At 41.7% G+C, this 59,937-nt stretch overlaps 1 protein-coding gene across 2 annotated transcripts; it reads left to right on the top strand.

Moving 5' to 3' along the window:
* The first annotated feature begins 27,525 nt into the window (after positions 1-27,525).
* THOC1 (THO complex subunit 1) lies at positions 27,526-59,426 on the top strand. 2 transcript variants are annotated; one of them, XM_074987350.1, is made up of 21 exons: positions 27,526-27,604; positions 29,093-29,166; positions 29,266-29,326; positions 31,941-32,007; positions 33,894-34,012; positions 35,901-35,949; positions 36,480-36,575; positions 36,856-36,938; positions 38,150-38,223; positions 44,071-44,179; positions 45,734-45,865; positions 47,101-47,201; positions 48,870-48,936; positions 49,246-49,296; positions 49,873-49,943; positions 51,533-51,628; positions 52,605-52,670; positions 53,306-53,389; positions 53,985-54,132; positions 55,350-55,428; positions 57,562-59,419. In XM_074987350.1, exons 1-21 carry the CDS (start codon positions 27,557-27,559, stop codon positions 57,855-57,857), a joined length of 1,971 nt encoding a protein of 656 aa, XP_074843451.1. In that variant the 5' UTR covers positions 27,526-27,556; the 3' UTR covers positions 57,858-59,419. The 2 variants fall into 2 exon arrangements, with proteins under 2 accessions (XP_074843451.1, XP_074843452.1); XM_074987351.1 differs by lacking the exon at positions 52,605-52,670 and having other exon boundaries at positions 57,562-59,426.
* The last annotated feature ends 511 nt before the right edge of the window (positions 59,427-59,937 follow it).

Raw genomic sequence — 59,937 nt, 5'->3', positions numbered from 1 at the left:
TTACAGATCGTCCACACACAAAATGCTTTTGTCAACAGATTGTCAACAAAACTCAGAACTGTCGCAGGCAACCATGAGGTATAACAATGCTGTCAACAGATGCTGTCAGCAAAAAGCTGTGTGGACAGACTGGCGGGGCAGGGAGGCGGAGCTTCTCTCGACAGACAGGGCATCCAGAACAATGGACAGCCCTGTCTGCTGTGCTTCTGGGTGCCTGTTTTGTGGAGAGAGCAGCCAGGCAGTTTGGCTGCTCTGTCGACAGAGCAGAGCATCTTCCTTATTGGCTTTTGTGTGTGACCACACTATGTCAACATACTTTTCGTCAGAGGGGCCTTCTGTTGACATACCGAAGGGACTGTCCACACCCTTGAAGCAGTCTGTCGACAAAGTCTCGACAGAGCTCCCCATTTTCCTCCACAGTATCATGCCTCCAAAATGTGAGACATAACAATCTCTGGGCATACTACTGTCGACAGAGCAGGTTGTGTATAGGTGCAATCTGTCGACAGAATACTGTCGAAATTTCCCTGTTGACAGATGCTTCTAGTGTAGACATAGCCAAAATGTCTTCTGACAGTGACTTCTGGTGACAGAATGGTGTAGCTGTAGCCCAGGATTGGTGGCTATAAACAAACTTCATGTGCCATGGGAAACTTGGCCACACCCATAATAAGTGGTCATCCAGCTAACTACAATCATGCCAGATAATGGACCTTGCCAGACAAGAGAGTTTCTATTAGAGAAATTTGACCTACACCAATAAAAGCCACTGCACTAAGCAAGTAATATGAATATAGGACTGGTAAGGACCAGCTGAATCCCTAAGTCCAGTCGTCTTCAATAACAGGCAAACCTTCATAAAATTCTGCTCATAAATTTAATCAAAGTTCATGGACTCTGTCTGCTGTAAGCCAGCTGAAGGGAGTGGGGAGCCAACTGACTCCTCACTCTACTCTCTGTGCCCCCACTAATTAAAACCTGGGATTTATGGCTCCTCTGGCTCCCAAGTAGCTGTCCTGACCTCTTTTTAAGTGGGGGTGTGTATGAGCTATTTAATTAATTATACTGATTCTAGAGGCCCATGGGTCTGTTGAAATCAGTTCCCAGTCAGATATAAATAATTTTGGTGTGCCCCACTCTGAGCATCAGTCTGATCTCACCGAGTCACCTCACTGTGAGTTTAGAATCAGCTGCTGGCTCTTCAAAAGAACTTTGAACTAATCCTAACAACTGTAGTGGTTAGTTTGTTGATTACCTCAGTCTTCTGAAGTGTCCTAGCTGCCTGTACAAATGCATTTGTCTGGAGACTCAGGCAGCTGAGCAGGAGCCAGGTACTCAAGATTGCTAACGAACGGTCAGGCCTTTCAGTCAAACTACTGCCAAAGGTGCTATGCTGGGTGTTAAAGGCTATGACTACGCTAACGAGGTTTTTTGACAAAACCAGAGTTTTGTTGACAAAACTTGACGCACATCCACACACAAATTGTGTTTTATTGACAGTCTGTCGAGAAAACTTGGGACTTCTGCCAACAAACGTCTGCCTCTTCCAAATGAAGAAGAGCATCTTTGTCAACAGATTCTGTTGACAAAAAAGCTGTGTGGACAGTCTGGGAGGCCTTCTATCAAAAGATGGGGCTACCAGAACACTCAGCAGCTCATGAAGCATCAAATGGGGGGCAAAAATCAACTACTGTCACAGCTCTAGTAAGAGTGGCGGTGTCTACACTAGCAAGTTCTTTCAGAAAGGCAGGCCTTTTTTCGAAAGAACATACAGAGAGTCTACACACAAAATGTGCTCTTTCGGCCCGATATCAAAAGAATACAGCACTTCTTCCAGAAGCCCTGTTTCACTCCCAGATCAGGAAAAGCGCCTCCTTTCAAAAGCTTCTTTTGAAAAAAAATATGCATAGACGCTCTGGCGGCCCTTCTTTTCGAAAGAGCAGTTCTCATGGCAGTGGAGTTTTTGATCCCTGGCCTGTTCTTTCAAAAGGGGGCGGGCAGCGTGACTGCTCCCTATCTAAACAGCAGATTGATCTTTCAATCCACTTTTTTTGTGTGTGGACACGCTCTTTCAAAAGTATCAGAGGGGAAACCAAGTTAGCCTGCATCTACAAAAACAACAAGAGGTCCTGTGGCACCTTATAGACTATCAGATATTTTGAAGCATAAGCTTTTGTGGGCATTGGTTAGGGTTAGGGTTAGCTCTTCATCAGATGCATGAGTGCGGGGGGGGCGTTCAGAGGAGGGTTTAAAGAGGGAGTCTCGGTCAAGGGGAGGGCCAGAGCTGGCAAGGTCTGTTCAGTCACAGAGGATGTGGCCCATTGTCAGCAGTTAATATGGAGTGGGGTGGGGTTTGGAAGATCTCTTCTAGAAAATCTTCTTTCAAAAGATCGCTGTAGCGTGGACATAGCCACTGAGAAGCTCCCTTCACAGAGACCGCACAGGGGATCAGTCTCATGGGTGCTGCTGCTACTGCTGCTGCTACTACTGCTCATTTTCATCAAAAGTGAAAGACACGGAACCTCAGCATTTGAAAGCAATTAGTTGGTGCCCTGAAGCCATGAACAACTTTCTCAGTGAAAGCAGAAATGTCGATGGTGCCGATGCTTTTTTTTAAGTTGTTGTATGCACATCCTTTTCCTCCTACGCATGTTCTGAAATATGTGATCATTCCAGGTTTTCAACTGTGTTAAAAGTGCAACTTACTGCACTAGTGTTGTGAAGAGGGGTTGCACCATCCTGCCACCCATACAGCTTTATAAAACTGGTCACTTCCATAAGTAAAAAAAAAAAAAAAGTGTCACCTACTTAGGAATCTTGAGTCCGCTTCAGAACATCCAGGAAGACACAAAAGAGGAATTCTTTAAAGAAAACCAGAGCTGTTTGGGCTATGAAAAGTTCAGCTCTGGATCTTAGTTTGTCCAGTCCACAAAGGGGTCTTTTCGGATAAGAGTTTTGGTAGAGAGGCCTCAGTTTCATTCCAAATCTAAATGTAAGGCTAACTTAACTGATTAGAGTGGGACCAAGATGAGACAAGCCTGAACGAGGAGCTGCTGCTGAAATAAGGACCACAGAAACTAACCCAGGTATTGTGGGAATGTTTAGTAAGCAAAGTGGGCAAGAACATCCTGAACTGATAAATGTGCCTGCAAAGTGATTGGGCTTTACATGCAAGAAGTAGTGATGCTAGTAACTAGGAAAGCTGTATATAAACTGTGTAGTGTAGGATGTGAACTGAAACTTGATATCAGCCTGGACCTGGGCCAGGCCAGCATGAGCAAAGTAAATAGTATAGAACTTGACTGACGATTTGGAGTGGGACTGAGGTTTTAATGGATCCCAGAGAACTGGATGGAGTGTTTTCCCAGAACTGGCTGAACATACTAGATAGCCCAAATGGAAAGGACTTAGAGGGAATCCCAACACAGTGTAAAACAGAAAGGGACAAAACTGGGTTGGTTTGGGGCCTTCAAGTTTCATCAGTTGGGATTTAGTTTTCCAAAAAAAACAAAATTTGAGATAGTACAAATCTAGATCCCATTTTATTCAAACCCCCAAAGTTTGGGAAGAGAAGAAGAGGATGAACCTCCCAGTGTTGTTTTATCAACTCTCCTACTGTGTGGGTTCTGAATAAAGAAAGAAAGTATGCCAGGCAGAATGTTTCCCTAAAATGTCATTAGGAGCTCTTTACTTATATAGCAGACTTTTTTAATAAGGCTCACAGAGGATATGCAGAATTTGGCACTTCACCTATGAGACGAGACTAAAAATAAAACAATTCAAGCAGAACAGCTGTTTTATCCAGACCAGACCTTGAATGAAGTCCATGATGGTGGGGAAAACACTACAACTGAAAATCCATTTAAGTCTTCAAGAGAAACTGAGCCAAGCACACATCTCACTCACAACAGAAAACCATCTGTGCGGCATCACTTGTGGTTGCTTCAACTTTGTAGGTAGAGTACATTGAACTCATATACTGTAGTAGTATGTTTTTTTCATTTGCCATCACAAGCAACAAAAGTATGCAGAAGGCTTTTTCCACAACTATGCAAAAGTTGGGTAAGGATATTGATATGTGTTTTGATTTGGTGGTTTCCTTCTTCTTTTGGGGGCTACTGAACTACTTACCCTGAAATCAAGCTAACCAAGATAAACACTGAAACAATATATGGCTCATGAAACAAGACAAAAAGCCAGGAATATTTCCAGTGCTTTGTATAAATAAATAGTGAGTGAAAATGAGTGTTCATGGTATAACAGGCTGGATAACCCACTCTAGCAACTTCTAAATCTGTTCCAGTGCTCCGGGCTCCCATTCCTCCACCTACTGCTGTGTGCCTGCAGTACACACAAGGAGTCATAGTCTATGTAGTGGGCCAGCAAATGGACACCCAAGGAAAATGTGGGAACATCATGTTCCCTGGGATCCCACTTCCTCCCATTTCACTCTGTTTCAGATGTTTTGAGGGCCCTGTTCCATTTCTAGACCCAGAACATTTGTTTTCCCATCCCTTCCCTCATCAGCTCTGGAATCCCCACTTGAACAGTATTGCGAGGGTTTAGCTTAAGTAGTGCACAGGTCTTGTGCTGGCCTTCTGTACAGAGGTGAATTTCAGCTTGCTGTCTGCTGAACACTCCTAGGGGGTGCTGAGTTGGGTGCCCTCCATTCCCAAGAGTTATGTCAGCAACTCTTAAGACTTTGCAGCATACAAAACACCTTGCTGGCCCTAGCAAATATTAAAGTGCATTTAACTAAGAAAGGACCAAAGAAAATCAGTGAAGGATCTGAACTAATTCTTTGGCCATTAACTAAGGAATAACACAGAGTTTGTGGCAAATGGGATTCATTCATTAAGCATAAACACAGCATGGTTATTTAGCTGCTGTCTTCATAGCGTACTCAGGGATTAACAGAATACCACATAAGCTACTGAGCCTCTCACATCTCTGTAAATCTGAAGTGACACCATGAAAATTAGAGCTGATACAGTAGCATGAAAATTATGTGCAGGCAGAATTGAGGCCACTGGCTGCTCTGAGGTAATTTACAGTCCGAGAAGACAAACCTAGACAGAAAGTACATCAGCCCCTTGGAGTCACGGGCAAAGCTTTGCTTGGGTTTTATTTATACAATTATCAGACTCTAGTACAATGGCATGAATGCTTTATACTCTAAAAAAAAATTTAGTTGTTCTGTGTACAAAACTTTACTTAAAAGATGGGCAAATCAGCTCCTTATTGCACATTCAGTACAGCATGCCAAAGTAGTGTAGATATCGACAGGCGACCAAAAGCTCTTCAATAGAGCATTCTCCCATTTACCATCCTAATTCAATGTAACAGAGAAGTAGCCGTGTTAGTCTGTATTCTAACAAAACCAAACAGCAGAAATGTAGCACTTTAAACACTAACAGAATGATTTATTTGGTGAGGAGCTTTCATGGGACAGACCCACTTCATTAGCTCAATTGCATTTCCAGTACAGACTGACATTTATGAGTACACAGGTTAAAAAAAATTGCAAAAAAAACTGACAAATCAAGTACATAGGCCTGAAGGAGAAGAGTGAGGGGTGTCTTGCCTGAGATAATTATGAGGATCAAAGGAAGGGAAGGTGTCCTTGTAATGCATGAGGTAATTGTTGTCTTTGTTCATGCCTAGTGTTAATGTGTTGAATTTGAATATGAACTCCAATTCAAAAATTTCTCTTTGTAATCTGTTTTTAAAGTCTCTTTGTTCTAAGACACAAATTCTCAGGTCTTTAACAGAATGGCCCACTTCATTGAAGTGTTCACTGACCAGCTTATGTGTAATGAGATTCCTGATGTCTGCTGTATGTCCACTCATTCTTTGGTGATGAGTTTGCCCAGTCTGTCCAATGTACATGGTGGTGGGGCATTGTTGGCATATATAATATTGGTCAAAATACACGAGAATGAGCCCCTGATCTTGTAACTAACATGGTTAGCTCCAGTGATGGTATCCCCAGACTAAATATATGGGCAAAGCTGGCAGCTTTTGGTGGTGGTAGCTGGGGACTGAGTGAGTCAGACTGATGTTCATTGGTGTGTTGGAATTCAAAGTATGTAACTACTGACAGTGATGCTGTATAAGAGATTGTTTTTTCACTATAGGTTGACCCTCTCTAATCCAGAACTCTCTCACGCAGCAACATCCGTAATCCAGCATGATTTTAGTTAGCTGGATGACCAGTTATGGATGTGGTCAGGTTTCCCAGAGTCCCATAAAGTCCTGGCTCTCCGTGTTCTGTGCTGTTAATTATCTCTAATTTACCCCAAATGTCTTCTAAGAGCCCAGTAAGCAGTAGCAGTGTTGGTAATGCTGCTAGACAATATTGACCTCCTGAGATTGTTTTATCCTTTACCATACAGCCATAGACAACCCTCTTAGGCACTCCTGTCTATTTTGCTACCTAGACAATCATCACTTAGCAATAAATGGTTAAGTACACCAAAGATCGCAAACTATTCCTGATGCTTCCAGTCCCAAGAGACTAGTCACTTACTCCAGGTCAATTATTTATACCTCAGAACTCACCAAAGACAATGTTTGTAGCCAATTCCATAATCAGGCCCATTGACAGTAATTCCAAGCCCTATGAGGGAACACTCAGTAGGCTCCCTGCCACTTCCTGTGGCTGGAACCGGAAGCTTGCCCAACCCAAGATGCCTTTAGTGCCCCCTTTCCTCTTGCCCTTGGCCAGAAGACCCCCTGGTCCCTAACCATTCCCCAAACCCTACCTGTTCTTGGGAAAAGGGTCTCACCAAAGGTATTTTTCATAGGACTTAGGCAGGTTTTGGGGCATCTGACCAGTGAACACAACAGGAATCTGCCTAGGGCCTATCGAAAAGCATCTTTGGAGAGATGTTTTCTCCCAGAGCAGGTTGGGTCTGAGCAAGGGAGGAAAGGCATGACTGTGACCAGCCTGGGAGTCTCCTCTGGCCAGAGGGAAGGGGGTGCTTGAGGATTCTCTGGGTGGGAAGGAGGTTATGGTGCCAGCTGAGGGAGGAAGACAGGAAGGTCTTGTGGTTTTTAACCACGGTAGGAGGTGTGAGTGGAAGGAGAGGAGCTGGGGGCTAGCCTCCCCAACATGGTACTCCACCCTCTGACCACATACCCTTGTCTGTAGCACACCCACGCAATTTAAAAGGGTCCTATGGGGTTCCCAGCAGCCACTAGGGTGGCAGCAACCAGGACCCTGGGCCCTTTTAAGTCACTCAAGTTCCTGAGCAATTGCCCCCTTTTCAATCCTTCTCCTCCTGCCTAGTCCCATCAGATGGCCTGCCTTCAGTAAGCTAAGTAAGGATTAACTAGGAAAAAAGAAATCGGGGGGCAGGTTTACTTACAGCTGAAAGCAGATGAGTTATAATCTGTAGTTGCAAAAGGTGACAGAGTTGTAGAAATCAGTAAGCTCTAAATGTCCCTTAGGGCAGAAGTCAGCAGCCTTTCTGAGGTGGAGTACCGAAAGTTGACCTTTTCACCTCTATGTATAGTACGAACGCTGGTGTTACATTTTAGAGTCACTAAGGCTATGTATACATGGCCGAGCTATTTCAGGATATCCCAAAATAGCTATTCTGTGTCTCTGACACGTGCCCATCATTTCAAAACAGTTTTCTTAATAAGGGGAGTGCTATTTCAGCAGCCCTGTACTCCTTGTTGCAAGAGGAGTAAGGGACACCTCGAAATAGTTCAGTATTTCGACATTGGGCCTGTTTTGAGCTACACTAGAAATAAGCTACACAAGTTGTGTAGCACCAACTGCATCATTTATTTTGAGTTTAGGCTGTCATGTGGATGTAATCTAACAGTCCTACTTACAACAGCTTCATTAATAAATAAATTAAGATGCAGAGCTTTCCCATTTAGATGGTGGTTGGTAGCATTAGCTGTTTTTTTGTTAATCCATAGGCAGCATTAAATATGAGGGCTTACTGCCCACCCACCCTGCCAGGCTTCCTCAGCCCCAGTCCCCCCCCCAAAAAAATGCCTGCGACTCACCAGAACCACTGCTGCTGAAGGAGCTGCCAGACCCACCATGCAGCTGGAATGACCCCGCCGCAGGTCTGGAGCTGCTTGGAACTCCCCTGTTGTGCATCTGCCGAACCCGCCATGCACTCCTCCATGCAGGGATGGGGTGCCTATGCGAGTTCCATCTCTTCAAGTACTTGTCCCACCTCTGGCGGGAGGAGGGTGGTGGCTCAGGTGGCAGTGGTCCATGCTGTGGTGGAAGGTTCAACCGGCTCGGACTGTGGCTACTGGAAGTGACAAATCTTCCAGCCGTAGAACCAGTGGCTCCAGTGGTTCTGGAAGTCACCTTACTTTTTTAGGGGGAAGGGGGGTGAGATTTAGGGTTTAATACGAATGCATATTAAGCAGACTTTGGAAACAACAGGTGCGAGGGGCTGGTGGAAGCCCATTTTTCCCTATGTCCGCTAAATCGAGTTCCGTAAAATCGAGGGTTTACTGTAAGTTAATCAGTTTTCCCAAGGCTGATACGAAGCATATAAAAACAGATGTCCTCTGGGGAAAACAGCAGAGTTGGCAGCTTTGGTATTGTTTTGAAACTAATAGGCTCATCAGCTTCCCCTCAGCCAAACCTGAAAGTTTGCCATGAAAGCCGGATACACGTGAGCCACTGGTCAGACAGTCAAATCAGAGCAAAAGAGGAACAGAGGTCCTCTCAGTGGAGGCATAAAGCTGGTTGGAAGGTGTGAAACAAATCCTTACCCAATCTCCCATCTCTTCATATTCTTATTCATTAGTATTATTATAGTATTATTATTTTATTTACATTATCTTGTGCATAGGAGCTCTAGTTCTAGAGCTGAAGCTCATAAATCTCTTACAGCAAGGAAAAGCAAGAAACCAGGTTCATCTTCAGGGGCACTGGAGGAGGACACTTTTTTCTACCCAAGCCTCATTTATGGGTGGGGAAATCTTTGATACAGGGAGGGATGAAGAAAGATACCTTTCGGAACCCTCTGCCAAAAACAACGTCTTGGACCACATGGCACATTTAACGTCCACTTTTGTCAACCAGACCATCTACTGTACCCATTCCCCTTATGGGACATTAGGGAGTCCCAGCATTCTGTGACATCATCCCCATAGCCTGACAGCCTTATTTTCCAGACAAAAATGAGAATCAGACTCTCCAGCCTTACGAAGGTATTGGGTTGGACCACAATGCTACATAGTTACTTTGGGTTTTGAGGATGTGTGTATTTTTTAAACAACCTCCAGAAAGAACCCAGGCTGAAAGAACTCAGAAAAGTACTAGGAAGATGCATCACAATGAACAAGATAGGGAGAGAAACACAGTAGCTTTGGGGCTAATACTATTTTCTTTATCCTGATAGGATTCCTTGTTCATCATTTGAAAAGAATGACTGAGACTTATCGTGGTCACATGACATCACGTTATGACAATATGTTATTCAATGAGAATAAACATGAAACACTGGAAAAAAAAAACAAGCCCTGGGATCATTTCAAATCTGTGATATCATCCCAGCTCTTCCAAAAGAACAAGCAGTGTGCCCATATGCTAGTTGTAATTCAGTAGGTGAGCTACATGGCTGTAGTTAGCGAGACAATTGTATTAAAAGAAATATTGCAAACAAGAAAGTCACTAGGGAGTTTGCTTCATGCTGAAGCATACTGATGCAGGGATTTTAAGTGATCAGATACTCTGAGCTAACAGGAGTGACTAATTTCCCTTCCAGTGAATCCACATATGCTAGGCATTCACGTTTTGAAAAGCAGCCAAAATATTCCTGCAGGCTTGAAGTTGATATAAATAAAATGTAACAGAAAGCTCTGATAGCAACGTTTATCAATGACACGTGTTTTAGTTATAATTTACACACAGACATGGCTGGATTTTCCATTTTCTGTTCACTTGACTTTTAAGGAATCTCATCGGCTGCCATAAAATGGATATTTCCAACCGCAGTGAGACTAAAGCAATAGACCGCATATGCAAATAATCCAGAATGATGAGCTTTATTGTTGTTACTTGTAATGCAGCAGGCCCAAAATGGGGAGCAGGGCCCCATTTTGCTATACAGACACCAGTTTTGGCCTGGACAATTTAAAATCTTTAAAAAATAAAAAACAGATGAAGGGTGGAGAAAAGGGATAAAACATACCAGCAAAAGTGGTTAGGATGACCATAGGCATTCTGCTTAATTCCATACTTCCTTACCTAACCTCCCCCGATCAACCAACTTCATTTTTGTTTTACTGTAAATGTATGCATAACTGTGCAAAGTATGCAAATACATTTGTGCTTTCCCTATTTTAGTAATATATTTTAAAATGGCCTAGTTATAATATCTTAGCCCTAGTCTTTTACTACTTGTTTAAAAGTATTTATTTTCTGTTCCATGTTTGTCTTGCATTTTTCACTACCTTTTTTCTATTGTAATATATATTAAATACTTCTCAGTATTTTTTTTCTTTCTTGGTTCAGTCTCTTCCAGTTTTTCCACACAGGCATTATCTTTAGTGAATAACATGGCAACAATTTATAGTAATAGTAATTCTATGTAACAGTTCAGGACAGGAAGGCCACGTCTACACGAGCAATGCCTTTTGGAAAATCAGCCTCTTTGTCCAGAGAGAGCACTGCTGATAGCTCTTCCACCTGATAGCTGGTGCTGAAAATAGGATGTACCTACTTTGCAGTGCGGTACTCCACAAAGAGATACTGAATCTAAAGAAGATGATGCTGTACCTAACACAACCATTTTGAGGAAACGGCAGCCCCAAGGAATGAAGAAAGCTCTTGGATTCTGGGCAAAAAAATTGCCCAGATGCCATGTATCCTCCCTTGTTGTTCACACCATTGCCGCATCTGGCTTGCTGCAGTCCTGATTCTTTATTTTATTTCCATTGGAAAAGTTCATAAACTGTTAGGCCTCTTGCAGCAGAGACGTCTAGAGACCACAAAACGGTGAAGTGTTCCTTTCGCTTGGATGTCATCATCCTTGTTATCAACTACTCTTACTGCAAATGACATCTTTTCCCTGTGACTAACGTCAGGAGTGCAGTTCATTATTACGGCACAGTACTTTGCTTTGCCAAGCTGTCTCAATGTGTTATTGAGCACCTTCTTTGCCATAAGGTCAAGACATGCATTTTGAGTTATTTTGCTAACGTAGTGGCCCATAGCTTCCTTACAAACTAATTGACATAGGTGCTCACTCATGATTTCATTAAATACAGCCTTTTTTAGTTATTATTTACACACACCAAGTCTGAAAACACATGGGTTATGTCTACACTTGCCTCCAACTTCAAAGGGGGCATGGTAATCAGGGCGACGGGAGATTACCAATGAAGTGCTGCGGTGAATATTCAGTACTTCATTATGCTAATTCTCTCCTGCAGAAACGTCGAAGCATCAAACTTCGAAGTGCCAGCATGCGCATAACCAGAGGCACTTCAAAGTGCCCGTGCTACTTTGAAGTCCCTTTACTCCTCAAAACTTTGAGGACTTCTTTGCAATTAATGTTTTAGTGATTCCCTTGTGGTGTTAGATTTTGGAGCCACATGGACCCTCCACCTGTGTGCAGAGCAGGGGTCTGTGTCCAAGAGCAGCCACACACTGACCCATGTCCCCCACTGCAGGGGTACCACCAGGCCCAAGAAAGATGGAGATGGAGGGTCCACGTCTTTGTGCTGGCTCTGTCCCCAGTCCAGCTCTGGATGTTGGGGGTGGTTGTTTGTTTGTTTGGGTGAGGAGGGTAGCATGGGAGCTATTGCCTAGCTTTGGTTGGAGCCACATGGGCAGCTGGGGAGAGCTGTGGACAGAGACTCTAGGGAGCAGAAACAAAAGCTGGGGGCAGGGACACTCTCTGGGGGCCTCTACACCATGGGCAGATGCAGGGCCTGTTGCTTTCCACAGCTGCCCATGTGGCTATTTTCATGGCTGCATCTCAGAGGCCCTGTCCCCCAGCTGGAGTCAGGTTGGGGACACCCATACGGGCAGCTTTGGGGAAGCCTCAATCCCTCCATCTGCCCTAAGTGGGAGTACCATGAGGGGGGCACAGTCAAGAGACTGCTTTTGCGCTCCACCCCCATCCTGCCACCTTCCTGCTTGGCTGGAGGCACAGCCTGAGGAGAAGAGAATGGGCAGGGCCTCAAAGGCAGGGATGGGAACTCAGGAAGAGGAGACAAGTGGAGGTGCTGTTAGGAAGGCTCCGATGCCTTTGCCTTCTCATTGTCTTCCATGCTGTCCCTCTCCCTTCCAGTAGCCTCACTCATCTCCTATATCAAACAACTTCATTCTCTTTCTTCAAAGGCCTCCTCAAGGAAAGCTTTTTTCTGCAAAGTCTTTTTAAAAGTGAATACTGCCAGATTCTTCCATCAAGAACTCCTCTTTGGGTTTGCCTACACTAGGAACTAACCTCAAAGTTAGGCACTACTTCAAAGTAGCCAGCAGAAAGTCTACACACATTTTCCCTTTCTTTGACATAGGGAGCCCAACTATGAAGTCCTTACTCAGTTCCTGGGAATGGAGTAGTGCCCTGCTTCGAAGTTAAACTTTGAAGTAGTATGTGTGTAGATGCTCAACTTCTGTTCAACGTTGTACTCAAAGTTGTACTTTGAAGTAAGCAACTTCGAAGTTATTTTTGTAGTGTAGACACAGTGCACACACACTTGTCTGTAGTATTTATATTTGAAATAGATTTTTAAGGTTAGTTGGGTTTTTTTTGTTGTTTGTTTTGTTTTGGAGTAGGGCTGTGTCTTCTTTGTTTATAAAATGCCACGTTTGCATTAATAATCGTTAATACCAATAAATGAGCTGCTGTGTCAAGATCTACAGGAATCTAATCTGAAAAAAAGCTCTCCCCATGGGCCAAAGCTTTAGAATTACAGCACAAAAAATGGCACTAACTGACACAAAGGCAAGGGAAATGACCCAAAAATTGATGGTATGGAAACATGGGTTCTGTGGTCTATAAACATCTTGGTGTGCAAAGTATTCTTTAATGCCCAAGCCATGAATTATGAGACATTCACAAATAAAATGAGGCTGCTCAAAATAATGCTAAGCTTTTGAATCCTTATCAAATTGTCCATCTAGAAGAACATATTCAGGACAACTTGATTTTTTTGGCTGCGATCAAAATTTTAAACACCGACCACCTATCTGGATCCTGATCCAAATCCCACTGGAATCAACTGAAGGACTCTCACTTGAGCAGCCATTGGCTCAGGTTTTAATTTACACGCCACCCTCATTTCCTTCTTCCACATTCTGCCTTTTTTTCCTTATGGCTTTCTACTCCTGAAATAACAATCAAAGACTGACAAGTGTATTAGGCCACGAGCTTTGGTGGGTAAGACCCACTTCCACAAATGCTCATGACTTAATAAATGTGTTAATCTTTAAGGTGCTACAAGAGTGATTGTTATTTGTAAAGCTACAAACTAATGCAGCTACCCCTCGGAGACTACTCCTGAAATATCCTCCCTGATCTGGGTTGCATGTCTTCCCTTTTTGATTCTAATACTCAGTCCCTAGCATTCAGATCCAAAGTGTTCAATCCAGCAGCGCCAACAGCCACCATGGGCCTGGAGGCAAGATGGGAGGAAGGGCCAGCTCTCTGCCACTGGAAGGGGTGTGTCCAAGGTTGGAAGGGGCACGGTTTTGGGCAGTCAGCCTTGTGGGCCCCCCTCATACTCCCTCAGAACGCCACACGGCATGGCAGCACAGCACCCAGCAGCGTTCCAAAGGGGCCCAGAGCTCCAGGCACCACCACTACTACTTTAGCAGCAGCAGCCATATCTCCAGGCTTCTTTGAAATGCCGGGCCTTGGGGCAACTCGCCCTTTTCCCACCCCCAATCATCAGTGGGCCTGAACCCATGCATAACTGAAGAGACTGCTTGTTTCCACCGTCATTTGCAGGACTGAGCTCAGAGAGTGTGAGCATGAAGGAAAGGTCCATGTCTCATCTTTTCCTGTACAACACTGAGGATGTACCAAGCACACAACTAATAACAAATAATATCTGATGGTCAGAGAGAAGAAAATACATAGAAAAAATTGTACTTCCTTTTCCAGCCTTTTTCCACTTTGTTTCTGCCACCAGTAATGTAAAGATCTGTCATTTAGGCAAAAAGTGTCACAGAAATAAACTAATGTGGGTGAGGGAGTCTCCTAGGGCTTAAATATATATTAAAAAAAAAAAGCAGCTTATGAAAAAAAACTTTTCACAGAAACAAAGGCATTAATTGAACTGTCTTAGTACAAGAATTTCTACTTATGGTACAGTGATGAATTTCTCATACATCTTGATTCAAAATATCTATACCTTATGCACCAAGAGCAAATGGAGTCATTATGTCATTTATCACAATATTGTAAAGTTCTACAGACTGATCCAAAAATCACAAGACTTTTTTGCCCAGGAACAATGTTCTTTTCAGTATGTTACTAGCATACAAATCTCTAGTATATCCTGCAATGATATTACTTGCAGGGATTTTTTGTAAGTTTGCCTTACTATTCCACAAAATACTACAAGTGCAATATGGATATTTACTGTGTTTGCAAAGTAACCGGAGACATTCTTTTTAGGTAACAAATCTGAGAAATTGTCCCAGATTGCGGTATCATTAAAGGGGGTTTTGAAGCAAATTAATAAACTTAACAGTAACAAGTCACTGGGACTAGCTGGCATTCACTAAAGAGTTCTGAAAGACCTCAAATGTGAAATTGAGGAGATATTAACTGTAGTTTGTAACCTATATTTTAAATCAGCTTCTGTACCTAATAACTGGAAAATAGCTAATGTGATGCGAGTATTTTAAAATGGCTCTAGATGTGATCCTGGCAACTACAGAGCAGTAAGTCTAATTGGTTGAAACTACAGTTGAGAACATAGTTTGTTGGGGAAATGTCAACCTGGTTTCTGTAAGGGAAAGCATACCTTACTAAACTACTAGAGTCCTTCAAGCGGGGCAATAAGCATGTGGAGAAAGGGGATCCAGTGTATATAGGGTACTCAGATTTCCAGAAAGCCTTTGACAAGGTCCATCACCAATGGCTTGTAAGTAAAGTAAGCTGTCATGGGATAAGAGGGAAGGTCATCTCATGGATTGAAACCTGGTTGAAAAAGAAAGGAAACAAAGGGAAGGAAATATCAGAAAGGAAAGTGGTAACTAGTGGTGTCCCCCAAGGGTCCATACTGGGATCAATCCTATTCAACCTATGTAAAAATGAGTTAGAGAATTTGCAAATTTGAGACCATCAGTTTAGGATTGAACAAAGACCGGGAATGGGTGGCCAACTACAAACCAGTTTTTCCTCTCCTGAACTTCACACTTACACATCAGCTGCTGGAAGTGAGCCACATCCTTCCAAACTAAACTGACCTTTTTAACTCTGGACTTCATCTTGATTGGTACTCACTGTTTTTGCAGATACCCTCACACAGCTACCCCTCTGATACTGGATAATGGAGTAAACAGTGAGGTGGCAAAATTTGCAGATGATACTAAACTGCTCAAGTTAGTTAATAATGAAGTAGACTGTGAAGAGGTCCAAAAAGATCTCACAAAACTAAGTGATTGGGCAACAAAATAGCAAATGAAATGTAATGTTGTTAAATGTAAAGTAATGCCCATTAAAAGTAATCCCAGCAGTACATATAAAATAATGGGGACTAATTTAGCTATAACCAAGAGAGATATTGGAGTCCCCATGGATAGTTCTCTGAAAACAGCCACTCAGGCCGTGTCTACACATGCCCCAAACTTCGAAATGGCCATGCAAATGGACATTTCGAAGTTTACTAATGAAGCGCTGAAATGCATATTCAGCGCTTCATTAGCATGCGGGCGGCAGCCGCGCTTCGAAATTGATGCTCCTTGCCGCCGCGCGGTGCGTCCAGACGAGGCTCCTTTTCGAAAGGATGCTGCCTACTTCGAAGTCCCCTTATTCCCATGGGCTGCGTCTACACGTGCACGCTACTTCGAAGTAGCGGCAGTAACTTCGAAATAGCGCCCGTCACGTCTACATGTGTTGGGCGCTATTTCGAAGTTGAAATCGACGTTAGGCGGCGAGACGTCGAAGTCGCTAACCCCATGAGGGGATGGGAATAGCGCCCTACTTCGACGTTCAACATCGAAGTAGGGACGTGAAGACGATCCGCGTCCCGCAACATCGAAATAGCGGGGTCCTCCATGGCGGCCATCAGCTGGGGGGTTGAGAGATACTCTCTCTCCAGCCCTTGCGGGGCTCTGTGGTCACCGTGGGCAGCAGCCCTTAGCCCAGGGCTTCTGGCTGCTGCTGCTGCAGCTGGGGGTCCGTGCTGCATATACAGGGTCTGCAACTAGTTGTTGGCTCTGTGTATCTTGCACTGTTTAATGAAAGTGTGTCTGGGAGGGGCCCTTTAAGGGAGCGACTTGCTGTTGAGTCCGCCCCGTGACCCTGTCTGCAGCTGTGCCTGGCTCCCTTATTTCGATGTGTGCTACTTTGCCGTGTAGACGTTCCCTCGCTGTGCCTATTTCGATGTTGGGCTGAGCAACGTCGAAGTTGAACATCGACGTTGCCAGCCCTGGAGGACGTGTAGACGTTATTCATCGAAATAGCCTATTTCGATGTCGCAACATCGAAATAAGCTATTTCGAAGTTGGGTGCACGTGTAGACGTAGCCATGAGCTCCTGGGAATAAGGGGACTTCGAAGTAGGCGGCGTCCTTTCGAAAAGGAGCCCCGTCTGGACGCGCCGCGCAGCGGCAAGGAGCGTCAATTTCGAAGCGCGGCTGCCGCCCGCATGCTAATGAAGCGCTGAATATGCATTTCAGCGCTTCATTAGTAAACTTCGAAATGTCCACTTGCATGGCCATTTCGAAGTTTGGGGCACGTGTAGACGTAGCCTCAGTGTGCTGCAGCAGTCAAAAAAGCAAACAGAATGTTACAACTACTTACTACTAAGCACTTGTACACTGCATGGAGCATAGGTCATCTACAAGTCTCCTCCACTTCACTCTGTCTTGGGACAAAACTTCTAGCTGGCTCCTGGAGTACCCCAGTTATTGTCCTTCAATCTCAGTAGACCTTCTCTACGTTGTCTGAGGTCTTCCTTGCAGTTCCATGTGAGACCAAGAGGGACTATGTTTGATGACAGTTTTCTGAGAGTGTGACCTAGCCATCCCCACTTTCTTCTCTTGATTTCAGTATCAATTGGTTCTTGTCCTGCAAAAAAACAGAATGTTAGTAATCATTAAAAAAGGGACAGAGAATAAAACAGAGATTGTTTTATTGCCTCTATATGAATCTGTGGTACACCCACCTCTTTAATACCACATGCAGATGAGGTCACCTCATCTCAAAAAAAATATGTTAGCATTGGGAAAGGTTCAGAACAGGGCAACAAAAATCATTAGGGGTTTGGAACAGGTGCGTTATCAAGAGAGATTAAAAAGACTGGGACTTTTCAGCTTAGAAAAGAGGGGACTAAAGGGCGATATGATAGAGGTCTATAAAATCATGATTGGTGTTGAAAAACTGAATAAGGAAAGTTATTTACTTGTTTCCATAACAAAAGAACTAGGGGGTCACGAAATGAAATTAATAGTTAGTAGGTTTAAATCGAACAAAAAGAAGTTTTTCTTCAGGCAGCACATGGTAAGCCTATGGAACTCATTGCCAGAGGATGTTACGAAAACCAGGACTTGGTTCAAACAAGAACTAGATAAATTCATGGAGGTTAGGTCCATCAATGGCTATTAGTCAGGATGGGTTGGACTGGTGTCCCTAGCCTCTGGCTGTCAGACGTGGGAAATGGATGATTGGCGAGTGATCTCCTGATGATTACCTGTTCTGTTCACTCTCTCTGGGGCATCTGGCAGCAGCCACTGTCTGCAGACAAGATACTGGGCTCAATGGACATTTGGTTTGACCCAGTACGGCTGTTCTTATTTCGGCTGAAATTTGATTTCTGCAGTGGGCCAAAAAGGCAATGAAACCACAAAAATGCCAATAAGGAAAAGGCAACTGAAAATGGATTGCAGTGTTTGGGACTTTCATCTGAGTCTCTACTGTCTCCAGAATTTTGTTACTGAGCCTAGCAAGAGCAAACATCTGAAAAAAAATGTACGGCTGAATAAAGTCTTGTCTAGACTAAGATTTTAAAATGTGACGTTGGCAAGTTAGCTTCTCCTAAACCTGAAACAGGTAGTCTAGCACATTGTAAACAGATGGATCTTAACTACACCTGATTTTTGGCATGTGTTAGCATGTTAGTTACCTTTTCCCATAATACAAGAACTAGGGGACACCAAATGAAATTGATGGGTAGTAGGTTCAAAACTAATAAAAGGAAATTTTTCTTCACACAGCGCACAGTCAACCTGTGGAACTCCTTGCCCGAGGAGGCTGTGAAGGCCAGGACTCTATTAGGGTTTAAAAAAGAGCTTGATAAATTTTTGCAGGTCAGGTCCATAAATGGCTATTAGCCAGGGATAAAGTATGGTGCCCTAGCCTTCATAACAAGGGCAGGAGATGGATGGCAGGAGATAAATCACTTGTCTTCTGTTCTCCTTCTCTGGGGCACCTGGCATTGGCCACCGTCGGCAGATGGGATGCTGGGCTTGATGGACCTTTGGTCTGACCCAGTATGGCCGTTCTTATGTTCTTATGTTCTTATGTCTACTAATACAGTAAACCCCCGATACCCACGATTTCAAATTGTGTTTAACTTGCATTAATGTGAGTTAAGCTCAAGTTGGAGTCCTGGGGTTCCCAGGGGTGGGGGACGAGTGGGACCACAGTTCCTCCACCAGGTCCCACTCCAGCCCCCAGCTCCCCCAGCTGGGGGAAGCTGGGAAGAAGCCGCTCTGCCATGAATGTCTGCCTCCCCAGCTTCGCACAGCTAGAGTAGCTGGGTGGGCAGACGGCTGCAACAGTGTGGCTTCTCCTCAGTTTCCCCCAGCTAGGAGAAGCTAGGGAGAAGCTGTGACAGGCTTCCAGAGTGGCAGAGAGCTGGGAACCAGGTGATATCCTGGTTCCTAGCTCCTCGCTGCTGGTGGGAGCATGGATCCTGGCTCCCCTGGGCTTGTGGGAGCTGAGAAACCTACCAGTGCACCAGCTCCCCACCATTCTCAGCTGGTTCTCAGCTCCCCACCATTCTGGGAGCCAGGAAACTGACCAGCACTGGTGCACTGGTCAGCTTCCTCACTCCCACAAGCCCAGGGGATCTGGGAGCCAGGCTACCGCCTGTTTCCGAGCTCCCTCCAATTTGCCTGAAATTTGAGTTATGCGAGGATGTGTGGAGCACAACCCTTGCGTAAGTCAGGGGTCTTCTGAATCACCCCTTAATTCCTAATCTAGAGAAGACCTAGTGTAAGGGTCTGCAAACTATGGCTCCGGAGCTGCATGAGGCTCTTTAAGGGCTTCTTTGTGCTCCTAATTTGATAATTGAAAAGTTAAAAAAAAAAAGCCTTCTGATTATTTTTGATAAAAGGCGACTGTCTAAAAGCCCAAAAATGAACAACTCATATCTTAGTGCCAAATGATATGTGATCTTGAAACGTTGGACAGCTCCTCCTAGTGTCCTACAAAGAGAAGGTTTGGGAGTGAAAGTCAGGAAGACAGTGGTACAAACACACATGTAAACCGTGAGGAAATAGAATCTGTAAAAAAGTTTTTGAATGTCCTGCAGTAAATGTATTGCATTATAAATCATTGTTTGTGCCGTGTTCCTAAAATAGGGGTTACAAAAAGAACAGCTTGATGTTATTTATTAAGGACTGTCTTGTATTCACATGCATTGCGGCTCTTGAATTATTGAGGTGTTTTCAGAATCGGAAAAAATGGCTCTTCTTGCTATTTTGGTTGCCAACCCCTGACCTAGTGGCAAGTGGCCAAGTGATTAAAGCCTTAGAATAGGATTCACCACTGCACTGTACCTCATATGCTCCCTTACATTAGTTCCAAGTGCGTGAAAAGTAGATCTAAAAATATCACTGCATCAGAGGGTCAGCATTTTACTTCCACTTCACTTTTCTTCCTAGGGAAGAATAATTCCCCAAGTTGTCCATGCTAATTCTTGTATTCCTTTTCAACTAGCTGCCAGTTTGTCCCTCTTCTTATATAATGCAAAATGGCTAAAGGAACCTATGTTGAAAAGAAATCTCCATTGACTTTGGTAACACACTAATTGCCCATAGGACACCTGTGATTTGTTTTAATAATGTCTCTATCACAGTTTAAAACATGTTTACTATTCAGAGAGCTCTTTGCTGTTTCTCATTCATATCATGGATGAAGATGCAGGAAGTGCATCAAGAGGTACTCAGAATGGAAGAGCTCATGAACGGGCATGGCCAGACCCTTATCCTAGATCAACTGTGAAAATGAGAAAACAGGAGTTATGAAATAAGCTAGCAAATTTTCTTGTGAGCCTGAATGGATAATGTTCCAAGTCTTTTAGATCTAGTAGCATGAAGACAAGTAATTCAAAACAATAAACAGAAAACATATGCATCTACTTTTTATGTTATGAACTTCCTCTTCTTTACTAACTGATTTAAATGAGATGTCCTGACTATAACACATCCAGAATTTTTCAGAAAATGAGAAACAATAGTCTGATTTTTAGGCGCAGTGATAAACTTTGTGTTGTGCAAATACTGTTAGATATGCATTACCAGCACATCTTCAACTCTGGAAACTGCTTCAAGCTGGGTTTGTAAGTATGTAGTTTTCTATGTAAACACTGTCCTCTAGCGGTTTAATAACTAACCACAGTCACACAGTCAGAAAATAAAGTTAAGTAGAATTTAAAATAACAATGTCCTTTTCCTATTGTAAGGAAGTGGTAAAATAAATCAATTAAAGTATTTTGGAGATACATATTCACAGAAAAGTTGATGGTTTGATCCCTTAAACTAGTTTTACAGCTGGTCAACTGGAGTTTACAGTCATTACGTTTGTTCCCCTGTCAAAATAATATGTTTGGTAGTTACGGAAATCACATCAGGGCTAAAACCAATGGGTTTGTTTATGCCTTCTGAGCTAAAATACAAGCTAAGTCCATACGGCTATTTAACACTATATACAGTTAACTCTTTCATATCCAGCAACCTGAGATTGGGAGGCTGCCAGATATTCAAATATTCTGGCTAATAGAGAGGTATACCTAGCAATGCATAACACTCAAGAAAAACATGATTAGATATTAAGAAACAAACGAAAATGTAGGCAGAGTACTTTATTTACCAACAACAGTAGTATTGCACACTGTAAATTTATGCTATATGTGCTGTATTTATTTGTATTTACTCTCACGAAACTGTACTGATGGAAAACATAACTAACATTTACTTATGGTTAAAAGTGTCAGTTAGTTGAGAGTTCTGGATGATAGAAAGCCGGATATGAAAGAGTTTACTGTACACCCAAGTGATGAGAAGGCTCTTTCTGACTCCAGCTCCTTATTCAAATCAACTGACTTGGCTGCTGAGTGTTTCTACTGTTTGGAAGACAGGAATGTTGTGGTGAGTATTTAGCAGCATTACAATGATCCAATCCTGAACAGGCTGAACCCCTTTCCTTCTTGAATTCTGCCTAGACTAGGTTGGTTTTTGTTGTTAACTTACTAACACACATTTTGTAATTAACATGTTTTAAAACTTTATTGTAGACAAGGCTGTCTATATTTTAACACATCAGCTGATCAAGGTGAACCCTTGGCTTTCCACTGAGACCTTGTTTGTCCGTACTGGCAGGGGTGTATAGCATCTTCAATATTTCATAATCAAATGAAGAAAGAAGCTGAGTTCTGTGAATACTCTGTCAGGAAGTGAGCTCGCCTCCATGGGGAACTCCATATGGAAACTGTACAGAAATGAGAACACAGCTGGAAGGCTGATCAGACCCCTACAAAAATTTGCTCTTTAGAGTACTTTTCAGACTGTTTAAATGAAACTGAAAATTGGTCATAGTAGAGCTAACAGTTTTAAAGAATCTGAAGCTGATTTTGAATTGTGTGTATGTATATACATAAGGTATACATTTAAGTTTTTTCTTTATAAAGAAAGGGAGATGCAAAGTTAATTTCAATTACCTGGTCCTTCAGGGTTACGAGAGAGGACCAGGCCATATTGCAGTATGTTTCTCAATAAATTTAGGAACTTCCTGGTCAGTGAGTTCTCTAGTTGATGTTTAAAGGAAGATTATTTGGCTATGTCTACACTTATATTCCTCTTTTAAAAGAGGAATGCAAATAAGGAAATCGAACATGCAAATGAGGCAAGGATTTACATATCTTGCTCTTCATTTGCACAATCTCTTTTCAGAAGAGATCCTTTCGAAAGAAAGAAAGAAAGCAGTGTAGATGAGTCTCTTTCGAAAATAAACCCATCTTTGGAAGAACCCTTCTTCCAATTTTGTTTCAGGAAGAAGGGTTCTTTCAAAGATGGGGCTTATTTTCTAAACAGCCTCATCTACACTGCTTCCTTTCTTTCAAAAGAATCTCTTCCTAAAAGAGATTATGCAAATAAAGTGCAAGATATGTAAATCAGTGCCTGATTTGCATTTTATTTCCCTCATTTGGATTCCTCTTTTGAAAGAGGAATGCAAGTGTAGACGTAGCCTTTGTGTTTGTCCTTACGCTATACAATCTGTCTTTTCTACACTGTGGTTTTACAATATGTTTCTTAACACACATTAGCTGAAACATTTTTTAAAAATCCTAATCTAAACATATTCTTAGGCTATCTATACAAGGGGTAAAGTTTGTCTTTATAAAAAATGTCATTATGACATTATGTTGCCCATGCTTTATAAAAATATGCTTATGATATATGTCAGAATGGAGATATACTTTATGAAGATGTATCATGCAACATATCATTGGAAAAGTTGTGATTTACTGAATTATGGCTGTACCATTTATATGCATGTGTCATTTGTATAGAACAAGTTAGGAATATTGACCTGTGTGGCTGCAATTTCGTATTTGCAGCTGTGAGTCACACCCGCAGCTGATACTTCAGGAACAACCAATGGAAGAGGCTACAGTAATCCCCTGAAATGCATGATTCCGAGCAATGGTTAACTCGCATTAACACGAGTTAAGCGCAACTCAAAATCACTCTCCCCTTGGGCCTGGCTTAAGCCCCCTCACCCCACCCTGTGTGCCCCTGGTTCAACACCCTCACGTGCAACCCCAGTTCAAACTCCCCTGGTGCGGCCCAGGTTCAAACTCCCTGCAGCCCCTCTCATAGTTGTAAGAACATAAGAATGGCCGTAGTGGGTCTGACCAAAAGTCCATCTAGGCCAGTATCCTGTCTGCTGAGATAGCCAGTGCCAGGTGCCCCAGAGGAGGTGAACTGAAGACAATGGTCAAGCTATTTGTCTCCTGCCATCCATCTCCCGCCTTCTACAAAAGGCTAGGCACCATACCTTACCCCTTGCTAATAGCCATCTATATGGAGCTAACCTGCAAATATTTATTAAGCTCTTTTTTAAACTCTGTTAGAGTCCTGACCTTCACAGTGTCCTCTGGTAAGGAGTTCCACAGGTTGACCGTGCGCTGTGTGAAGAAAAACTTTCTTTTGTTAGTTTTGAACCTGTTACCCATTAATTTCATTTGGTGTCCTCTAGTTCTTATATTATGGGAACAAGTAAATAACTTTTCTGTATGCACTTTCTCCACACCATTCATGATTTTATATACCCCTATCATATCGCCGCCAGTCTCCTCTTTTCTAGACTGAAAAGTCCCAGTCTCTCTAGCTGCTCCTCATATGGGACCCGTTCCAAACCTGTAATCATTTTAGTTGCCCTTTTCTGAACCTTTTCTAATGCCAATATATCTTTTCTGAGGTGAGGAGACCACGTCTGCAAGCAGTACTCAAGATGTGGGAATACCATAGTTTTATAAAGGGGAAGTAACATATTCTTCATCTTATTTTCTATCCCTTTTTTAATTATTCCTAACATCCTATTTGCTTTACTGACTGCGTGTGGCTCCAGCTCACCCCTGACACTGCCCCCATGTGTGCAGCACCAGCTCACCCCACACAGCCCTGGTTCAAATCACACCCCATGCGGCCCTGGTTCAAACATCCTCCACCCCAGTTTAAACCCCCCTGGTCCCAGCTCACTCCCCAACATGCAGTTCTGCCTCACCACCCCCGTGCATGGTTCTGGCTCAACTCCACCCCCTTGCCCTCCACTGCAGCCCTAACCCAACCCAGACTTAACCCTTCTGTCCCCATCCCATGGCCCCAACCCACCGCCAGGCTTAACCCTCCTCAACTGCCCCCCAACCCTAAGACTTACCTGTCAAAAGTAGTTCCAGGTGCTCCTGCCACTTCCCCAGCTGCAGAAGGTGAGTTCTGTCAGGGAAAAAGGCTGCCCCTTGACTTACCCAAAATTCAAGTTACGTGAGGGTGCATGGGAACACAACCCTCGCATAACTTGAGAGACTGCTGTACAGTGCTGCTGGTTCCTCAGTAAGAGAAAATGAACTGCTAAAGTGCTTAACCTTCCTGAGAAAGTGTGGGTCAGCTCATGAAGAATGGCTACAGGGACATATGACCATGTTCCCTGCTACTGGAATCCATCTTGATTTCTGTAATTTTCCATGAGAAGCTGGGGGCCGTCAAAACTAACAGAACCATATTTAGGGTGAGATCTTACATGTAGCTAGTTTCTTTAGTGTATTAAGCTTAGCTTGCGTGTGTATTTTGCTCAGTTATTTACTTTGTTCTGTTTGTTACCGCTAATGGCCACTTACATCCTGTATTTTCATACTTAATAAAATTATTTTTGTTTAGTAATAAACGTAATAACTAAAAATCAGTGCCTCATTTGCATTTTCAATTTTCTTTATTTGCATGCCTCTTTCAAAAGATGAATGCAAGTGTAGACACAGTTGAGGTGACTGACCCTTCACAGTCATAACCAATGTTCTTTAACTAACCTTTCATCTGCTATAGACAAGGACGAGTTCATGATTTTGCACCTAAGGTAGATACATTGACAAAGAAAATAATCAATGTAATTGCACTGGAGAAGGATAAAACAAATGCTCTAAAATGTTTCACTGCCAAACTGAAATCAACCCTAAAAATAGAGTGACCATCCGGCACCCAGTGTCTTGGAGCAGCAGCCCCCACCACTAGGGAGCCCCATTCCTTGGGTTCCATGGTGGCAGTTCCTGCTGCTGGGTAGCTGCCTTGCTCTCTAGCATCCCTACCCTCACAGAGGCAGCTTCTGTTGCAGGGAAGCTCCTCCATGGGGCAGCTAACCTGTCCTCTGCTTACCACCTGCCACCACCAGGAGGCGTGGAGTCCCCATCCCTGGTGCCTCACCCTAGAGCAGCAGCCCCCATTGCTGAGGAGTTCTGACATGGGACAGCAACCCACTCGCCCCTTCCATCTCCAGAGGCCAATGTCCCATATTTGCCACAGAGCAATGTGGTCACCCTAACGAAAAGAGAATGGAAGTTAAAAGGAGACAAAACCAACTCACTCCACTGAACAATTTGATTCAGATACTTTAAAAAGTTCATGAACAGGCAATGATCAAATCTGTTTCCTAAGGAAAAGCAACCATCTGTAATTCAGCCAAAATTGCTCCCATTCCTCAGAAAATTGGTGTTAAAGTCAAGCTAGCATACTGTTACTGGTTGTAGAAGGGCTGGAGATGTGGTGTAAACACATTTGTTAGGGAACCAAGGCTTTTGTATTTTGTTCATGTGTTGTTGAGGATGGCAATGTCAAGAAAGATAAGAAAAATTTTCTTTCAGCCTTCTCAGTAGACTATAAAAATAATCAGGAAAAAATTGCTGTTTTAGTTAACAACCAGGTTTACCAGGGGATTTATCCAGTATTAAAAGGTATGGATGTGGACTTGAAGGAAATCAGTGCAGTATCAGACTCAGTTGGCAGTATGAGCAGAGGAGGGAGCTAAAGAAATAAAAACATCTTTAGTGGTTCCAGCAAGAAAACAATTTATTATCCACCAAGTACAGGTATTTTATGTAACAGTGAGCACTGTAGCACCCCTACAGTGAGTGTGACAGCTCACAGCAAGAGAAGAATTTGTGATCTTGTTTTTGCGTTTCTATTATGTTCTGCATTGCAGTGTAACTGAACATACAACTTAGACCAAGTGGGGGCAATAAGCAGCCTGGAGGTTTGATGTGGTTCAAGAGCGTTAGACCCTGGCAGAACGCCAGACACTTCATTTACCTGTGCATGTGCAGGGACAGCCATTTGCTGTCCCTTCTGGCCATGGATGGCTACTCCTGACCAATAAAACAAACCAGCAGTCATGTACCATTTTAAAGAGTAACAAAATGATTGATTAGGTGATGAGCTTTTGTGGGACAGACCCACTTCTCCAGCTCTAAGAACTGGGTCTGTCCCATGAAAACTTATATGCATATGCACATCTCATAGAGCTGAAAGGGACCTTAAGGAGGTCATTAAGTCCAGTCCCCTGGCCTCTTGGCAGGATCAAGCACCACCTCTTCTTTTTTTAAAATCTATTTGCCCCAGATCTTTAAAAGACCCCCTTAATGACTGAACTTGCAACCCTAGGTTTAGCAGGCTGATACTCAAGCCACCAAGCTATCCCTCCCTGAGAGACTAGGACTCAACCCCATACATGCAGAGCACAATGGATTATCAGTCCACCTTTACCATGCAGCCACCTCACCTAATAAATGATTTTGTTCTTTAAGGTGCTACCTGACTGCTGGTTTGTGCTGTTAGAATACAGACTAACACAGCTACCTCTCGGTTACCATTGCGGGCCAGTGGAAGCTGTGCAAACAGTGGGCAGGAAAAGGTAGGTCAGGGTGGGGAAGGGGTGGTGCAAGAGTGAGACAGCGGCAGGCAGAGAGGGGAGGGGGACAGGATCTGGGGGGGGGAGGAGGAGGCGGAAGCAGCTGTCACAGGCCCCACATTCACTAGTGAGGGCCCCAGTAATACTCTCACGATATTTTTTTTTGGGGGGGGCAGTTAGTCTGTATCTTCAAAAACAAGAAATCCTGTGGCACCTTGTAGACTCACAGATGCTTTGCAGCATGAGCGTTCCTGGGCGCAGACCCACGCACAGACGCTCACCGGGTCTCTGCCCACGAACGCTTATGCTCCTAAATATCTGTGAGTCTACAAGGTGCCACAGGACTGCTCCCCGTTTCTCACGGTACTGGGCCTCCTCCCACCCCGACTACACCCCAGTCTCTCCTGTGGCTGTTCACCCTCCGGGGGGAGGAGGGAGGGGCTCCCTCCAGGGGTGACTGCACCGCCCGGCTCTGCTGAGAGCGAGCACGGCCCCCTCACTGCACCTTAAGCCGCTGCATTACAAGCAGCGACCGCCGCGGGCCACACTGCAGGGCGCGAGGCCGCGAGCGGGAGGCGCTCTACCCCTCGGCGGGGCGGGTAGGGCTGCTCTCGATGGTTTTACCCGGAAGGGGGAGGGGGGAACGTCCGGCCGGCGATGGCGTCATCGGCGCGCGCCGCAGAGCGCGCGCGACTCGCGGGTGGGAGGATGTCGCCGCCGCTCTTCAGCCTGCCCGAGGCTCGGCTGCGCTTCACGGTGAGTGGCGCGCGGAGCCCGAGCGCAGGTGCCCCCCCCCCCCACGCCTGGCGTGTGGTGTACGCGGCTGCTGGTTCGGCGCTACGCCCTGCGCGGGCACCCCTCCCCCGCCGCCCTGGGCCTGCCCGCGGGGGCCTCCCCTGCCCGGCCCGGCCCGGCCCTGCCCTGCCCGTCGGGGGCTTCGTTCTCCCCGCTGCCCTCGGGGGCTTCGTCTGACACCGCCCCCCCCCGCCCGCCCACGCGGGGCTCACCTCCTCCGTCCCCGCGGTGTGCGCTTCCTTTCCTAGCCCGTGAGGGCCTGGCCTTCCTCCTCTCTCCCACAGCGCCCACTGCTACCTCCCCAGCCCTGCATGTGGGGTGGTGTGGGGCAGGGAACGGAAGAGCTGGTTACAGACCTAGCAGCTTTCCCAACTGGCAAGACTTGGAGATGAGATTTTGCATGGGTAACTTTGTGACTGAAACTACTCCTGGTGCTGGTGTGTAGAGCCCTGCAAATCCAGGGCTACCTGCTGTATATCCATGGGTGTCTGCAGATGTCAGTGCCGATATCTGTGGCTCACTTTTGCGGATACAGATGCGGCTGCAGATACAAATTTTGTATCTGTGTGGCATTCTACTGGTATCCTAAGAGCTGCAGCATTTTACAAAAACAGCAATAAAAAACAGGTGAAACAGTGTAAATCTCTTTGTGGGCAGCCTCGTGAGTTTGCCACTGCCCACCAAACCTCTACAAGGGTACACCGGCAAACTTGAAACAATGTCTTTGAATCAGTTTAAAGCCCCAGTTTTCATAAGGTTGATGCAGGTTTGTGAGTAGACCAGGCTGTCTTATCTAGGACAGTGTGTCTCAAACAGGTCTGTGGACCTCTAGGGGTCCAGAGGGGTACTTAAGAAGGGCAGCACGTCCCACCAGTCAACTTCTCCTCGTCCTCCCAGTGCCTCTTGCATGCAGCAGAACAACTGTGTTGTGCTGGGAGGAGTGGGGAGGGGATGGAAAGGTGCAGGAAAGAGGTGTGGGGGAGCCAGGTCCTTGAGGGAAGGAGTGGAACGGAGGCTGGTGATTGTGGTTGAGTGGGAGTGGGGTGGATCAGCAACTGTGGGAAGATTAGAAGCTGGCTGCGGGTGAGTACTTGAAAATTTTAAATTGAAATGGGAGGTGCTTGGGTTGCTAAAGTTTGAGAATCTCTGATCTAGAACACTTGTCATATTAGGTATGCCTTAGTTCATTTAATGTGTCTTGGTGCTTCAAATACCATTACACGCGAAGCATGATGACCCACCAAACTGTATATGTTTGTTGTTGTTAGTGCAAGTTAAACTGCAGTAATTCCCATGTATTAATAGTGCAAGTAGTTTTATTAATACTTAACTAACTTTTCTGTCATATTTTAAAAAATAGAGTCCTCTTATCTGGACAGCGTTTGGTTTCCTTCTAATTTTCTACTGAAAGTGTCTTGCAACTTATTTTGTCATTTAATTTGTTTCTAGAATGCTACTCGAGATGCTCTGACCAACAAAACTATCAAACCTTTGTTGAATGCATTCAGCCAGATTCCTGGAAGGTAAGGAGCTATCGTTTTATTTATAAACATATAGTTTCAAATAATTATTATTGATACTGAACATTTCATCAGCACAGTCTATAACTCTTCTGTTCATAGTGAAAATGAAAAGAAATGTACCCTGGATCAATCTTTCAGAGTTGTTCTAGAAGAGGAAATTGTAAGTGTTTTTATTATAACTCTTCGATGTAAATTGAAATTGCATATGTAAATTAATGTACAGCTGATGATGTAAACTTATTTGTCTTTTGAGTAAATTGAGTTGACTATTATTAAAAACTTGCAGAAACTATTAGGATGTCTGTTGGAAATGAAACACTGATTCTATATAAAATATAAATAATTTTTGCAATTAAAAACAAGTTCACAAATGACATTGACTTCATGAAGTATCTGTTACGGCATTTATTGTTCATATCCAAAAAAAAAAAAACACTACTATATTCTAGTTACAAATTGTAAATCTGTAGAGCAACGAAGGGTCCTGTGGCACCTTATAGACTAACAGAAAAGTTTAGAAACTAAAAGTTTCTGTTAGTCTATAAGGTGCCACAGGACCCTTCGTTGCTTTACAGATCCAGACTAACACGGCTACCCCTCTGATACTTGACAAATTGTAAATCTGTGTTCCATGCAGTGAATTGGAGTAGCAGTTTTTATGTAGGACTCGAGAGTGCTTTTTTCTTTATTTAGCCCTTGACATATGGCCTAACAGTAAAACAAAATGGAAGACAGTAATTTGCATCAAAGAATACTTAACAGAGTATAGACTTACAGGATTTTATTCTTCATTCTGCACTTTGAAACCCCCTCTTTTTTTTTTTTAAAGTTGCACATTCCTTAATGCAGGGGTCAGCAACCAAAATAGCAAGAGGAGCCATTTTTTCCCATTTTAGTAAAAAAAAACTCTAATTCAGGAGCTTCAGTGAATGTGAATACAAGATGATCCTCAATAAATAAAGTCAACCCATACTTTTTGTGATCCCCTTTTTAAGAACAGTGCACACACAATGATTTTTTATGCAATACATGTGTATGGCAGGATGTTCACAAATTTTTTACATGTTCTGTTTCCTCACTCTTTACATGTTCATTAGTACCACTGTCTTCGTGACTTTCACTTCTGAACCTTCTCTCTCTCTCTCTGGAGGATGGTAGATGTAGTTAGTCATTGTTTCAAGATGACATATTGTTTGGTATTTAGATATGAGTTGTTCATTTTTGGGCTTTTAGACATTCACTGTTTATCAAAAATAATCAGAAGGATGGTGAGTTTTTGGTTTTGTTTTTTTTTAACTTCGCCATTAAAATGTTGGGAGTCAAAAAAAAAAAAAAAAATCTTTTCAGGGCCTCAGTTTGCAGACCCCTGGCCTAACATTTTCTGTTTGTATTTGTTTACTACCCCCCAGTGAGTACCTTTTTATCTTAGGTTAGAATACTATCACCGTTGATTCCAAAGCGGACTTATTTCACCCAGCAGCAAAATGCATATGCTTCTTGGGTGGAGCACCTGCATGTCTACACGGTGGGGGTTATAGCACCATACTCATAGCTATTTTGGCATAATCCCACAGTATAGATGCAGTCCAAAGCAATAAAGCGGTTTTTTTGTTTGTTTGATTTAATCACTGTAGGCTCTCCACCTGTGTGAGTGACAGTAGCTAGCTTGACAGATGCTGTGGCTGTGTGTACACTACCTCTCTACTTTGAAGGGAGCATGGTAAGAAGGGTGTTGGAAGTTTATTAATGAAGTGCTGCGGTGCATATGCAGCGCTTCATTAAGCAGATTCCTTCTGCCACACACCTCCCGGTGGCAACTTCGAAGTGCCAGCTCGCATCTAGGTGCGGCTAACCCGCCAGTACTTCGAAATCCCTTTACTCCTCAAAATTTTGCCACTAGACTTGAGCCAGCACTTCAAAGTTTAACACTTTGAAGTCACTGGGGGGAATTTGCTTAATGAAGAGCTTCATATGCACCGCAGCACTTCATTAATAAACTCCCAACACCCTACTTACCATGCTCCTTTTGAAGTAGGGGAGGTAGTGTAGACACAGCCACCGTGTTCTGTGAACTTGTTTGCATCTACGCTGGGTGTTAAGTTTGCATAGCTGCAACATTCACAGGTGTGGCCTTTTCATACTCTTGAGTACTGTAGCTATTTTAACTGAAATTATAAGCACTGACCCAGTCACTGTATGTGGAAGAGGAGGGACAGCTCAGTGGTTTGAGCATTGGCCTGCTAAACCCAGGGTTGTGAGCTCAGGCCTTGAGGAGGCCATTTAGGGGACTGGGGCAAATAGATTTAAAAAAAAAAAAAAAAAAAAAAGGAAAATCTGTCAGGGATGGCGATAGGTCCTGCTGTGAGGGCAGGGGACTGGACTCAAAGACCTCTTAAGATGGATAGGAAATAGCAAAGGAAATCTAAGAAGAACATCATAATGCAAGTTGGCAAAAGAGTATACCAAATAGTGTTGGCCATGAGTAACATGCCGTAAAGTTTTTAATAATCACGAGTAATCTTGAAATGTCACTCAGCTACATGACTTTAACTTGGTATGAGCTTTATATGAAATGCTTGCTACTGAATATTGCTTCCTAGTGTGCTTACATTTATGGGGAGACATTTGTTTGTACCCATAGTGAAATTTGTGATATCAAATATGCTTAAGTAACATAAGGCTTTAGTTTTCTCTGGCTTCATTAAATATATCTGATAAAAATAGTACAAAGTACTTGGGCTCTGTGTAGTAATTTTTTTCTTACATTTGTTTAGATAAACCAAGCTTCATGTGAAAATGTCTTGGCTATTATTTCTCTTGCTATTAATGGAGTTACAGATGGTGAGTAATTATATAGCGCAACCTGACATGAGGTATAAATTGGAGTCTGCTTGCCATATCATCATTTGTAAAGGGTATTTTCAAATGTCAGCTCTGGTAATGCTTAACTAGTTGGGTGAACTCACTTTGCATAGGTGCTAAGATAGGGTGTTGAGGAGTAAAATACAAACTTTTTTATGGTAGTACAGGTTGAACCTCTCTGTTTTGGCACTCTCTCTTCTGGCAACATCCATAATTTGGCATGATTTTAGTTGGCTGGATGATCATTTATGATGGGTGTGGGCAAGTTTCGTATGGTCTCATAAAATTTGTTTACGGACACCACTCCTTGCTCTCAGTGTTCTGTGCTGTTATTTAGCTTTAATTTACCTCTAAATGTCTTGTAAGAGCCCAGTAAGCAGTGTAAGTGTTGGCAATGCCAGTAGACAGTATTGACCTTCCATGGTCCAGCAAATTCTCTTGTTGCCGGTCAGGTCCTAAGGGTGCTGGACTAGAGAGGTTCAACCTGTACAGCTCTTGCATAGGGCAGCTGACTTACTTTTTCTATCTGAACTTGTTGAAACGGGTCCTTTTTGAGTCTTGCATAGGCCCCATGGTCATTAGTTCTATTTGTTTATAAATGGGAAAACACATCACTCACTTAAGTGTATTCCTGTTAAATATTTGTTTTGTTGAGTACTGCAATGTAAAATTTTAATAGTCTTTCAGCAAAATGTTTGTATTTCATAAATGATTAATGTAAGATGTATCTGCTAGGTGTTTGCATATGCTGGATACTTCAGTAATTTTTGCATCCACTTATCAGAGCACCATGTAATAGTGTCTTGACTAAAATACAGTAATAAAGCATTTGAACATGCTTAGTTTTGAAGTTGAAATAGAACCATTTAATTGAAAGTCTGAAAAATAAGGATGGGATTTGGGCGGTAATATGAAGGTATGACTCTTCAGTTCTGAGGCGTTAGTCACTCTGAAGAAAACACTGACATTTCTGAATTATTTCATAGTTAAGTGCAAATTCTACTTCAGGAAGTACTACATAACAGTAAGCACCTTTATATCTTCACTTCCAACCACTGCCTTTAATTGTAAAAGGGCTGTCAAGCAATTACAAAAAAGCTGTTGATCACACAGTTAGTTAATAGTGAAATAGTTTGGAAGATTTCTACATTTTGAATATATTGATTTTGATAAACACAATACAAAGTAGTGTTCGTTTTATTTAATACAAGTGTTTGTGTTGTTAAAAGCAAAATCAATAGTATTTTTGTTTACCTAATACAAGTACTGTAGTTTGATCTGTTTATCGTGAAGTGTGAACTTACAAATATAGAATTCTGTGTGAAAGAACTGCATTCAAAACAAAACAATGTAAAACTTTAGTGCCTACAAACCCTCTTAGTCCTATGTCGTCTTCAGCCAATCTTGCAGACAAACAAGTATATTTACTTTTGCAAGAGATTGTTGCCTGCATCCTGTTTGTCATCTGGAAGTGAGAACAGGCAGTCACATGGTACTTTTGTAACTGGTGTTGCAAGGTATTTAGGTACCAGGTGCAATGAAGAGTTATGTCTTTTCATGCTTAAATCACCCTTCCAGAGGACGTGCGTCCCTGTTGATGATGGGTTCTGTTTGATGGATCACTGATGCATGTTCACATGCATCATCTGAATAACATGCCACCGGCAGAAGTATTTTTTTTTTTTTTTTTGGTGGCTCAAGTTCTACAGTTTCTGCATTGGAATGTTACACTTTTAAGACTTCTGAATTTTTATGCTACAATATGTCCCATGATAATCTGCAACTTCCTCATGCTGTGTTTGTCAACCATTCAGTACGTGCCTTTCTGAGTAAAATGATATTTACACCTCAATCCTCCTTTAAAGGTATCTGCACAGCATCAACCCCTTTCGTGCTTCTGGGAGATGTTCTGGATTGCCTTCCTTTGGATCAATGTGACAAAATTTTTACCTTTGTTGAAAAAAATGTCACAACATGGAAATCAGTAAGTGTTTTTTTCAAAGTCCATTTCTTTCTTGCCAGAGATGATACCTATCTATAAATGACCAATTTACAAGATGAATTTTCTTTTATTTCTGTGGTTAAAATAATGGAATAAATGCAGTCAATATTACCTCAAGGTAGGAAATATAAACGATAGACTTGAAATTAAAGCATATTTAATATGGCAAACTTTTAAAGTTAAGAAGTAACGATTAATACGAAAAAAAGAAGAAATAATCTTTTTGGTCTGTCCTTTTTTTTTAAAAATCCTCAGCCTATTCCAAACAGTCTGTGACAATAACAGATTGCAAATTCATCTCAGAATGCATATAGGATGTGCACACATAAAATGCTCAGTTCAGCTGCTGTATACCCCTTCTTCCTAGCCTTCACCTTTACCAGCAGCTGTGTTCTCTGGCCTGCAGGAGGAGGGTTGTCCTTTGGGCTATTTCCTTTAGTAACTCTCTTCCTGGATTTTGGTTGGTGGTGAGCATGAATCTGCTACCACCACCAAACTCGGGGAGGGTATGTGCCAATGCTCTGCACCTGAGGACTGCAGGCACCAATAATGGGGGCCTGCAGCTCCCAGAAGTTAAAGGGGAAACACCAGGCATTTAAATAAAATTCCTGAGCTTCCAGTTGTATTGCATGATTGTGAAAGCTGCTCAAAATCAGTCCAAAATTGTAAAGTTGGAAGTAGGGGAGGGATACCTCAGTGGGTGAGTATTGGTCTGTTAAGGCCAGGGTTGTAAGTTCAATTGTTAAGGGGGTCTTTCAAGGATCTGGGGCAAATAGATTTTGTGGGGGAGAGAGCTCAGTGGTTTGAGCATTGGCTTGCTAAACCCAGGGTTGTGAGTTCAATCCTTGAGGAGACCATTTAGAAATTGGAGCAAATAGATGTCAGGGATGGTGCTTGGCCATGCCAAGAGGGCAGGGGACTAGACTAGATGACCTCCTGAGGTCCCTTCCAGTTCTAGGAGATGTGCGTATCTTTAGTGTTGGCAACTCTTCAGATTTATCCATAGAAGTTTTGAAGTATCCTCAAATAAGTTTTCTCTGTTCCTTGATCTAAGTTTAGCCTCTTGGCTATTTGAGACAGGCATGCCGACCATTCCACATCCAAGCAGTCTTGTCTTTCCCATATCTCAATAGGACTTGTTTGGGATGATGTCAGAAGCTTCCTCCATTTCATTTCTTGTACTGCCCGATTGCTAATGCCAGCTGGTGCTGTTCTGCATCTTCTGTTTTCGTGCCTCTCTTAATTTACATCTATACATAAAACACCTACAGGGAAAAATAAAAATGGGTTGTATACAAATCAGAATTTTGCACTGTGTTAAGAGCCTTTCAGAAACAGCAGATGAATTACAGGCATTTCTTGTATTTATTGTTAGGGCTATAAGAATTTAACTAGTTAAATCATAAGTTGAGGCTTATCGGTTTCTGTTAATGTTTAAACTCTGCTAAGGTCCCAGCTGTACCTCAGGCTCTGCTGCTGGCTGAGGATGGGGGCATCCTTACAGCACCCTTTCTTTCCTACATCTAGGTCTGCAGGTAAATGTTTAACTATGTGTAACCGATTGAATATTGATCAGTTACACGTTTACTGTTTTTATACATTTTAATATCCTTAGTTTATACAGAGGTTGGCATTGCATGGGACTGCATTATGAACTAGAGGTATTCTTGGAATGAATGGAAATTTGTATTTTAATTTTGTAGAGCCTTTTTAAATAGGTGGAAATTCATAGCTGAGATTTAAGAACAAGAAGTGCTCATATGAATTTATGTTAGTGCAATATGTATTATGTGATTGAGTTGAAAAGAAAAAACTATTGAAGACTGCAACATCATCTGAACAATATTGATATGTTTGCTCTATTTTTCAGAATACATTTTATTCAGCTGGGAAGAATTACTTGCTGAGAATGTGCAATGGTGAGTAGAATTTCTTCAGGGAAATGCGGTGCAGCTCCTGAGCAAAGCAAGGGTCTTAGTATTTGACTCACATTAAAATACATTCTCAAATAGTTTTAAAAATTATGAGCTGGTCTTCCTTGGTACATATTCAGTACCTTGCTGGTCAGTGTGAACTTCCTTATGGTTATGGGGAAATTTCAGTTTATCATAGAGAAGGAGAGCTATAAATTAGAAAATTTTGAGCAACATTTAAGCCTTCATCATTGCCAGAGGCTGTGTGAGGAGGAGTGGTCCGATAGGCTTCCTTTTGGAACTACCTTTAAAGAGTTTTAGGACTGTTGGTTTATGGAAATAGAAAGACTTGGTCTTAGGAAGAAGAGTCATTTAAGATAGTAGCATTTAAATTTAGTTTTCTCAAACTTGTTTCAGTAGCTATGTAGGTCTCGTCTATATCAACTCTTAAAATGAGCGCTAGAAACAAAGCGAATGAGAAGTACATGTGATAACATTAGTGGTTGTCCTTGCTCTCTTGTTTTTATATTATTTAGATCTCCTAAGAAGATTATCTAAATCACAGAACACAGTCTTCTGTGGAAGAATTCAGCTATTCCTGGCTAGATTATTTCCTCTTTCAGAGAAGTCAGGTGAGATTTTGTGTATTTCACATAACAGTAGATCTCATAGTCTTATTGCAAACAAAATCTTCTTTAACCAGAAATCAGCTTCTAACTTTCTTTGCTTAGTCTTTTCCCAATGTAGAATTTAAAAATCTTTCACTTCTTACCAATACAAACGGAGACTGTTACTTGACTTGTTTCCTGCAAATTGGCTATTGTATTCTGGGTAACAATAAACTTCATAAACTTCATAATTTCCCAGACTGATGTATTTGCTCTTCTTAAAAGTCAGTATTTTTTTCCCCAGGACTTAACTTGCAAAGTCAGTTTAATCTGGAAAATGTCACAGTTTTCAATACTAATGAACAAGAGAGCACTCTGGGACAAAAGGTAAGAATTAATGCATTATGCTCCAACTGTTTCTGCAGAAAATGCTGTAAAGCTATGGGAGAGCTGGCACAAAAAAGTCACAACCACTTTTAGCCAGTAGTTAGAATTATATACACAGTATTTACAAAAGGTAACCCAAAGGACAAAGGTATACACAGGTATATAGAATGGTTTTAGTCTGGTCTGCTGCTTAACTAGTTTGCCATTCTAGTCTGGTCTGGAACTTAACACCTATTTCTCCCTCTGTCAGCGACCATTATAAGTGGGGGATGTGGGTATTTTGAGAGAGGTAGCTTTAGCATAAGACTTTAGGCTTAACATTTTGTATTAAATAAGCTTTTCCTTAACTTCTTGTGAGTGTGACTCTGCCTTGCAAGGTCAGGGCCTATACAAGCCCTCAAAGAGCTCCAAGGAATCTGCCCTTGTTAGCCTATATAGAATTAACGGCATATATAGCAGTCTCTTTTTTTTCATATGTATATGTGCCGTGCAGTTTGTGACAGGGACTAGGTAGTGTGGTATACAGTAACTTAGAGAAGTTTTCTTTCAACTTTGTCCTAAATTTCCTGAACCACAAGTTATAGTTCTTAAAGAGGAAGTTATAAATTCCAGATTAGTGTGTTAGAAAAAAACCATGCTATTGACTAATATTTTTCACCCTTCCAATGTCCTTTGAGTTACTGTTTGTATCTACCTATGTTTTCTTTACGTCCTTAAGATGACATTTCTGTAGAAGTAATACTACATGACCGAAAACAATTTTTGAAGCATATGTTGAGTGTAACTGCCCAAGAGATGGGGAAAGAACAAGGAAAAAAATTAGCCCTTAATGCAGGAAATCACTTTTGTTTTACATGCATAAGCATCATCTTTCAGTCATATGGAGGCTGTCCTAAATTAGGTCCTTACAGGGGAAATGATTAAACCAAGGGGGGACTTCTTTTCACATCTCCACAGTTCAAGGCCTGTTTTAACTTCCATGTTTAATAAAAATTCAAATTGCAGCACATATTACCTTATCTGTAGCAATGCTGCTTCCATGTTCTAATAATTGCTGTTTGAAGACATGGATTAAGAATGAACAAACAAAAATTGTTGAAACTGTGTTCTGTTTTATTTTGGTTCCAATGAATACAAATGATGATGTGCAGATTAGAATTGTATCTGTAGTTTCTATAGTTGGAGTATACATTTTTCCCCTTTTCTGTCAGCACACAGAGGAGAGAGATGAAGGAATGGAAGTAGAAGAAGGTGAAATGGGAGATGATGAAGCGCCTACAAGTTGGTGAGCTTAACGTTTAGTTAAACTTTTAAAATAGTTATGAAGTAAAAGCATGAGGCAATAGCATTGAAAACTCTGGGAATATTAGCATAAGACTGTTTAGTTTAGGAACTATACTTTTATATGCTGTATTCAGAATTCTTCCTTTCTCTAAACAATTATGACCTAATATAAAAATATCTTCTGGTGTAGTCTAAATAATCACTTTTATTTTAGCACTATATTATTGTAAAATAATGAAAAGTACATATTTTTGATGTTACCAACAATACTGTAACAAGTGTTTGATAGTGGTATTGAAATAACAACTGACTAAGTCAGTTAGTAAGTATAATATATATATAAATAACATAAGTACTAATAACAGTACAAGTCAGTTAATAGACTTCTTGGTGGATCCAGAACCAGCCTGCATCATTTAAGCAACATTTATCCAAACTGTTTGTGGGCCAAAATGTTCAAATGTGAGTATACAAAGTTAGGAATTAAAATAGATGGCTCTGAAAAGCAGGCCACTTATTTGTTACCTGACTTCAGTAACTCACAGATGATAGATAACCCTCAGCTGATGTGTTAATTGGGTAAACTCGTACAGCCCTATTGCCTGTTGGTTTATAGTATTTCATAAGTTCAGCTAATTTAATGAAAGACTTTAACTCTTGTTTAAACTTTTATGAAATTAATTATCTTGTAACTTATTACTGATTTTCAAAATACTAAATAAGCACTTAAAAGAAATTCCCTAATTCCAGGTTGGCAACACAGGTGTTTGATTTCTAGTTGCACATCACTATCTTAATTGTAATTGACCAGGTAAAATGGACTGAGATTAAAAATCATTCCAGTGAAGAAGCTAAGCAGTTTGGCATTGTCCTTGATCAAGAAAATGATCAATGTAATGGGAAAAAACTTGTTTCCTTTGAATTTTATGTTAAAGAAGCTTTTTTCTGCTCATCCACATGCTGTTTTCAGTAAACTCTTTGATATCTGGCATCCATGGGACCAGGAGGTTGCTAGATAATCAAATAACAGAGAGATATATCTAGCAATGCATAACACTGAAGAAAAACAAGATTCGATACTAAGGAAAAAATATGTGCAGAATATTGTTCCATGTCTTTTTTCACAAGCATACACATACGTTAGAAGACTGTTACCCCCTGCCAGCAGGACATGGCTTCAACTGAGTAGCTTTGAGCAGCTCACAGTGGGTGGGAGTGCAGAGGAGCCTCTGGCTGAACTCAGACACAGGGATGTGCAGGCTCTGTTTGCAAATACTAGCCCTGACGCCACTTCTGCGCGCTACTGTCTGCTGAGCGAGGGAGAAGCAGTGTCAGAGCTGGGTTTTATGCAGAGTGTGTGAGAACAATGCCCCCACCAGGGGTGAGGGGCAGCCTGCTCAGTGCTGCCCTGTGTCCATCCATGCTGCATCTGAGTGCAGCCAGCAGGCCCTTCTGCCTGGTGTGCACTGACCAGAGCTGCTCAGCTGTGAGTTATGCCAGTTATTCAAATGTGCCAGTTAATCCCACAGCCATTAAACAAGAGTTTACTGTGATTGGCTTTACCCATCCTGGGCTATGTCTAGCTTACAGGCTCCTGTTGGGAGCCAGGAGCCTTCTGATGACATCCCAGTCATCCTTGTTCCATGAAGAAGAACAGATGTGTCAGCAGAGGGGGTTTTCCGAGCATTTTTAAATGTCGAAAAAGCTTCTTCTGACAGAACTGTCACCAGGAGATACACAAATGCATTGTGCAATTTGCATGTCTTTTGCTGACGGTTCTCAGCAATCTTAGATACAGCCCTAGAGAGAGAGATGGAGACGCTGCGGTGAAAAGCATGAACAGCAAGGTGCTTTTTTAATGGGCTTTGTGTCAGGGTTCATGGAACAAACTTCTGCTTGGATCATTGGTGAAATTCTTAGTGTATTTAATTCTACAGGTACTAAACAGTGTGTTTGTTAATTTTGGCATACCAAACCACAAATGGTTGTCCCTTTCTATATTGCTGTATGATTAGCCAAGTGGTAAAATAGTGAGGTAGAAGCTGTAAATGTGAGCTTAAAATAGTTCTGCATTCACGGTGATTGAATCGTTAGGTTGAGAAAGATGGTGCTGTAGGATTTTGTTGCTATGGTTTCCAAGCCAAATGAAGCCAAATGCTAAGTACATGGAAATATTCAGAAAATATTGCACTGAAACAGTAATATCGGGACTGCTATACAAATATCAAGATCACTTTTTTAAAAAAATGTGATATGAAGAAATGAAAAATGTATAGCTTTATATATTTGGTGGTGTTTGTTGTTTCAAAGGTGGAAGTGTGACAACTGACGTACACTTCTGAGGAGTGTGTAAACACATACTTAACGCCACATTTCCTTAAAGCAAGAAATGTGTGTTAATGCACCTTTGTAAAGCAGCATTATTGATATACAAATTCTTTCATAAACCATGACCTGAGAGAGCCTGTGCTCCTGATTCAGGATTGCAGTAGAGAGAGGGATTTGAAAAAAAGAGTACAAAAATAGTAACTGGGTAATCAATCCAAATTCTGTCAGTTACCTAGGGTACAGAGGGGTGCCCCCATGTCTGGGCTCCCAGCTGTAGGATCCCAGTAGCTGGCCCCACACCATGTCATGAACTCTTGGCTGCCAGCCCTATTGTCAGCCTATCAGTTAACTGGTTAATTAGTTAAACTCTTACATCCCTAAGAGTATCACATGAAAGAAGAAATCCTTCAAGGAATAGAAGATGGGATGGGTCAGCAAGAAAAGCTCCCTTTTGGAAGTCAGAAAGTGTAGAGGTAAAAGGAGACCTACAAAAGCAGAGTAGGGCCTTGTGAAGGAAATTAAAACCAATAGTAAAAGTTTTTTAGCCATATAAATAAAAGAAAACAAGGTAAGAGGTGTGGACTGGTAAGCACTGAGGATGGGGTGGGAATTAAAGGTAATCTAGGCATTTACGGACTTTGCCTCAGTTTTAAAAAAAAGACTGATGAGGAGCATAAGGGTAATGGCCGGGTGGCGAACAGAAGCCAGAATATGCAAGTAGAAATTACCACATCCGAGATGAAGGCAAGCATCCTTGTGGGATTAATCTGAGGGGCCCAGATGATTTCCATTCAGGAATATTAGAGGAATTGGGAGGTGAAAAGTGCTAATATATATAGCACAAGAGAAATGTTAATATAGTTCCTGCTTTTAAGAAAAGGGAAAAAATGATGTTGGAAACGACAGCTGTGTTAGTTTGACCTCAATTTGTATGGAAGGTCTTGGAACAATATTAGAAAGAGAAAGTAGTTAAAGACATACAGGTAAATAGTAATTGGGATAATATACATCATGGTTTCGCGAAAGGTAGAGCATGTCCTACCAACCTATCTTTCTTGAAAAGATACTGCATTTATTTTGTCTTAAAAAAAAAGTGTAATCTACCTGGATTTCAGTAAAGCATTTGACATGATTCCACACAGGGAATTATTAGTTACGTTGATGACAATGGGGATTAATCAACATTCATCAACACTTTTATCCACCTTTCAACACTCAGAGTTGAAAGGTGAATAAAAGACTGATTAAAAGGGAGACTATAGGATAGTGATAAGCAACCAAAAATAAGTAGTGGGGTGCATGAGTGACCCTCCCTCACCTCAATGGGCCACAGCAGCCTGCAGCACCCCTGTCTGTGCCACTTCCTCATGCGCTTCTCCGGAGCTGGGGCATTGGCGTCCCACGCTGCCTACTCTTCCCCCTCCCTCCTGCAGCTCTGAAAATGCTGGGAGGGAGGTGCAAGAAGTAGGATGTGCAGGGCAGGTGGATGGGGTCTGCAGGCCACAGGTGGGCTGCATGCAGCCTGTGAACTGCAAGTTGTCCACCACTGCTATCGTGGGTCATACTGAAAGGTGAATGGTCAGCCAAGAGGGAGGTTACTAGTGTAGTTCTTCAAGGATCGGTCTTCAGACAGTCTCATTTAACACTTTTCATTCATGACCTTGGCACAAAAAGTGGGAGTGCACTAATAATATTTGAGGATAACACAAAGTTGGGAAGTACTGCCCAGACTGAGGAGTACTTGAATATCACGTAAGGAGACTTGGATGACGTTGAAAACTAGAGTAGTAGAAATTGAATGAAATTTAAGTAGTTGACCTTCACTATTCAAGCAAAAATTCTTTAGTCTCTAAGCTGGGAAACACACCAGTGGGAGGTGGCAGGAGGAGGAGAAATCTGACCCTATGAGCCATTAATATCATCCAGCTGTAAAAAATGCTCATGAAACCCTAGGATGATCAGGCTGTGTATTTCCAGTAGACAGAGGGAAGGTTATTACTATTATATCAGGCACTGGTGAGAGCTCATTGGGAATACTGTGTGCAATTCTGGTCTCTCTCGTTAAAGAAAGGTGAGTTCTAACTGGACGAGATGCAGAGAATGGCCACCAGGATGATCAAACCAATGGAGGAGTTTGCTTTACAAGAAGAGGCTTAAGGAGCTTAGTTTGCATATCTTGACCAAAATAAGGCTGAAGGGGGTCTGACTGCTCTCCATAAATACATTCAATGGATACACAACAGGGAGGGAGAAGCTATTTATGTCTGGGTAGAAACTGGCCATCAACAAACCTAGGTTTGAAATGAGGTGAGAGTTTCTAACCATCAGAGAAGTGAAATTCTCAATCAGCTTCTCAGGGGAGCGGTGGAGTCGTGGGGGGACCCTAACTAGCAGAACCCCTAAGTAGTTTCTTGGTGAGTTTATGGAGAGGATGGTACAGTGATGTTGCCTGCAGTGGCGTGTGACCCATCCATTACTGATAGTGGCATATATCTCAGTGGCTGGAGATGGGGATGCTAGGTAAGGAGGGCCCCAAGTTACTACGGTGAATTCTTCTCCAGATGTCTGGCTTATGGGTCTCACTGATACGATGTCCATGTTTGATTAAGAAGGAATTTTCCCCTGTATCAGACTGGCAGGAGCTCTGGGTTTTTTTCATCTTTCTTGGCAGCGAGGCACACAAGTCACTTGCAGGTGTTGGACTAGAATAATTAATAGATTCTGTGTCCCGTGAAGTCTTTACATCATGATTAGAGGTCTTCAGTAACTCAGAAGTTATGGATCTGTTATAGGAGTTGGATGGGTGATGCTGAGTGGCCTGCAGTGAATCTGAGGTCAGGTTAAAGATGATCACGATGGTCTGTTCTGGCCTTGAAGTATATGAGTTGGTTCTGTTTTTCCTTTCTGTCCTCTTGCTTCTGGGTCCATTTGCCCCCCTCAGTTTTTAATACCTTTATTTGGTAAATTTGATTACCTAGTCCTAGGGCTATTAAAATTTAGTGGATGAAGCTTACTCGTTATGGTTAACTGGTATGGGCTGGAGCCCTGCAGGGCTGTTTTGGGTGGGGGCACTCCAGCCTGTCTAGAGTAGCGCTGTCCATGGCAGCCCCTGGGGAGAGGTGGCTGGAGAGGCCACTGCAGCCCAACCAAGCTGGAGCAGCCTGCCACACAGACAGGGACTACGCCGGCTGGGCTGGAGTACCCCTGCCTGCAGCGTGCTGGGACTGGGGCTGCTCCACCCTGTCTGGAGTGCTGTGGCCCCGTGGTGGTTCAGTGGTTAGGGACACTTCAGCCAGGCCAGAGCAGCCCTGGTCCCTGGCATGTTGTGAATGGGGTACTCCAGCCTGGCTGCTCCCGTGCTCATTTAATTGGTTAACCAGTTAAACCTGTGTCATGTGAGAGCAATTCTAAAACTTGTCTGATTTACAAAAATAGTAGTAATTTTGTTTTGTGATTCCATGTTCATTGTATTTGTTCAACATTTTTATCCAAAACAAAATAATTTTATTTGTTCTGTTAGCTCCATTCCGATAGATTACAACTTATATAGAAAATTCTGGTCGCTTCAAGATTACTTTAGGAATCCTGTGCAGTGTTATGAGAAGATTTTGTGGAAGACATTTCTTAAGGTAATTTATGTTGCTCTGTGACACCTGTTCAGCAATTCACCTTTTTGTTCCAAAGATTAAACTGTTCATGTTACTGGAAAGTAAGAGTACCTTCTGTGTAAGAATACTTTACTTACTATGAACTCATAATATTTTTTGTTTAAAGTTAGTAATTTGTTTGATACACGCACAGTAGGTCTGCTCACAAAGCTACATGTGTGTAATGTCCCGACATAGACATGCTTAGTGTATTTCAATAATATCAAAAGCATTTTTCTTTTTTTTTAATAGCTAAAGCCAGAGCCTATTTGATTAGATAAGGGGGAAAATTTGCAAATGAATCTGGCCCAATGTGCCCTGTTGATTAACTGTGGGACTGTGTGCAGGATAATGTTCTGCTTCGGCAGGTCCGTTTGTAGGGTTGAGACTTTGTGGTGGCCTGAAGCTGCCATATATAGATAGTGCCTCATCTTAAGTGTTGGATAGGAAATAGCTGTTTCAGTTGTGTCAGATGTGAGGATGATTTTGGTACATGTAATTGCTAAACAGTTTCAGTAATAAAAAATGGCTTTTCACTCTTAAAATTTTACCTTTTTGTCATGCAGTAGAAGGAAAAGCTATCTTATTTCAAACTACTTGATGTGTATGTTGGTGCAAAAATACATGATCTCATGAGCAGATGTTATTCTTAGTTATAGCTTGGTTAAGGTTGTAAAATACTCTCCGTTTTTTATAATCTCTCTCAAAAATTGTATTGTTTGAATATACCAAGAATGACAGGATTTTTTTAAATGCTTTACAAGTGTTAACCATGAAAATGAATTGTCTTTGGTATCATTTTTTAATATATTTCAAACTAATCCTAAAAATAGAGGCATTTGTTTAAATACCAGTTTACACACATTGATGGACTGGAAAGCCCTTTCACTTTATGGATTAAATTTGTGTCAAATATACTCTGTGCAAACAAAGTTCTTTGGAAATGTTGGAGCTTTGAAACAAGTGCTGTTTGGGAAGTGTGTGGCCCAAAATGGATATAAATAAAATAATTCAACTGCCTGTCAGTTTCCCTGAAACTTTCAGACTTATGCACCCTGTCCTTTATTATAACTGAGTGTAAGATTTTTTTTCAGACTGAAGTGGGTTTCTGTGTGAAAATGTTAGAAAATGGTGCTTGGGGAGAGGGCCAAAATAGGGCTTAGAACTGAACTTGTCTTAGCCATAATCATACCTTCAGTAATGCAAGTCAGCTTCCCTTTTTCCAATATTATAAATTACCAAAAATTTAGTAATTTCTACCATATGCTTGAAGGACAACGTATTCATATTTGTCTTGGACTATTCTAAAAGCTCACAAATTTTCCTTTGGAAGATTAATTCATCAGATTTTAAAGGGGATAACTTTTGTGTTTTGTATAACACTGCATTTAAATGTTCCTAGGGATGGTGAATTGCAAACTTATAAATGTATTTACTAGCTCACAACCTTCTGTGATTGGACTTGTTGTGTTTTTTTTTCTAATAAAAAAAAGTATATCTGGCATTTTCATGTAATGGATGCTATTTGCTTTACAGTACTCTGAAGAAGTTTTGGCTGTTTTTAAAAGCTACAAATTGGATGACACTCAAGCCTCCAGGAAAAAGTTGGAAGAGCTGAAAACTGGGGGAGAACATGTCTACTTTGCAAAGTTCTTAACTAGTGAAAAGGTATTATATTTGACTTCTGTTTCAGTGTAAAGAAGAAGCTTGGATCATGTTAAAAGCTGATTCATTTGTATTTGTTGTATCTGATCTGTATTGTTGTGTAATACAATAGAATGTAAAGGAAGACAGACAAATATTCCCAATTTGATTTTTTTTCTAATCACATAGAACTGAACTTTCAACACTTAAAATGCAATATTTGAGGAAATTGCAAATATTGATTGGTGATGAAATGTGAATAGAATTCAAAGAATTATGTACTTTATGGCAATTGCGTGATTTTAAATCGATAAATCTACTTGAATCCCTTTAACCAGCAGCCCTGGGGAAAAAGGGGATGCTGGATTAAAGATTATGGAAGGCCAGGAGAGGCATTGTGAAGGCTAGGTGGGAAAAGTGTGTTGCCAATATTCTTTCATGGACTTCAAGTATAGTTAGTATCTAGTACATAGCCAGGCCCTTTTGCACAACGGGATTGTCAGATTTCATTCTTCACTTTAAATTGTTAATATAACAGTATCTGGGAGCCAAGCTCTACACTATCTCTGTAGGAATTTTTGTTAGAAGACTGTAGAAATTGAATCTGATAGCAAAAACTAGGTGTTAAATAAAATCTGTGCTGCAACACAATGTTGCATTGGAAAGAAATGTTGAGACCTTTTCTTAATTTTAGACTTTTAATGAAGCAGTGTAATATTTTTCCAGAGTTGCAAATGTGTGATGGTAAAAGCAAACCTGTAAGTGTTTTTGTAGTATTTGTCCAAATTGTTGCACACTTAAAAGTGAGTGGTGGCTCAGATAGAATGTTATGCCCCCAGTAGCACTGCAGCATAAAACATGTGTGGTGGATGCAGGGAACTGTGATTTGCTGGCACCATTCTCCATGCTTTTATCTTTTCTTAACAGATGTCACATCAGTATGTCACCAGAAACATCAATGTTGGTACATCAGTAATGAAGTCATTCTAATAAAAGTGGGCTGAAGGGTAAATAATGCATTTGAGGATCATTTAAGATGAGTTGTCTCACATGGGTGTTCTTGACTACAGATTTCACTACATGTGAATAACTGCAGATTTAGTTACGAACAGTCTCATTTTAGCCTATCAAAGACATGCAGCCTTCCCATTTGAAAGTGTAAAGGTTATCTGAAAATGTATTGAATCTGATGAGTCATAGGTGGTGGAAATTTTTTAACCCAACTTTTTGGTTTTGGCTTTGTTTTTTTTTTCTTTTAGCTAATGGATTTACAGCTGAGTGACAGTAACTTCCGCCGTCACATCTTGCTTCAGTATTTAATACTATTTCAGTATCTAAAGGGTCAGGTCAAATTTAAAAGGTAAGTAAGGCATGGTTGTTATTTTGAGTGTGGATGTGTTTATAAGTACAAGCAGACTAAATAAAATATTTTAATAGATCAAATTTGCTGTCTTAATGCAAGGTCTTCTATAAAACTTAGAGATTTGACAGAGGGATTTGTGCTGGCTAAAAGATCTGTCCGTTTGATCATCTGGTTGAAGGATTTGACCCTCCCTGTGCTAAAAGTTTTTTCCACGTCCAAAATACCAACAAAAGTTGTTGTGGTCATTACTATACAGTCAACCCCCAAGTTACATGAGGGTTGTGTTGCTTAACTCAACTTTCGTGTAAGTTGGGGGGGGCCAGGAACCAGGGGTGCAGCATGGCTCCTGGCTCCCCTGGGCTTACGGGAGCCAGGAAACTGACTAACACACCAGCACTGTGTGGCAGGGGCTGGGAAGCAGGTGGCAGACTGGCTCCCAGCTCCCGTCCAATGGGAGGAGCCAGGAAACTGACCAGTGCTACTGTGCTGTTCAGTTTTCTGACTCCTGCAAGCCCAAGGAAGCTGGGGAGAAGCTGTGGTGGCACGGCTGTCTGCCCACCCGGCTTCACCCTAGAAGTCAGGGAGAAGCTGCTGTTCTGCGGCAGTCTGCCTGCCTGGGGGAGTCAGGCAGGCAGACAGCTGTAGCAGAGCAGCTTCTCCCCATCTTCCCCCCGGCTGGGGGAGTTGGGGGCTGCAGTAGGGAACTGGCAGAGGAGCTGCACTCCTGCCAGCCCCCAGCCCCTGGGAACCTCAGGATTTTGACGCCCATTAATGCAAGTTAAGCACAAGTCGAAATTGTGCATGTTGCGGGGGGGAGTTACTCTATTTGTAATATTCCTTAAAGTAACTGAAGAAAATTCTGTAGCTAAATACTCCAATTTTGCTATATTAGAGTACAACTTTTCAAATTTAAAACTAAAATTTTGCAATTTCAACCCTTACTACACTATGTTGAGATGATTCATTTCTTGTGTTGTGTTTACATATAATTATCTTTCACCTGCCTTTACTACGATTAAAGTTAAGTTTTCGGCATGGGGTTTTGTATTAAAATTCACTGACAGGATAAGGGCAATACAGCATAAATCATGAAAACCAGAGTTCAGCCAGTTGCAGTGGGCTGAAACAGAACTCAGGATATCTGTGACCTGTGTGTCCAAAATTATAATTGATTGTACATACTTTTCTGAGAGGGTTTGATTCATTTTTTATGTTCCCAGGGATCCACTTTACAGATGGACTTTTTCCTTGACCAGTGAAAACTCAGAATTTAAAATTCAGTTTTCAGTTTGTAAAAATTACTCTTGCGTATAAATGAGCCAAATCACAGTTCTTGTTAGTATTTTGCTTCTTACTCACTCCCTCCACCCCTTTTTTACCTGCTGCTCTTGTTGAGGTTCTTGGGGCTCAAGAAAGGATTGTCCTTTGTTTCATAAAGTTTTGCAGAATAGTCTGAAGTTATTGTTTAAGACGAATGTGGGTTATTTGTTGCAATTCATTGCTTACTGTTCCGAGATTATTTCCTTTCAAATTTTTCTGGCTTATTACATAGGCTACAACCACCTACTCACATATAGAACATTTTAATTATCAAATTTTTCATTCAAATTTGTAGCGTCTCATGTACCAGCCTGTTTTTACTCAGTGGTTTTTTCATTCCTCCAGTTCAAACTATGTTCTAACTGATGAACAGTCCCTCTGGATTGAAGATACTACAAAATTGGTTTACCAGGTCAGTACAGTAGAGAAATCTCTTTCTGTAACTCATAAAAAAGCAAATCCCTGAATTGACTTCCTTATTCCATTTGCTATTTTGTGTTACCAGTTTTTAATAATTGTACACAGCTGTTTTGTGGCAGGTTAGCTGTAATGTCTTCCCAAATGTAAAAGTAAGCTAGAAATCTTGGGAAAGTACCCGAAAGGCGGGAAAATGGCATTTCTCATCTGTCAGTTGTTTATCACAGTTTGACCCTAACTCTTTCAAATATTCTGCCATGAATATATGGCCAAAAATTAATTATTTGATCTCTTCCCATTGTAGCTTCTTTCAGAAAACCCTCCAGATGGAGAGAGATTCTCAAAAATGGTAGAGGTGAGTATTAAACAAAATACAATTTAGTATATGTCTGTTTAAACAGAATAAAAATAGGATCTAAAAGGATACCATTGACTCGATATCTGTCTAGTCAGTTTTCAAGGCGTGAGATAAAAATTTCAGGTGTCATAACCAATGCCAGTTCACCTGTTGGTATTTTTTATTATCAGATAGTTTCATATTTCTTTAAAATGTGTCTTTCTCCTGTTGCTGTGGGGAAAAATATGTGTACGCAACCATATTAGTAGATAAAATAAAAAGGAAAGATTGGTTCTATCAGAGAAATAGTGTAACTGATTCCAAGATCCCATCTGCTGAACTGGGCTTTACCCATGGAAGTGCATGACCTACTACATTTGTTAGTCTCTAAAGTGCCACAGGACTGTTTGTTGTTTGGTTCCTTTGTGTATTTTATGGCACTTTGTAGGCAAACATCGTAAAAACCAGACTTTTTCCTCTGATCTTTTGCTTGGCATTCTCAGGTGTTTCTAATAGTAGTGGGTTTAAAAATTCAGGAACTATTTTGGAAGGTGACTGTGCCCTTTAATGATGAAGTGTTTGCTTATTTTTCAGCATATATTAAACACTGAAGAAAACTGGAACACCTGGAAAAATGAAGGCTGCCCAAGTTTTGTGAAAGAAAGGTAAGTATACTTGTAAAATAGTAAACAGCTTTCTTTTTGTAAACAGCTTGAAATGACTGTTCCACCAACGTATGTGTTCCTATGTTTATGCAGTAGGACTTAGAAGCTAACTTTGCTAACCAGAATAGTTGCGTATCACATATTTGTGCTGCAGTTGGAGTTGTGATTTGCAGCGGAAGTAGGTGTATGTGTGCTAGTAGGTATATGTGTGTAGCTAGCACAGCTAAAACATAGCAGTGAACAGGCGGCAACACAGACCATGTCAATGGTTAGCGATGCATGTACATACCCAGGGTTCTTTGTGGGCTTGTGCAACCCAGGCTGTAGCTTATGTCTTCTCTGCTATGTTCAGTCGTGTTAGCTACATTAAAACTTGTACAGGTATGTCCACTCCAGTCACACTTTCAGTTGGAGTGTAGATATACTGTGTGTGTGTGGATGGCCTTTAGGTCTCTGGGGTAAAATCTTAGGGCTCTATCATGTTCCTGTGCTCGCAAGTACACAGGGGACTCTTCCATGTGTGGGTTTTCCTGCTCTGTGCAGAAGAGGAGAGTCAGCTGTTCCCGTGGCGGCAGGTTTTCTCCTGGACAACACCCCGGGTGGGAGACTGGTGGGGTTTCATGTTCTTTCCCACCTCCGGCAATAAGCAGAGCTCAGAATGAAAAAGTAAGGTAGCTCAAGCTGAAATACTTGCCCACTTCCTGTTTGGATTCACAGTAATGGGATCTCTTGCAGTTTGGTCATAGTAACTATAAAGTCCATAGATCTCTTTGCTGGAGTGAGGTCTAGGAGTTTTACATAATTATCCTTGAATGGATAAATGTCCTCAGGCAGCTGCTCGCTGATGGTCAATGACAGATGTGAAAGAAAAGATACTTGCGAACATAAAACTTCAGTCTAAAAAAGTACCGTTTTAGCATAAGGCGGTGGGTCACTGCCCCAGAGTTTTTCATCTTTGTCCCCCATGTCCTCTTCACCCTCCCCACGGAATTCTGGCATCTTCCATGGTGAGAAATAGCTGGGTCGCCACCTGGTACGCTGAGGAGGGAATGTGGTGGCATCATATTTCTCTGATTCCACCCATGTGCAGAGATGGCAAAGAGGTGAGAGGAAGGAGGAATTTTTAACAATCCACAAAGCTACATATAATTATAACAAGTCAAATTTTATAATTCCTGAATGTCCTCCTTCAGATCCCAGCCAAAGTTTAAATTTGGGTAAGTCTCATCCTGGCTGTCACAGTGATATGGGAGTTCTGTGTCTTTCTGCCATGGCTTTGGGGTGTTGTGGAGAGGGACCCTGTGTCCCATAGAGGTTGCATGCAAATGACATGGACAGTGCAATAAATCACTCATAAAATGCACTGCTGGAATAAATGGAAATGATTTCTTCTCAGCAGATTTTGAGATGTCTTGTTATTTATAATGTGAATTTGAGGAATAAACAGTGTCTGACAAGTCCCCAAAAATCCTCATTACTAATCTTCCCTATGGAAGGGTTGCTTTGAGACTCAGCTAGAAGCTATTTGTCCTCATTTTGGATGTCCAAATACTATAATTTTGACATTGAAAAAAATGTTTTTTCCTTAGACCATCAGATTCCAAGCCAACAAGACTTGTGAGAAAGAGGCCAGCTCCAGAGGATTTCCTAGGGAAAGGACCAAATAAAAAAATTCTCATGGGGAAGTAAGTTAATTTTTTTTGCCCCATTTCTTTGTGTATTTGTACTGATGTCTTGGAGGTGATATGAAAAGTACGAAATTTTGAGAATGAGCTGAAATACTGAAATATCTCTTCAGAGTATAGCCATACCTTCTAATTCCTTATTTCATGCTCCTTTTAATCATCCCCCTTTGAAACTGCTCATGTTAGTACTTCTATCTCTCTCTCACTGTCTGTCTCGCTCTCATTTTTGATCTTTTTCTATGCCATTTGTTGAAGCACCTTTTCCAAAAGCCTGTTCACACTGATCTTTGCAGCACTCTAAGAATTCATGTCCCCCTTGTGTGTTGGCTATGTAACCGTGCATTACGTCTGTTCTTTCTGTGACTGAATTAAATTATATACATTTTAAAGCATTGGCTCTTTGTTGACAGTGTATCCAGAAACATGGTGATGTCATACAGTAAGTAAAGGCAACAAGCAGAACATCACACCCACGTGATTTACTGATTACATTTAACTGCTTTGGAAGGGAGGAGTGAGAAATTCCTTTCTTCTCCTGTCCATTGTAGCTGCTCACCTGGGAGAGGTGAGATTCAGTCTTCTGTGGAACTCCAACGCCTTCTGTTGATTGGTTACCAGAAAGCCCTCTCTGAGCTAGAAGGTGGTACTTTGCTGTATCACAAACATGACAGGGCCAGGCTTTTTAAACTTGGAAAGTAAAAGTCTTTATTTTCCTTCTGATCCCAAATCCCTAGGGTGGCATGTTGCCTGTGTATTAGGACTGTAATTGTCCTAATGGCCAACAGAGGTCCACGAGGTTCATCAGTCCTTGACATAATAAACCCAGAACATGTTAGTTCTGTGTACATCTTGGACCTTTATAAAAGTGACTTCAGCCCCTTAGATGAGCAATGGTAGGACTATTTCCTGCACCTTTTCTTTCACTGAATGGTTAATGTGAAGTTTTAACACACAATTTTTATATTGCTCTTTGCAGCGAGGAGTTAACTCGGCTTTGGAATTTATGTCCAGACAACATGGAAGCTTGTAAGTCTGAGACTAGGTAGGTAGGAAGAAGATTTCATTACCTACAAGAACAATGAGAAGTCCTGTGGCACCTTATAGACTGACAGATTTATTGGCGCATAAGGTTTTGTGGGTAAAGACCCACTCCGTCAGATGCATCTGCCCATGAAAGCTTATTCTCCAGAATATCTGTTAGTCTGTAAATTGCCACAGGACTTTCACTCTTTTTGCAGATACAGACTAACATGGACACTCCTCTGATACTTATTACATACAAGCTAATTACCACCACTGTGGTGATGTAAGATTAAAGTATTATTTAATTACCTCAGCAAGCAATACATGAAAATTGCTTAAATGCTCGTGAAGCCCTGTTTGAACTCAACGCTTTGCTGAATCAGGGCCTCAGATGGTAAGCTCTTCAGAGCAAGGATTCTTTTATTGTCTTGGATGGTGCTGAACTGCTAATTGATTACATTACACCTCTGTTGCATTGTAGTGATAGACCAGTAGTTTGTCTTCGCAACATTAGCAATGTATAGATAAAATTGCAGTGGCCACGGCTGCCTCCTAAGGAAGACTTCTTACATGTGCATGAATTAATTGGAAAGATAAATAGAGGTTAGTCAGAATGAAAATGTAAGGTGTATCAAACTCTGATTTATTTCCTAGGGAATATATGCCAACGCTGGAGGAGTTCTTTGAAGAGGCTATTGAACAGGCAGATCCTGAAAACATGGTTGAAAATGAGTATAAGTGAGTGGACTTCATTTTATTCCTGAGAATTTGTGTCCCTCTTTTTAACATTTGCTTGGCTCACTGAAGCAAAGAATCTATTCTGAGGAGTTATTGATGCCTCCACTGAAATTCTGTCCTGAAGGCCAGTGAACTTGAACAGTGTATTAGTTGGGAAATGTGTAAGCATTTTTTCTGTCTTGAACAGATAGTCTTGGTGGAATTGGAATTTTTTTTAATGGTTTCAGAAGAAATATCAGTTTATTTTTAAGTGTTTTTTTAACTTTTTTGTCAATTTAAATTTTTTAATTTGTGTAAGAGTGAGTTAAGCAATTTTAAAGTATTTTTATTTATATGTTCAAAATTCTGGGAAATTGAAAGGGCGGGCAGACAGCTGGGTAATTAGAGAATAATTATTTAATGATCATAGGTGTTTGGTGTTCAAAAAGTGAAAACATGGTAAGCATTAAAACATAAATTGTCAAAATCGTGTCACAATTTACAAAGTAAATATTCTTAAATGCTAAATAAGGTCTCTAACAGCATCTTCTTTCTTTGTTTTCCAAAGTGTATGTATAAATGACAAACATATAATTAATATTTCTTGTCTTTGTAGGGTTGTGAACAATTCTAATTATGGCTGGAGAGCATTAAGACTACTAGCACGCAGAAGTCCCCACTTCTTCCAACCAACCAATCAACAGTTTAAGAGTTTACCAGAATATTTAGAAAACATGGTAATCAAATTAGCTAAGGAATTGCCTGTAAGTAGTGTTTCCTGGCACTTATGTCAAATTATACTAACTGAACTCCTGATGGTTTCTTATTCTGCAGAATAGTAATCATACCTGTTAGTTTATGGCAAAAGAATCAATTATATTCACGTGTGTGATTGTGTTCTAAAATTAAAAACTACGAATAAAACTGGTATTGGCCATTAAGATCTGGCTGATAGACTTTGGAAAAGATTTGGTTTCATATGTTCTTAAAAGCTTGGCTTGTTAGAATAACTAATAGTGATTCTTTTAAAATTTGTGCAGAACTATTCAGTTTTCGTGTGTTATAGGGTCAGTTTGACTCAAGTGTGTTGTTAAAGGTGACCTTAAAGGGAACAAGAGAAATGTTGAGTTGGTGTTCTTCTTACTTTCATTGCTATACGAAGACCTGAAAAGTTAGGTGGAATTTTGGGATTTTAAATCCTTTTTTTCCACTTTCTTAGAAATATCAGGATTGTCTGTCTCCGAGGATTGTGGTGTTTCTTTTCAGTCTTGGTGAAGGATTGATACTCATATTTGAGAGCTTTTTTATTCCTAACCTGAAGAGGTAGGGAGAGGGAACTCAGCTCTTACTATAAAGCTGTTTTTCAGCATGTTCAGTCATTTGAATTTATTAGTCAAAGACAGTTCTTTAGCTCTCAGTAAACACTTGTGAATCATTTTTCGCTTGACATAGTTATTCTAATGAAATACTACTTGTTTTCTACCAGATCCTACAACAAAATATGTGAGAGAATGTCTTAATTTCAAATGTTGAACCAGCAGGAACCATTTTTTAAAATTCTCTCAGGCTTTCTAGTCATGATAAAGGAGCAAAGAAGCCTTCACACACACTGTTTTTCTATTGGATGTTGCCATCCGCTAATGAACTGGAAAATGGGCAGGGAAGTGGGGAAAATGAATAGCGTTTGGGAAACATGTAAGCACTGAATCTCCGATAGTATCAGAGATCATAGTGGAATGATTTGTTTTCCCTAAAGTGAACAAGTTCCATGCATGCTTTTGTTTAGTTTAAAAAAAGCAGGCGATTCTCCTGTGAACAGGTCAGGAGTATTTATTTGTTTAAGGCTTTGGTTACAGAGGGTTCTTTTAATACACAGGTGTGTCTCGTCAAGTTGTCTATTCTTGAAGGGACCATTACGCAGCTATAAAATTTCTTTTTAAACTTAAAAGTCATCAAGTGATATTCATTTCTCTCGTTATAGCCTCCTTCTGAAGAAATAAAAACAGGAGAGGATGAAGATGAGGAAGATAATGATGCTTTATTAAAGGAAAACAATGAAAGTAAGATCTACAAGTTCTTGGGGTTTTTTTCCCATGTCTTCTCTTGATCCATATTTAGAAGGTGGTTTTTTTTCATATTTTCTCCCCGAGGTCATCTGTCCTGTTCAACCTTGTCAGCATTTAGCACCAGTGCTCATATTGAAAGTGACAACCCTGACAGTATCAGGTCCTGCTAAGCTAGCAGTTACTTGGTTATCACCAACCACCTGCATCACTGAAAATGTGCTGCTCTGCAGAATGGGGTGGAACTTGGACTCTGAGCACCGAATTAGGATTCCCTCCCAGTGTTTCTCCTAAGTAGTATGTGTTTACTATGTAACTAGATAAAAACTAGTTAAAAGCCAAAGGAGTGGCACAGCTGTGTGAAATACTTTCTCTGAATTCTTTGCCTCTATTGTAACAAATTAAGTTGATTCGGGATAGTGTTAACTTATGGACCCTTAAATACCCTTTGGAGTACTTCCAATAATAGTAGTATGTGTCCTATTTCCAAGATCACTGAGATCTTTCCCTCTTCATCTGTATGTCTCAAATGCAGATGCTTTTCAGAGAGAAGGAGCGTTCTTCCTGATAACGCCACCTCTTTTTTTTTTTCTTTTCATTAATCAGATTTCTCATTTGCCTCCTGCCCATAATCCTGGCATATTCTTACTCTGATCTCTCCTCCCCCATGTGAGTGAATCTGCCTATCTCCATTCTTATCCATGCCCTCATCTCATTCCAGCTTTTTTCCCCTCTATGTGGTCTTTCATTATCAGAGCTGTCCAGTATCCGGCATGTGGACCGTACTTCTGGGAGTTGCATGTGATTTCATTTCCATCCTGACGTGCTGGCACTCCATTCCAGGGTTGATTGGGGGTGGGGGTGGGGGAATCTTCCCTTGGTTTTTAAAACCTTTTATGGTCCTGTATGTGTATCTGCTCCATTGCGTTTTTCCTTCTAGCACTCGCAGCAGGGGAGAGAGAGGACAGTCTTGGTAATCTGAATGCAAGAGCCTTCTCCTCCTCTTCTGTTTACCAATGGCTGGAACAGGCTTCATAGGTCCATTTTGTTGACTTCCCATCTCATTTTAAATCTCATCTTAAAGATGGGGTGGCTGTGGTCTGATGCAATGTCTATGCATGTTTTGCCTCTCAGCTGTAATGTAAATGTTCTGTTTGCTTTTGTCCCATGCTTTTGTGAAGTTCAATTCCTAACCCTTGATGGAATGGTTTTAGTTCTTTGCGAAACGTCACATAAATGAGTGTGACTGATAAGCATTGGAGGGAGTTAGAAACACTCAGACCATGCCAGTTGGCTCTCAGAACTGTGCAAGGAGAGAGTGATTGATGCAGAATTTTATCCAACAGCTTGTTTAAGTAACTTCATCCATTGCTATGGTTTTGGGAATGTTATACACACAAATATGGGCAGCAGAGCACATAGATGACAAGCTGTGCTATGCTACAAACTCGCTTCTATAATCACTGCAGCTTTTGTCTTTTCTTTTTATCTTAATTCCAAGTTTTTAAGAAAAAATAATAATTTATACTGTTAAAACAGTCCTCTCTATAATCTAGTACAGGCTGCATTGTAAGCAGGAAGGCCAGAGTTTTCATTCCCTCTCTGTGCCTTTAGTCGTACAATTAAAGGGAAGCAAATTTTGTTTTTCACAAATTCAAGCAAGTTAAGCCGGGCTGGCTCTGCCTGCTTTAACCAGCCCATCCTTCTAGGGATGGTTTTAGACTTTGAAAGACCAATTGACCAAAGGATTGGAAGTTGCAGAGGCTTGCAGGAGGAGACTTCTTACCCTCAGCAATGGAATTGGTTGCTTCTGCTGTACCTAAGACTATAGTAGCAATACCAGATTGGACTAGTGGTTTAGAAACTCTCGTACTGGACAGTCTTTCAGCAGTTCACCGGTGAAGATGTTTCAGTTAGATTCAGGAAATGATTGGATCATGTAAAACTGACCATTTTTAAATAGGGTCTAAGGGTCTATTTCACAGCATATATAGAGAATAAAATGCTTAGATAAAATCGGTAAAAGAGCCAAAGCCTCTTTACAAACAATAAGTTTAAAACTTAGCAGATCACAAGGAATGTGGAGTGCTGCACAGCATAGGACTTAACTCTTTCTTTGTCTCTGTTCAGGTCCCGATGTACAGCGAGACAAACCCGTGACAGGGGAACAAATTGAGTCGTTTGCTAACAAGCTTGGAGAACAGTGGAAGACTCTGGCCCCGTACTTGGAAATGAAGGACTCTGACATAAGACAGATTGAGTCAGATAGTGAGGATGTGAAGATGAGAGCTAAGCAGCTGCTTGTTGCTTGGCAGGACCAAGAGGGAATACATGCAACACCTGAGAATCTGATCACTGCCATGAACAAAGCTGGATTAAGTGACCTTGCAGAAAGCCTAATGAATGACACAGAAACCAGTAGTTAATTTATTTTGGATTGCAACTTTTTTAGTAAAACAATTGTGATTATTGTTGCTAGGTACTAGATCTAATGTTTGCTAGGAGAGCTCGTGTTTACTAAACAATAAAAGCTTTCTATAATGTTTAGTTTTCTGCAGTTCCAGAGGAGGATTAGTAACAGTGATCCTGAAGTAGCAACTCTGGCATCCTCCTTACAGTGTGAAATGTAAAAGAGGAGAGCAGAGGTTCAGTGGAATGTTCTGTAGCACATGCTGTAATAGTTTAATGGCTTGTTATTTTTAGAGTGAGGACCTTGTTTTCCTAACAAGTGGGTTGAAGGCCCGTGTGTGTAATGTGCATGAGCTTTGTACTTGCTTATCTATAACTTGGGTTAAATATGAGCGAGATGACATAACTCCCATGTACAATGGGTATTGTAGGCAGGGGCGGGCTTTGCTTCCCCAAGCAGCCTGAGGTAGCCCCACCCATGCTGCAGTACCCCATCCTGCCAGCTGTTCTTTTTATGGCCCAGAAGCTGGGAGAGGCAGGCTGGGGGCTGTGGTGTGTACCAGACCCTGGCGTGGGGCTGCACCATGCTGCCCATTCACCTGGCACTTGGACCACACTGCCGATCCAGTGCTCCAGCTACGCCATCTCCCCAGCGCCGGGGCTGGTATGCTCTGGCCCTGCTGCCTGTCCACCTACCCAGGGCTGTGCAAGGGAAAGGAACTGGCTGCTTCAGATGTGCCCTGGGCTTGAGCAGAGAAGCGGGTATAGAAGTTGTGGAGGGGGGGAAGAGACCAGGACTGTCTTCCCCCAAGGCCTTGTTCACCTGCTGCCTGCAATGACTCCTATTAAATATTTGGTTGCACATGCAAATGCTGGGATGACATCATATGCGGGTCTTTGGCTGTTCTTCCTGAAAACTTGGTTAGCAGCATTAACCCAGGTCAAGTTAGGACAAAGTGTTATCAGTAATCTCGTGGGTGATAGTCTTTCTGTCCTGGAAGTCTGGTTTAACTGCTAAGACAACAGTGAAGCAGTGTCCTGGGGCGAAGTTGTAAAAGACGGTGTTCTTTTCCTTTGCACTTTGGGTTAAGCGTATATTTGAGGTATTGATGCTAATCAGTTAAAAAATGGCATGTGATTTCTCTTCAAAAGTAGGGTTGTTAACTTAAGGCTCCTGATTTAAAGTTATGCCTGGCTACCAAAATTCATCTCTAATGTAATGTGGATGAGGTATTCTTCTGTCATGGTCTGTTGTAGAGTGTTGCTGAGTGCTAATTTAAGCTTCCTCCTTGAAGTTCAGGAATGACTACACTTTAATGATCGGTGAAGCTTGCACATTTCTAGTTTGTTTAAAAAATAACCCAGGAGTTTTTGATGGTGTTCTATAATATTTGTATTGAACCCCCTTCTTTGTGTTGAACCCCCTTCTCTGAATTTACTCTAGAGTTTGTTTTATGAACTGAAGTTTATCAGTCACTGAGTACTTGGAAAGTTCTGGGTATCATTGGATTGTTGTCCTGCAAAAGTCTCTGGTTCCACAACCATGTCTCTGAATTTCTATAGGTGCTAGTCAATGACTGCAAAGCCTGCTACAGCCTACTATAAATGTTCCTGTGTTTCTGTCAATGGCACTAGATTAGTTGTTCCCACTGCTGTTTAAAACAAAAAACAACAACAGGCTGAGAAGGAATGGATTAGGAGCGAGAGAAACAAGTCATCAGGATTCAGTGGTCATTACAACTCTGGGAAGCAGGACTAGCAACTGTAAGGAGAAGAAAGTCCTTTAGAAAGCTGGGAAGATGTCAAACTACTCTGGCACCAAACCAGACCTTAGTGACAGTAGTGGACAGGAGGGACTTTATAAAAGAGAACTCCTATCTTTCCTTGCCCAACCCAACAGGACTCATGGCTGGGACACCTACTGTGTTTTTTTGTTGGGTTAGGGATGTAAGAATTTAACTGGTTAACCGTTAAGCTGATGTGCATCACTGTCTGGTAACAGTTAAACTCTGCTAAGGTCCTGGGAGAGGGGTCAGCAGCTGAGACCTCCCTAGACGCCAGGGTGGGGCAATGCGGCATGAGGCCAGAAGCTGGGAA

Source organism: Carettochelys insculpta, chromosome 2, assembly GCF_033958435.1.
Source record: "Carettochelys insculpta isolate YL-2023 chromosome 2, ASM3395843v1, whole genome shotgun sequence".
NCBI classification, from domain to species: Eukaryota; Metazoa; Chordata; order Testudines; family Carettochelyidae; genus Carettochelys; species Carettochelys insculpta.
The sequence above is the reverse complement of the archived record's forward strand: the minus strand, read 5'-3'. Positions and strand labels throughout refer to the sequence as shown.

Excerpts from the sequence above, each read along its gene's own strand:
- THOC1 (XM_074987350.1), top strand. The coding sequence starts at position 27,557 with ATGTCGCCGCCGCTCTTCAGCCTGCCCGAGGCTCGGCTGCGCTTCACG. Across the intron at positions 35,950-36,479 it reads CTTGCTGAGAATGTGCAATG|ATCTCCTAAGAAGATTATCT; the intron begins GTGAGTAGAATT and ends TATATTATTTAG. Across the intron at positions 49,297-49,872 it reads GATTCTCAAAAATGGTAGAG|CATATATTAAACACTGAAGA; the intron begins GTGAGTATTAAA and ends CTTATTTTTCAG.